General features: G+C 45.0%; 3 protein-coding genes across 4 annotated transcripts in view; 1 reads left to right on the top strand and 2 right to left on the bottom strand.

The window, feature by feature from the left end:
• ak7b (adenylate kinase 7b) overlaps nucleotides 1–2,801 on the bottom strand; it is an 18,056-nt gene extending 15,255 nt beyond the window's left edge. Inside the window, exons 1-4 of one of the 2 annotated variants that reach the window (XM_026152767.1) lie at nucleotides 2,672–2,801; nucleotides 1,341–1,493; nucleotides 1,140–1,248; nucleotides 1–14 (exon numbers count right to left, since the gene is read on the bottom strand). The exon at nucleotides 1–14 is cut by the window's left edge and continues 81 nt beyond it. In XM_026152767.1, the coding sequence (XP_026008552.1) occupies nucleotides 1–14; nucleotides 1,140–1,248; nucleotides 1,341–1,493; nucleotides 2,672–2,743 (348 nt within the window). In that variant the 5' untranslated portion in view covers nucleotides 2,744–2,801. The remainder of the gene's footprint in view (nucleotides 15–1,139; nucleotides 1,249–1,340; nucleotides 1,494–2,671) is intronic. The other variant, XM_026152768.1, reaches the window with a different exon arrangement.
• A 22,059-nt stretch (nucleotides 2,802–24,860) lies between these two features.
• On the bottom strand, nucleotides 24,861–45,165 carry LOC113011982 (uncharacterized). The gene is made up of 8 exons (XM_026151899.1): nucleotides 44,993–45,165; nucleotides 44,554–44,678; nucleotides 41,787–41,925; nucleotides 37,460–37,581; nucleotides 37,080–37,190; nucleotides 36,904–37,010; nucleotides 25,610–25,700; nucleotides 24,861–25,443 (listed from the first exon to the last, which is right to left on the bottom strand). Exons 1-8 carry the CDS (start codon nucleotides 45,087–45,089, stop codon nucleotides 25,330–25,332), a joined length of 906 nt encoding a protein of 301 aa, XP_026007684.1. The 5' UTR covers nucleotides 45,090–45,165; the 3' UTR covers nucleotides 24,861–25,329.
• A 236-nt stretch (nucleotides 45,166–45,401) lies between these two features.
• Nucleotides 45,402–57,075, top strand: slc3a2b (solute carrier family 3 member 2b). Its single transcript, XM_026151898.1, has 9 exons — nucleotides 45,402–45,476; nucleotides 46,945–47,303; nucleotides 51,179–51,369; nucleotides 51,624–51,797; nucleotides 52,005–52,102; nucleotides 52,297–52,439; nucleotides 53,072–53,387; nucleotides 53,562–53,621; nucleotides 56,069–57,075. The coding sequence occupies exons 2-9, from the start codon at nucleotides 46,993–46,995 to the stop codon at nucleotides 56,417–56,419; spliced, it is 1,644 nt and encodes a 547-aa protein (XP_026007683.1). The 5' UTR covers nucleotides 45,402–45,476; nucleotides 46,945–46,992; the 3' UTR covers nucleotides 56,420–57,075.
• The last annotated feature ends 14,152 nt before the right edge of the window (nucleotides 57,076–71,227 follow it).

Raw genomic sequence — 71,227 nt, 5'->3', positions numbered from 1 at the left:
TTCACTGTGAAGCGCTACGAGTGAACAAAAAATCTTTTGTGATGGCTTAAAGAGCCTTTCAATGTCAATCAGGTTCATTGATATAGTTCTGGTTCACAACAACAGTCCCCTCACAGAGCTTTACATAATCAAGTAAAGACCCTGCAATATTAGAGAGAGAGCCCCAGCAGTCTGATGATGCCCTGGGACCGCCAGCTGGTGACAACGGGAAGGAAGAACTCCCTTTCAACAGGAAGAGAACTTGGCAGAAGCTCAGGTAGAGGTGACATATACCTCAACTGGCTGGAGGGTGAAGAAAAGAGCATGAAGAGACCTGGAGAAAACTATCAAAGACACTACATTCAATGACATGATCCAGTGGCATGTAAATGCATCAGGACTGTGAAGATGCTACTGGTGAACTGGGTAAGTGTATCGGTAGGGATGGCATTCCAACAACTTCACACGGACTTAACAATATTTAAATTCTAGTTAAATCTAAAACTGAAGTTGCACATGGAAGCCTGACCTTCTGACCAGATGGTCAGACTGTGACGTGTGAAGGCAGCAAACACAACAGCTGTGATTTACCTGACCATCACCTGGCTATCCTCGCTCCTCAACTCTACTGCCTCACAGCAAAGACCAGGTAACACTCAGTGCCAATGTCTGAACCTGGCTTCAGCTTGATTTGTATGAATGATGGCTGTTGTTACATTCTGGACTGAGTGCACTGAGTGCATTACCAACGTGAACAAGAGCACCACAATGAAAAACAACCATCGTTACCTCCGTAACGTTTGGCCAGCACAACCACTAAATATGGAGTCAGTAAGTCCTACGTGCCATAGTATTCACTAACATGGCCGGTGTCATCAACGCTAGCACAGATGCAGTTCTGCACATCAGCTGAAGGACTGAGGAAGTCACCTGGATGAGGGACGAAACGTCTCTCCCACAGAAAACGTCCAGATCAACAGAATCAACCTTTCTGGCTTTATCATACGGGTTTGCAAAAATATCAATTTGTAAAGCAGCTAAAGCTAAAGTCAGGAAAAACAAAGCACAAATAAATAAATAATAAACATAAACACAAACAACAATGTGTACTTATAAGCAAATATTGAGCACAGAGCCTCAGGGATAGCTAACAGACTTACCCGAGGCAGCCCAGAGAGCCTCTTCCACCTGATCAGCATGCTGGGTGACGTTGTAGATAACAACATCACAGCCCATCAGTTTGGACAGGAGCTCATCTCGGTCCAGACGCTTGAAAAAAAGCAACAAATAATTGGTCTTGAATGTAAAGTTTGAATAAAAGGCTAAGGCTTTCACAGCGTAAACAACTTTAAAGTCCTTACAGTGTACTGTTCGACCACATGAGGCCTTTCCACAGCAGATGGATGTGAAACAGTTCCCACCACCTGGAAGGTCCTCTTATGGTTTGACACCAGCTCTGCCTCCACATCAGAGCTGGTATTAACAGCAGCTCCAGCCACACTTCCACTCAGGACCTAATCCAAAAACAACGTTCAAACCAACTTGAAAAGCCTTTCTTGTTCCACACGCCTGAACTCTCTTAAGTTTTCCTGTAATTTCTTTAAGTCGTCTTCATGTGTGGCTCTCTGGGCTTCTTACTGTGTGTGTGTTTCTGTGTTTGTAGGTCTGCTCTGATGGCCCTGTGGTGGCGTTTCTCCTTGCTTTTGTAGATCACGTGACCCTACTGTGGCGCTGAGGACACCTAGCCAACTCCCTGTTTCAGTTGCTCTCACAGGCTCAGTGCTCACTCATCCAAGAACACACCACAGAACTGATTCACAAACTTTCCTTTTGTAAATAACCCAGATCATGCTTGAGAAACTTGTGTGAGCTCTCCTTTGTTGTAAGCTAGAGTCACTTGTAACACATTTCTTCTTTTGCCCCCACTTGTCCAGTTTCCTCAGGTTTGTAGGACACACTGCACACCTGATGGCTCTTCAGCATCATCTCGTGAGTGTAAAAATACTATTTTATGACTGTGGAACTGTTTACCTGGCTATTTATTACAGATTCAAATAAAGACCAGGGAACAGCTCGTGTGGGGTTTTTTGCTACAGGCTGCTAGGAACAAGGTGCCTAGCACATAATTCAAATTGGTCCCCTGCAAAGTCCTCATGTCACTGGTTAATAAGCTTGAATAGGTCACACACACAGATTCCTCTGAACATCTCTCTGTGTGGGCTTTTATTTTGAAAATAAATAAATGGTTTTCTTTGTAAAGCTACAGTAAGTCCAGCTCACATCAGCTTAAAGTCATCGCCGTTTCATGACTTTCTGAAAATGTAAGCATCACCATCAGTCTGTGAAAACGCCTCAAACGTAATCCACCCATCAGAATGATGTCATCTAAATGCGTGGAAGCTCGCCAACCGACCGTTGTACCTGAAACAGGTGGTTAAGGAGTGGGCGGAGATAGGGCAGCGGGGCCAACAATAATAGAGAAAGTATCCTTGTTTTAGTAACCGATGATGTGAAAGTGATTAATGCTGAAAACACGAATCAGCGAATCGAAGATGACATTGATTTAACATCATTTCCGGTGTTGTTTGCTCGCTCTGCTCCAAACCAAAGCTAATGAGTCACGTTAGGTGTTGCTGTGAGGCGGCATCAGAGCAGCTGCTTTCACTGAGTCCGTGCAGGCTTCAAATGTTACCTGCGCGATGTGTCTGGATGCGTACGAGTCCACGTTGTTAAGAAACACCCGTGTCGTCTCTGGCTGTGCCATGCTAGCTCCCGACCGCTCTGTTAGCGTGTTACTGTTAGCGTCGCGTAGTCAAGGAGACGGCCACTCCCACAGCTGTGACGTTAAAGCGAGGCTGACCAACTGTAAAGCCTATATGACATTTTTTATTTCACTATTCATTAACCACAGAGAGAAGGCATCGTTTAAATATGTCAAAGTTTTCATAACATGTAGAAACATTAAAGCATTAAACCAACCAGGCCCTGTGCATGCACACTGATGCACAGCGACCATAAGATAAGATAAGATAAGATAAGATAAGATAAGATAAGATAAGATAACTCTTTATTGCCATTACACAGTCATACCTAGTACAATAGTACAACAAAATTGTAAACTGACCCCCACACTGCACTACACAACCAGGGGCGGTCCTGGCCTGTTTGGTGCCCTAAGCGAATACTCACTCTATCCAATCATATTGAAGGCAGTCAGCAAAGAGCAGCTTGGCGTAACGCCCTGTTGTTCCAGGTGAGAGATGGTGGTGTGGAGCGTTGTAACAATGGCATCGTCAGCTGATCTGTTAGCTCTGTATGCGAACTGGAGCGGGTCGAGTGTTGGTGTCAGGCAGGACATGATGTGACGTCGAACCAGTTTCTCGAAACGCTTCATTATAACGGGTGCTAGAGCAGCTGGTCATTGAGGCTGCTAATGTTTGTCCGCTTAGGCAGTGGGACAATTGTGGCCGGCTTTAGGCACGGCGGGATGCAGGACTGGGACAGTGAAGCATCTTAGTGAAGACCCCAGCTGGCACATTCTTTTAAGGCCCTCCCAGTCACTGTAACATGGTAGACTAACGTGCCTGTGTTAATTCAGCTCCATATTATTGTGTGAAGTTGCACTGGGTTGGGAGTGGTTTTGTGTGTGTCACATTTTTGGTGAGCCAATGGCTGGAATGGGGTTGGACTAATTAGAGGCAGGTGTACTTTATTGCACTGATACACTGGTCTACTTATAGCCCATACTACAAACACTGCTGTGTCGTTTTGTCTCTCTGTGCAGGTATGTAATGTGATGAAATTAGATATGTTTGGGATGGATGGCTTTTGCGCTATGAATTTTATACTGAAGGTGTCGTTTTGTCTCTCTGTGCAGGCCAGGGCCTATTATATGCCACAGCCTAAAGGCAGCAGAGTTGCAGAGGCTGGAGTGACCACTGGCTATTTGCTTGCAGGGTGGTGGGTCTCCAAGGACAACTTCTAACCCTGTTAAAGGCAACACGTGGAGTGCAACTTGGCCGTGTGGCATAGCTGGCTCTGGCCTTGGGACTGTTTTTATACGATTCATAAATGGGACACTGGACTGTTTTATCTTTTATCTCTTAATATTTTTTTGTCAATAAATTATCTTTTAGAATTTTATTGACTGTCATCTTTTTGCCCACGACTGAGACGGTTGGTCAGACCTAGAGTCTTTCTTTGGGTGTGTTACATCACCCCATCTGGACCAGTGGCCTTCCTGGGGTTCACTGCCCTCAGTGTGCACCTCACCTCATATTCCTGCACCATGAAGCTTGGGCTGCTGCTGCCGTCAAATGTTTGAGCTGCAGCTGCCTCTCGTCACATCACCTCAAAGCGTGCAAAGAAGTGGTTCAGTTCCTCCGTTGCCCTCAGTCAACATGGGCTGTAGTTGGTTACGTGCTGAACTCCCTGCCATACCTGTCGTGAGTTGTTATTGCTGAAGTGGTTTTCAATCTTCCTCTTGTGCACTGGCTTGGCCTCTCTGATACCTCTCTTCAGCGCAGATCTGTCTGCACTGTACTGCATACCATCACCGGATCTGAAAGCGGCGTCGCGTTGCTTCAGCAGGACCTGCAACTCTTTAGTCATCCACGGTTTCATACATGTTTGTACGCTCGTATCTGCACCATGTCAGGGCGACCATGGCTCAGGGGGTTGGAAAGCGGATCTGTAACCGGAAGGTCGCCAGTTCGATCCCTGGGCAAGACATTTTACCCTACTGGTGTTGGCCAGAGGGGCCAATGGCGCGATATGGCAGCCTCGCTTCTGTCAGTCTGCCCCAGGGCAGCTGTGGCTACAACCGTAGCTGCCTCCACCAGTGTGTGAATGTGAGAGTGAATGAATAGTGGTATTGTAAAGCGCTTTGGGTGCCTTGAAAAGCGCTATATAAATCCAATCCATTATTATTATGTGCATTGAGACTGACACACAGCGCTCATACATATGTGCATATGTGTACGCACATCCTGTGCATGTACCCATACGCACAGTGTTTTGGTTACTGGCTTTATCTGGCCATTAAAGAAAAGTGAGTGTGGCGATGTGGATGCTTGCAGCGACTGCTGTATAGAGGCCATCCTGCTACACATGAAACACATCAGAGTCATAATTGTTATTTTAGTCACGTGTTTGTTTATTATCCTTATTGTTTTATCTGGGACTGTTTGCAGACATCTCAGAGAGAGGAGACACCAGCATCTGAACAGAGACTCAAACCAGCAACCTGCAGCTCCCTGCTTGGCTGCTCCAGTTTTCTCCTCACTCATGTTGCCCACCAGTGATTTCTAGCTGCCCACCCACACAGCAGGCTAGAATATGTGCTGAGCCTCAGCACCCAGTACTTGGACATGTTTTCTTTATTAAATAATGAACCAGACCCCAAAAAGTAAACAGCTGTTATTGCTAGGCAACGGGAGCAGCATTTGGTCATGCAGCACCTGACATTCCTGACCATGTGGGCGGAGCATGCATGAAATGGAATGTTCAGTAGAACTGTGCAACACAAGCACTTAGTTCCAGCATGTTTCATTGTATCCAGACACAGCTAGAGACACATCTACAGCAGCATCTCTGTGCAGGACAAACGACAGTTGACGAAGAAACATCGAAAACTTCACTTCACTCCTCTACAAAACGTTGGCTGCTTTGTTTAAAAGGCCAAAATGAATCGAGGGAGAACGAGAAGAGGATCGGCGAGTGCTTCACCTCACAATTCAGTACAGCTGATTAACCTGCAAGAAGAACTTCAAATGATACAGGCTGAAAATGTCAAATTAAACGAAGAGGCAGAAAAATCAAGAGGAGAAGCTAAAAATTCACAGTTTGAAACTGAAGTAGTATTGCAGGAATTACTGCATGTGGGTCTCAGACTTAAAGGAGAGAAAATGGGAAAACAACAGGCAGAAAACCAGAATGAAAACATGAAGAAAGAACTGTTGGAAGCTCAAAAAGCTTTGGAGGAAGAGAAAAGCACAGCACAAGAAGCCAAAAATAAATATCAAACTGCAAAGAAGGAGGCAGGAAATGTGCTGCAGGAATTACAGGAGGTGCAGGAAGCTTTTGAAGAGGAAAGAAGGAAAATGCAGTTGGCAACACAAGAAGCTGCAAATGTAACGGCTGAAGCTGAAACACTAAGGAAGGAATTACTGCATGTGAAGCAACAACTTGAAGAGGAGAAAAGACGTAACCACGAGGCAGAAAATGAGATTGAAAATATGAAGAAAGAATTGTTGGAAGCTCAAAAAGTGTTGGAGGAAGAGAAAATTAAAACACAGGAAGCAAAGAAAGAAATGGAAGATACAAAGAGTCACACTCAAAACATGAAGAAGGAACTGATGAAAGTGCAAGAGGAACTTGCAGAAGAGAAAATTGAGGTGAAGGCATTCAAGAAAGAAATGAGCAGCTCTGCGGTGACCAAGAAAGACTGCAAAGACGCACTTAAAGAACTACGAAAGCACAAAAAGGAAGCTAAAGAGCTCCTCAAACACAAAGGGAAACTGGCCAAACAGCAGCTGAAAGAAACATTTAAAGACGCCGAGGAGCAGCTCAACAAGACCTTAAAAGAGCTGAAGGCAAAAGAAAAAGAAAAGAAAGCCGAGGACAGGAGGGGATTCTGGAGCAGACTGCTGAGGAAGAACTGACCCAGCAGCATCCGGTTTGAGGACATCAAGTTTCTTCCTCCTCTCTCCACCTTTCTTTCTCCCCATCCTTCTTCTTGGGACGTTTGTTTGTTTTTTAAAAACTCTAATCTAAATACATGTACTGAAACACACAAATAAAATTGCCATAACTTGACCTCATGTTGCCTGCTTCTTTTCTTGTGTGTCTGTGGATGTAAAACAGTAACACACCTCCTGCTCTGTGTCTTTAATTGTAAATAAATGCAATATGTTTTCATTTTAAAATGCAGTGCAAAAACTTCTACTCTGAATCTTTTTCTTTACTACATCCCCACCATTTGTCTTACTGTATGAGTGTGAGACATGTTAAAATCCAGTGGCACCAAGGTATCATACAATAAAATAATGTGATTAATAAATAAGTGAAATAAATTCCTATACAATCCCACCCTTTGATTCTTAAATCAAAGAATCACATTAATACCAGAATTTCTTTCCTGACATTCTGTTCATCACATCAACATTATTGTTCACTTAAAGGAGTTTCACACTGTGTATCCTCACTTCACTGTTCTCTCACCACCCTTTGTTCATCTTTAATCTTCCCCACAATCTAAGCTCTCACGTGCAAATGGCAACAACAATGACACAGAGGACAGGCCTTCTCCACAGTGTCAAAGTACTTTGCATGGCAGAGTGAAACAGCATTAATCTATTATGCTAGGAAATGAAAAGTTTATAGAGTCACTTGCAGAGTTTAACATGCCTATGGACCACAAGACAAACGTTTTTATAAGTTATAGTCAGTATGTATATCTATCACTTATGAAACTGAAACTTAGTTGAAGAAATAAATAAATCATCCCTGTTAAATAAATATTGTTAAATCTTATACATCACATCTTATACAACTGAGATGGATGTTAAGTTGCCTTTGAGCCTCTTAACATAACACTGAAGGTGATTTTTTTTTTTTTGCCTGTCCCGTTTGGCTCTTTTGCATCAGAATTATTGTCTAAAGGCAAAGAAAGATGCCCAACGGATTTACTTCACCAAATGGACCATCCCAGCCTTGCCATAATGGTCTATTTGATTCACCTTTTATTGTTTTTTTTTTTATTTTCACTTGCTAGATACGGGACAGACTTGAATGAGGAAAAGAAGGGGAGAAAGAAAGAGGGGGAAAAAAACAGCGGAGAAGAGGGACGAGGATAAAGAGCAAAAAACAAAAACCAACAAAATAAGAAGACAAAAAATACATTACAATCACCTGGATCACCTGTTGAGAAAGAAAAAAGAGAAAACAAGCAGAAGAAAAAAAGAGTAATAGAATAAACAGCATCACAATGATATATGGGAATATGACAGTAAATACTAAATGTTAAACATTATTGTGCAGCACATAAGATCAACAGAACACAGTGTGCTTTGAGGTAGGAGCCAAAAAGGGTGTAGTTTGTGGGTGTGATCACCCGTGTGTACACCTGTGAGCATGGACGCGCTTGTTTTTTGTTTTTTTAAAAGGTTCCTTCATGTAATAATCTGCTAGAGGGTGTGGGGGGGCCACAGCCCCGTCCTCCAGGGCGTGAAGCAGGTATGGAGGAGATCAAAACTCCAGACATCCAGAGGCCCCCAGAACACAAGAGACCAAGGAAGACCAACAGAGGGGCAGCCGCGCCACTGTCCCAGAAAGAGCTGAGGAGAGTCCCAGATGAGGGCTCACTCAGCAGCCGCGGAGCAGAAGCCAGGGGGGGTTGCAGTGACGCGCCCGTGAGCTCCGCCGGCAGCCAGCTGTGCCTGAGTGACCGAGCCCCAGGCCGAGAGGCCGAGGGCACCCCACCCCCGAAGTGGCCCGAGCGAGCCCCAGGCTCCAGGCCCCGATAAGCAGCCACCAAGGAGTGAGCCGGTGTGTACCTGGACGCCCACCCCCACACACAAAGAACCACCAACGCACCGATGTCTGAGGGGGTCCGCCACTGGCAGGGGAAGTGGTGGTGGGTGGAGATAGGCCTCCAAACCTTGGAGGGCCTGAGATGTCCCCAGAGAGGTGGCGTCTGATACCCAACCTGACATATAGACACAGACATACAGGCACACACAGATACAAACATCCATTCCCACCCTGAGTCACTCTTCTGTGTTGTGCCATCCTCTTAGCCAGAGGTTGTTTGGTTTCCCCGATGTATAAATCCTGGCAATCCTCCTGCACTCAACAGCGTACACTATGTTACTCTGTTTGTGTCAGGGGACCCGATCCTTGGGGTGGACCGGTGTTTGGTGCAGCGTGTTTTGGGGTTTAAAAGCCACAGAGACCAGGTGTTTAGAAAAAATGCGTCTCAGCTGCTCCGATACTCCTGACACGTACGGGATCACTGCAGGTTTTCACTTGGGCAGCGGTTGTCTGTCTCTCCTGGATCATCTGCAGCTTTCTTTAGGAGCCTTCCCAGCTTTGACAAAAGTCCAGCTGGGATAACCACATTTACTCAGGGCCTTCTTGATGTTCTTCTGCCTCCCTGGCTACTGTGTCAGTGGGGATGGTGTTCGCTCTGTGTGGTAGCGTCCTGATGACACCCAGTTTGTGCTCCAGTGGATGATGAGAGTCAAACCTTAAATACTGACCTGTATGTGCAGGTTTACTGTATACGTCAGTTTTAGATGCCCGCCATCATTACACATGGAAAACTCACAGTCTAAGAAGGCTAACCTGCCACTTTTCATATCCTCCCTGGATCAAATTCACCAGGGATAGCACTATACTGCTCAGACAATACTGTGGGTTTCCAGCTTAATGATATACAATCTGCTATAACAACATGGCCACTAGGTGGCGCCCTAAGACCATAAATTAATTTCCGGCCTGTATATACATTAGCAAACAGGACCTCCACAGATTACAACTATTCAGATAATAACCATAGTAAATAGTTACATCCACCTACAACTACAATGCTTGACAGTAAGTCATATATGAAATGAAATATGGGCTGAAACCAAGGCTGCCTGTAGTAGGCCAAAAAAACGCATCTTATCAATAGCAACAGGACTAGCTTCTTACTTAGCAAATAACACAGGTAAAGTTAAACAAGTATCACTTGTATCTTACAATACTCACCTGGTGAGCATGCACACAGCATTAACTCACACAGGAATGCAAGTAAATACATTACTCCTCCAACACACCTCTCAGCTGTGCAGAACCACACTGAGCACATTCCCAACCAGAAGTACAATACCGAGGTGCATCATGGGTAACGTAGTCTAAACAAGGTACAGTTAAACAGCCCCTGAAACAGCCTCTTAAACAAGTTTAACAGCAGCCCCTGAATTTGGATGCAAATACACTCATCCTATTTTGAGACAGTATCATTTGAGTCCTCAGGAACTTTCGGAAGTTCCACCACCCTAACCCATGTTGTCAGTGGACTTCCTCCATTTCTGTGAAAGTTACAGTCCTGGGAGGTAGTTCTATGTGAACCGCTTCCAAAAGTGGTCGCTGATGACCTGACTGTGCCTCCATCTGTGCCTGAGGGGCCGTAAGCTGCCTGGGGTACTGCAGAATCATGCCGCCCCATCAAGAAAAGATTTGGTGTGATGGGATCTGGGTCAGCTATGTCAGCCAATGCATAGCCGAGCGGTTTAGACTTCAAAATGCCCTCAACCTCTATGAGGGCTGTGAGTAGGATTTCTTCGGCCACAACTTGGTCTTTAAGGACCACTTCAGAAGCTAACATCACTGCCGACTTCACTGCTCCCAGGCTCCCCCGAAATGAGGAGAGTGTGGGAAGTTGAAGTGGAAGTTGATAGCCTGCTTGGCTAGTTGCTGCTTGAGTTCAGGCTCCATGTTTTCAAATGCAGTTCGGAGTTCTCTGTGACCACCTTTGAAATTAGTCCCTTGATCAGACCACATCTCGTATGGCTTTCCCCAGCGTGCGATAAATCTGCGTAATGACATAAGGAAGGAATCTGTGTCAAGACTAGGGAGGAGATCAAGGTGCACGCATCTGGTTGTAAGACACCTGTAGATAATTCCCCAGCGTTTCTCTCTTCTACGGCCAACTTTATCATGTATGGCCCAAAACAGTCTACGCCCATTGACCAGAACGGGGGCTTATAGAGTCTCAGCTGTGATGAAGGTAAGTCAGCCATTTTGGGTGTAGAAGGTGAGGCGCGCCATCTCCTACAGTCCACTCACTAATGCTGATGCTTCTTAATGTCTTGACATCCTCTGAAAATCCAATTGGTGCGCCGTATTTCCACAAACAGCCTCTCTGCACCTGGGCGAAGGAGCTGGTCATCATAAGTTTTTATGATGAGCTTGGTCAGGGGATGTTCAGCCGCTAGTACGATGGGATGAATACTGTCTGGATCCAAGTCTGCAGCTCGACGGAGGCAACGTCCGACTCTGATGAGACTAGTAAGACTCTCATATTCAGGGGACAGCACGCTAAGACAGCTGTCTGAGCACACTGAGGTTAATTATGGAGTTCCACAGGGTTCAGTGCTAGGACCAATTCTGTTTACATTATACATGCTTCCCTTAGGCAGCATCATTAGAAGACATAGCATACATTTACACTGCTATGCAGATGACACCCAGCTCTATCTGTCCATGAAGCCAGATAACACACACCAATGAGTTAAACTGCAGGAATGTCTTAAAGACATAAAGACCTGGATGGCCGCTAACTTTCTGCTTCTTAATTCAGATCAAACTGAGGTTATTGTACTCGGCCCTGAAAAGCTTAGAAATATGGTATCTAACCAGATTCTTACTCTGGATGGCATTACCTTGGCCTCCAGTAACGCTGTGAGGAACCTTGGAGTCATTTTTGACCAGGACATGTCCTTCAATGCACATATTAAACAAATATGTAAGACTGCGTTCTTCCATTTGCGCAACATCTCTAAAGTTAGAAATATCCTGTCTCAGAGTGACGCTGAAAAACTAGTTCATGCATTTATTACTTCCAGGCTGGACGACTGTAATTCATTATTATCAGGAAGTCCTAAAAACTCACTGAAAAGCCTTCAGCTAATCCAAAATGCTGCAGCAAGAGTCCTGACAGGGACTAGAAAGAGAGAGCATATTTCTCCTGTTTTGTCTTCCTGTTAAATCCAGAATTCAAAATCCTGCTCCTCACATACAAGGTCTTAAATAATCAGGCCCCATCTTATCTTAATGACCTTGTAGTACCATATCAGCCTATTAGAGCACTTCGCTCTCGCTCTGCAGGCCTACTTGTTGTTCCTAGAGTATTTAAAAGTAGAATGGGAGGCAGAGCCTTCAGTTTTCAGGCCCCTCTTCTGTGGAACCAGCTTCCAGTTTGGATTCAGGAGACAGACACTATCTCTACTTTCAAGATTAGGCTTCAAACTTTCCTTTTTGCTAAAGCATATAGTTAGGGCTGGACCAGGTGACCCTGAATCCTCCCTTAGTTATGCTGCAATAGACGTAGGCTGCCGGGGGATTCCCATGATGCACTGAGTTTTTCCTTTCCAGTCACCTTTCTCACTCACTATGTGTTCACAGACCTCTCTGCATTGAATCATATCTGTTATTAACCTCTGTCTCTCTTCCACAGCATGTCTTTATCCTGTCTTCCTTCTCTCACCCCAACCAATCACAGCAGATGGCCCCGCCCCTCCCTGAGCCTGGTTCTGCCGGAAGTTTCTTCCTGTTAAAAGGGAGTTTTTCCTTCCCACTGTCGCCAAAGTGCTGCTCATAGGGGTCATATGATTGTTGGGTTTTTCTCTGTGCGCTATATAAATAAAATTGAATTGAATTGAACTGGGTGACCAATCCAGAAGGCTCTGGCCTCCTCTGTCAGTCTGAGCCGAGCGAAGCAGCATGGTCTTGGTTTCTAGGTGCTCCGCTGCTGTAATAGGAGTGTCGGCCACCCCGTGTAAGGTCTGGTATGTAGCAGCGATCAGCTCATCTAGCGTGGCATACTGTGATGCATCCGGTAAGGTCGGAGAAGCATGCCCACAGAATGCAGTCTTCCTGAGCTCCTCCATGCTGCATGCTGGGGACTCTGTTGGCAAGTTATGCCTATTGTCAGCTGTTTGTGACAGGAAGGGTGGACCATGTGACCAACGATTGGGGACAGTTAGGTCGGCGAGATGTTTCCCTCTGGTGATGTCATCAGCGGGCTTAAGGTCAGAGCCCTCATACTGTCACTCTTCAGGTGATGCTCCTGTATTTCACAGATTCTAGTCCCCACAAATACCTTATAGCGACAGGAACTAGACTGGATCCACTGCAGCACCGTTGTAGAGTCTTTCCACAGGTAGATCGAGCGCAGGAGTATGGTGAGCTCTGTCTGGAGTAGTTTGGCCAAGTAGCCTGGCCTGTACAATCAGCTTTGCCCTTGTAGTGTACGGACAAATATAACCTAGTTGGTTATCCTGGGTAGCTAGTACCTTGTACACATTGTGCAGTGTGACTGTGGAATAGGTTATAGGGCAGTGCTTATATCCCAGAACGTCTGTCGGGCAGTGCCAGCTGAGTCCCAAAGGACGGGACGGACAGGGGTGATGAGATGAGCGTTATCTGAGCAAATCAGCACTAAAGGTTGGACCTGGTTAAATTCCTCAACCTGGACTTTCTGTAGGTGAAGATACTTCTTCTTTAACTGTTCAGCTGCACATGACTGAGTAGCTAGGCTCAACTGTTGGGCTGTGAAGGCATGTGCTACTTTGTACCTCGCTTTGGGCTTAGCCCTCGGTGACACCTGGAATGAGACAAAGCCTCCCTTCATCTGGATTACATCTCGACGGATAGTTCTCAGTGAGAGTGTTGCTTCCTCCTGTTCCAAACTTAGAGAGTTAACTGCCGCAGTCTTCTCTGAGCCGTCATCGAGTACGGCAAATGTGTCCAGAGATTTGCCGCCATGATGTAGTTGGATGAGTACTACCTTAAGCATAACACATCCTGAATGACTTGAATAGTCTAGTTCAGGTGTCGGCAACCTTTCTGATGATGAGTGCATCTAAACTTTCCTCAGAAGTCAGTGTGCCATATGACTGCATTAGCAATAAATTTAATAACGCTCTATATTAAAAGTTACCCACTATATAGAACCACTTTATAGGATTATATTTGTTCACAGATGTTGGCAGCTATCAGCGAATAGTTATCAGCTATTTGGAAACAAAAAATACTTTTTATCCATAACAGCAAATGAACTGAACAAGAGATAATGCAAATGCTATTTATGGTCTCCTCACGACAATCAAAATCAAAATTCAAAATCAAAATTTATTTATATAGCACATATTAAAACAACAGTGTTGACCATAGTGCTTCACAGTCAGTAAAAGCATGAGACAGTTAAAACAAACAATAAAAGAGGACAACAAACAATAGGTAACAACACAACAAGCTAGACCAGCCAACTAGTTAGAATCAAAAGCCAAAGTAAAAAAATAAGTTTTAAGACGTGATTTAAAAGACTGGATGGACTCGGCAGTACGAATATGAACAGGGAGGTTATTCCAGAGTCTGGGTGCCACGGATGCAAAGGCCCGGTCACCTCTCAACTTCATTTGAGTCCTAGGTTGTGCTAGGAGCCTGTGATTGGACGATCTAAGTGCTCTGTTGGGATTGTATGAATGGAGTAGTTCAGAAAGATAGCTGGGCGCTAAATTATTCAGAATATTAAAAGTGAACAACAGAATTTTAAAATCTATACGATATTTAACAGGGAGCCAATGTAGTTTGGCTAAAATTGGAGTTATGCGTTCATGGATTCTCGTACCTGTTAAAAGACGCGCAGCTGCATTTTGAATTAACTGAAGCCGGTAAAGAGAGATGAACAATGAAAAATACTGTCAATAATGTTCTGAAGACAGTTAAACTGTCAGGTAGTGACGTCCAGCAGGTGAACATGCAGCTCCATGAACACGCACAGCTGTGGATTCCAGCTGCTTCGTAGTTATGCAAACTTTGACCCCACAGAGTCGAGCTTTTCAGTTCAATCAGCTGCATTTCGAAGTCCTCTGTGTCCAGCAGGTTAATGTGAGACAAATCCAGCTGCTCATTAAAGATTTCTGGTTTGATCAGAAAATAAAACATTGGTCTAAACACCTGAAAGTTCCGAAAAAGCATTGTGAATTCTGTCTCCAGTCTATGTATGTATCCGTGTATTTCTGCGGTGCTGATGCTGCACTGATGAGACAGCTGCTAAATTTATTTTTTAATGCACCGTCACAGATTAACTCACTGTGTGTCGTGTCCAGGGCTGGACTGGGACAAAAAAATCGGCCCGGGCATTTTGACTAGAGACCGGCCCATGAGGTATTAAAGCCATAAAGCCTTTGAATGAAAACAAACGCTGCTGTGTCAGTGATGTACAGTCTTGTTGGTATATGTATGATTTCTATACATTTCACATCAGATAAAAACTTTGGTTGTAAGATTCAGATAATTATTTGTTAAAAGCATTTTAAATGAGAATAAGAAAGAAAAGTATTTCTTTGTGCCCCCCTCTCCCTGTTAATGCCCTACCTGCCCCCCTGGCAACACTTTGCTAGACCCGCCCCTGCACAGTTACCAGCTGTCAGCTACTTAGAAAAGGATCCTGGTGTTATTTGTCTCTCAGAAACAGTTCATAACTTCAACTCATCCATGTCACCTAAAAGGTAAACCTGTTTCTCCATCACAGCTCTGATGATTCAGTAAGGACATCTCCTGGTTTCATCTTCATGTTTCCCTCTCACCACATATCCAAACCGACATCATGACCAGCAGCTTTACAGCTGTGGCTCCAGCAAACATCAGCTGATACTAGAAATTAATATTAAATAAATTCTAACAACAGCTGATCAAGCTTAAACGTGCTGCTGTTGTTTAACGCGACATCTGCTGGTTTCCTCTTTCTGGCGCAAAGTGGGCGATAAATAAACAAGAGAGAAAAGCCGATCAGCTGATCACTGATCAGTTTCATGATTGAAGCAGCAACAGGAGAGGGAGGGGGGAGAATGAGAGGAGAAGAGGCAGCTGTGCAGCAAAGACACAGAATAATTCCAGCTTTGTGTCTTTTTTTCATTATAGCGAAAGTCCGGGACAAACTGCATCCCTACTCACCTCAATACGAAACGCGTAATATTTTCTCTGAATACCAGACGATTCTGTTTTTACAGGACGGTTGGAAGCTCTACTAACTAACCTTATGAACAAAATAATGTTCAACATCAGTAACATCATAGCACCCACCCAGCTGTATAGAAACTCTGTCATGCTAGCTAGTAGCAGTACGAAAAAGTCAGCATAATGAAAATAAACTCCACCTAAACTTGGTTTATATCTGAACCTGATAGACTGCAGGTCATAACTTCTTACCTGAAGTTCACCTGACACTTGGACCGGTGTTCTGAGAAATCATCCTACTCTGACAAAACGTCCTACCCGTATTATATGTAGCCCTGTCTGCAATTATTCGGGCTTGCAGTATAAAGAAAAAAAAGTCTACTGTTATAAAAACTGGTTAAAATATAAATAGTTGATAAAAGGTTTAAAAATCATATGTTTTGGTACAAATGTATTTCAATTACAGTTAAGAGTCCAATAATTAAAAGGGTTTCATGATTTAGAGTTATTTTCTGTGCACAATAAATATGTTGGGGTGTAACCTAAGTTTATTTACCCATCTAATGTCAGTTATATTAATGTTGTATTGTCATTGGTTGTTGTGCTGACGAGCCAGTCAATGTCACTCTTCTCTGCTATGGGGGCGGGACGAGTGGTAAAGTTTGTGAATCAGAAGCTAAGTCCGAAGAGAGAGATGTCGTAAGGCAAACGTGGTGTGGATTTTGCATCTAAGTGTATCATTGAGGTCGACTACCCGTGGTCCTGATATTACTTATTTGTGATCTGCAAGAGGTAAATGAGACTGTGTGCCTTGACATTTGGACTGTAACTGTAGATCATTGGTTAAATGATCACCAAGCAATATTTGTTTGTGCGGACCTGCCATAACTGTGGGGGACTAGTCCAACCGGAATAGTATGGTGGGGAGAGTTTTGTTCTTCCGGTGCGGTCTGTGTGTTTTGTCATGTGCTGGAGTACGCATTAAAAGTTTGTCAGCGGACTAACATCGAGAGTGATTATTGGCTCGTCACATCACACGAGAGTGCTACATGGTGTCAGAAGACGGTACGGACGTCACGCCAGCGCGTATGTTTATATCCCTGTCCGGGTGCCGCACTACATATTGTGCGCTGTGTTGGATTAGCCGCTAAAGAAAAAAAAAAAAAAAAAAAAAAAAAAAGTCGCCCCATCATGGCGGACGGATTTCGCAGACCCGACCCTCTGGTTTTTGATGAGAACATTGCCGACAATTGGCGTGTTTTTGAAAGGGAGTATGATATTTTCATCGCCGCTGCTCACTCTGACAAGCCCGTGAAGACAAGGGCTTACATTCTCCTGAATATTGCTGGACCAGACGCCATTGAACGAGAACGCTCGTTCGTTTATGCTCCTGCCATTCGTGCAGCTGGTGCAGATGGAGAGATACTCACTGCTGCTGAGTCCAGAGAGGATCCAGAGTGTTTGAAGGCAAAATTTCGAGAAATCTGCAATCCTCAACACAACAGGACGATGGAAAGATATAGATTCCACACCAGAAATCAGAAGCCAGGTGAGACACTTGAGTCATTCATCAGTGATTTAAAGATCAAGGCTAAATGTTGTCACTTTGGGGACCTCACTGACGAGATGCTCAGTGATCGTATCGTCTGTGGTGTCATTAGCGACACGTTGAGAAAGGCTCTGCTAAGGGACAGCGAGCTAACACTGGCTAAAGCTATCTCGGTGTGTCGAATACACAAGATGACTGAAAAAAACAGCAAGACACTAGCAACACAAGCTACCAGTGTCGATGCAGTAAAGCCCATTTTGAACAGCAAGCACAAGCCTAAGCCCCTTTCATTCCCACAGACTGTCACCAATTGCTCCAATTGTGGAGGAAGCCACGCGGCTAAGCGAGACAAGTGTCCAGCATTTGGACAACAGTGTCACAACTGTAAAAAACTGAATCACTACAAAAGTTGCTGCAAGTCTAAACCACGCAGCCATCACAGAGCCCCTAACAGACAGACTGCAAGGCGGCTTGTGAACGAATTAACAGTGAGTGAGCCACCACTTCAAGATGAAACATTTTACGTGGATGGTGTAGAGCTTGACAGACAGATTGACTGCATCCACGCTAAAGCTAACAAAAAAGATGAGGGATTTGTCACAATACACATAAATGGCGTGCCCACAGAGATGAAAGTAGATACGGGAGCGAAATGCAATGTCATGCCACTCAAGACTTTCGAAACAGTGAATGGCGGAAGACAGACTGTTAAACAAGAGAATCCTGTGAGCCTTGTTGCCTATGGAGGCACGAGAATTCAGACCACTGGAACTGTTACACTCCCTTGTTGCTTAAAGAAGCAGTGTCACACGTTGCCTTTCTTTTTGGTGGATAGAGAAGTGCAACCGCTGCTAGGATTTCGAGCATGCATGGAAATGGGCATTGTGAAAATGAGCCCTGAGGTCCACCAGATCAGCACAGAAAGCTGCACAGATTTCAGCTCCCACATATTCACACAATACCATGACCTGTTCAGTGATGAACTGGGGGAACTTCCAGTCACATACTCAATGATACTAGACCCTGATGTACAGCCTGTGGTCCGTCCAGCCCACCGCATCCCCGTCGCGATGCAAGAAAGAGTCAAAGCTGAACTTGAACGCATGCAACGCATCGGCGTTGTAACACCAGTCACCGAGCCTACTGACTGGGTGTCCTCAATGGTGGCAGCACACAAGAAAGACAAGCATGAGATCAGACTGTGCATAAATCCAAAAGACCTCAACACAGCACTGAAAAGACCCCATCACCCAATGCGCAGCGTTGAGGAAGTGGCAGCACAGATGTCAGGAGCGACAGTGTTCTCAGTGCTAGATGCAAAAAACTCCTTCTGGCAAATACGGCTCGACGAGAAATCCTCAATGCTGACCACATTCAGCACCCCATTTGGGCGATACAGGTTTCTGCGGATGCCCTTTGGTATCAACTCAGCCAGTGAGGTGTTCCAGCGTTCCATGGAACAGCTGTTTGCCGGTTACCCGTGCTCGGTCATTGTGGATGACATCATCATCGGAGGACACGGAGTGTCCGAGCATGATGCCAACCTGAAAAAAGTGCTGACACGTGCTCGAGAGATCAAACTCAGGCTAAACCCTGACAAGTGCAAATTTCGCCTAGATCAAGTGTCATATGTGGGCCACATCTTCACAAGGGACGGTCTAAAAGCAGACCCCTCCAAAACCACAGCAATAGGAGCAATGCCGGTGCCCACGGATGTCACGTCTCTACAGCGCTTCCTCGGTATGGTTAATTACCTTGGGAAATACATACCGAACCTTAGTGAGATTGCCGCACCCCTAAGGAAACTAACCCACAAGGAGACTGCGTGATGCTGGTTCCCACAGCACCAAGAGGCTTTCGACCACCTCAAATCATGCCTCTCCAGCCCGCCAGTATTGGCGTATTACAATGTCAAGGAGCCAGTCACACTGACGTGTGATGCATCATGCTATGGGCTGGGTGCCGCGTGTTTGCAAAATGGCAGACCGGTGGCCTTCGCCTCGCGTGCTCTCACTGACACAGAGACGCGATATGCTCAAATAGAGAAGGAGCTCCTCGCCGTGGTGTTTGCCTGCACGAAGTTCAAAGATTATGTCTATAGCAAAGCAACAATCATTGAAACCGACCACCAGCCCCTGGTGACCATAATGAAAAAGCCAATCCATGCCGCCCCTGCCCGGCTCCAGAGGATGTTACTGCGACTACAGAGTTACAACATCAGTCTGGTCTACAAAAAGGGGAAATACATGTATCTAGCCGACACCCTTTCAAGAGCCCCGCTCGCCCCGCTGTCACGCTGCCCGGTCGAACACACTGACTATGAAGTGATGACAGTGAGCTACATCTCCACTGCTCGCCTGGAGGAGCTAAGACAGCACACAGCACAAGATGATGTGCTACAAGCGCTCAGCACAGTCATTTGGTGAGGGTGGCCCAGCAGAGAAAGCCAAGTACAGCCCGCTCTGGCTCCGTTTTTTCCATTTAGAGATGAGCTCAGCATGGAGGATGGGATCATCATGAAAAGCCACAAAACTGTCATTCCCCAGTCCCTGCACAAAGAGTACATCAACATTGTACACAAAGGCCATCCAGGTACCGAAGCAACCAAGCGCAGAGCTAGGAGTGTCATTTTTTGGCCAGCAATGTCAAAAGACATCACGGAAGAGCTGCTCTCTTGCACTGTGTGTAACAGCACTAAGACACATCAGCAGAGAGAACCACTACAACTGCACCCTGTTCCAGACCTCCCATGGTCAATGGTGGCTGCTGACATTTTTACCTGGCATGGAAAACAATACCAGGTCCTTGTAGATTCCTATTCAGGATGGATTGAGATTGACCTTCTCCGTGACTTGACCACAGCAGCGGTCATCTCCAAGCTAAAGAGACACTTTTCAGTTCATGGCACACCGCACACGCTCCTCACTGACAATGGCAGACAATACACTAGTCAACAGTTTATTGATTTCGCAAAACAGTGGGACTTCACCCATTCAACCAGCAGCCCAGAGTTTCCACAGTCAAACGGTCTTGCTGAGAGAGCGGTGCGCAGTGCAAAACAGCTCATGGAAAAATCTCACCGAGATGGAACCGATGTGTTTCTTGACCTCCTAAACCTTAGAAACATTCCCCGCGACACACAACTAGGCTCCCCTGCTGAACGCCTCATGTCTCGTCAGACACGCGCGGGCATTCCTGTGTGCAGCAAGCTGTTGGCACCCATTGCAAAAGACACAGGACAGGTCTGTGACCGACTTCGCGACAGAAGACTCAGACTGAAGCGTCACTATGATAAGTCCAGTCGCACGCTACAGCCGTTGCAAGAAGGACAAGTGGTCCGCGTGCAGACAGAGAAAGGCTACGACAAGCTGGGAATTGTGGAAAGGCATAGCAAGGAGCCACGATCCTACATCATTCAGGTCGATGGAAGATCCTACAGGAGGAATCGCCGCCACATCCTCCCAGTGGCAGAACCGCCTCCGCCACCACTCCATGACTATGACCCTGAGTGCCAGGACACTAACCATTCTACAATGGACAGTTCCACACTCACACCGCAATCACACACACACACTCAAATGAGGATTCACAAAACACATCCTCTCCCCAGCCCCAACCTGCTGTGCAGGTGCCCGGCCAGAACATTGTGAACCAGACACCATACACTACACGTGCAGGTCGCATCTGCAGACCCAACCCAAGATACTTGTAAATGGAAAACACTAGGATGCCTCAGGTGTAATCAGTTTGTTGTCAGTATGTTGAAATATGATGCTTGCTATTTGCATTTTTCATAATTGCTGTTATGTTAAGGTGTGGGGTTACTCCGAGCAAAAAAACATTGTTACCGGTAAGTTAAAGTTGTGTTAAGAAGCACTGTTTAGAAACTTGTGAGTGAATTAGTTTTGTTAGGTGCTACCAGCTAAATGGGGAGGATGTAGATCATTGGTTAAATGATCACCAAGCAATATTTGTTTGTGCGGACCTGCCATAACTGTGGGGGACTAGTCCAACCGGAATAGTATGGTGGGGAGAGTTTTGTTCTTCCGGTGCGGTCTGTGTGTTTTGTCATGTGCTGGAGTACGCATTAAAAGTTTGGCAGCGGACTAACATCGAGAGTGATTATTAGCTCGTCGCATCACACGAGAGTGCTACAGTAACTATTCGTTATAGTGATAAAATAGCGTGATATGTGATGCTAACTAGCGGCTTGCTAATTAGCGCAGCTTACCGCGTTATGTGCTGTGATGCCATGCTGTATGTTTAGCTCTGTGATTTTCAGTCAAAGCATGCTAATGCTAAATCGTTATGTGATAGCATTTGGTATTGTAGCTCAAGTGTTTTAATGTGTTTAGAAGCCGAGGGACGCTCTGAAAGGAGAGAGAGGTTTCTGCCCGGATGGACCCTGCTGTTTCCTCGCCCCTGACTGTTTTCTCGCCCCTGACTGTCTTCACTACTGGTGAACTAACTGCTAACTGCCCGTTTCTGATTGCCCCACTAACAAACTCATTGGACTCGTGAGTACTAACTGGAACTAAAGTGCACGTATTTTGTTTATGGCTCAGTTTGAGTGAAGCGGCCATCAGTTTTAGGCCTCACCGCACCCGAACTTCGAATCAGGCCTGCAACAAGCACCGTGCTACAGGTGTAGTGTGGACAGGTTAAAGTGTGTGTGTGTGTGTGTGTGTGTGTGGGCCCACTGTTAAAAATTTAGTTTAATTTGAGTAAGTGTGTAGTTTTAATCAAAGTTATAATCAAAGGTTTAAATTCATCCATTTTAAAGGTGTGAGCTGTCGTAACTGAAATAACAGTTGGCACCTAAGAAAGAGGTATTTTGTGTGGATAATCTTTTATTTATAATTCATGTAGTCACATTTACAGCATTTTTGTTTATTTCAATCCAATTCATTTTATAAAAGTAACTGTTTATTCATTTCTTTTTTGTCTAAATAAATACCCAGTGAGGGATAAATTTGTATAAAATACAGTTGTGGTGGTCCTTATTAGTTAAATTAGAGGGTATCAGGTATCATTATTAGTAGCACTACGAACCCAGGCCCAGTCTCATTGTACTATATACTCTAGCTTTACCATAGCTACGTGGGACATGGGTTACATATAATTTGAGGGTGAGTTGCGACTAAACCTAACCCTTCCCCTAACCATAACCTTAAGAAGTATTCCGGATGGGTGAGAGAAAAAGAAGTTAATTCAGCGTTGGTTTTGTGTGCATGCGCCGCGTCTGCGCAGAAACATTTTGTAGGATGTTTTTCCAGGTAGGATGGATTCCCAGAACAACGGCGGCCGCCTCGGGTCTCTCCTCCTTCTGCCTCCCCTTCCCTCATCCACCCGCTGGCCTCTGTGGAAGCTCCGGCATAGCCTCCACCAAACAACTGAGTTATTTTTACACATCTGCCAGCATCTGGCCAATCCACCACCTTTGACTGTTTATACCGTTACAAAAAAGAAGAAAACGTTGGGTGAGTGTTGAGTAAGTGCATATGAGAGCATGAGGGTGGGAATGGATGTCTGTGTCTATATGTCAGGTTGGGTGTCAGACGCCACCTCTCTGGGGACATCTCAGGCCCTCCAAGGTTTGGAGGCCTATCTCCCCCTACCACCACTTCCCCTGCCAGTGGCGGACTCCCTCAGACATCGGTGCGTTGGTGGTTCTTTGTGTGTGGGGATGGGCGTCCAGGTACACACCGGCTCACTCCTTGGCGGCCGCTTATCGGGGCCTGGAGCCTGGGGCTCGCTCGGGCCACTTCGGAGGTGGGGTGCCCTCGGCCTCTCGGCCTGGGGCTCGGTCACTCAGGCACAGCTGGCTGCCGGCGGAGCTCACGGGCGCGTCAGTGCAACTCCCCCTGGCTTCTGCTCCGCGGCTGCTGAGTTATCCCTTGTTAAATGCTTGTTTTCTTTTTTCTTTCTCAACAGGTGATCCAGGTGATTGATAGATGTATTTTTGTCTGCTTATTTTGTTGTTTTTTGCTCTTTATCCCCGTCCCTCTTCTCCGCTGTTTTTCTTTCCCTCTTTCCTTCTCCCCTTTCTTTTCCTCATTCAAGTCTGTCCCGTATCTAGCAAGTGAAAATAAAATAAAATAAACAATAAAAGGTGCATCAAATAGACCATTACGGAAAGGCTGGGATGGTCCATTTGGTAAAGTAAATCCGTTGGGCATCTTTCTTCACCTTTAGACAATAATTCTGATGCAAAACAGCCAAACGGGACAGAAAAAAAAAAAAGAGAAAGAAAAAAAAATTCTCGGCCCATAAAAACGAAAAATCACCATCGACCCACCGGGATGGCCAGTCCAGCTATGGCCGTGCCATCAGTAGTGATGTGCGGATCGATCCTGAAATATCGATTCCTCTGATACCAGCCATTTATGTTCTAGAATCGATTCTCACATTAAAATATCGATATGTTAGTAATTTAGGGTAAATTTGTAGTTTATCATTAACAGGAACACAGTGGAAAGAAACTATAACATTCGGATTGTCTACTTCCTCCACCTTTCATAGTCATGTGTGAAACACGGCTGTATAACTGTGTGGCAGCCTCTGGCGTGCGCACTCACAACAATGGCTGAGTGTAAACAGTCATGTGTGGATGCATTTTACATCCACAAACAGCCAACACGTGGTTTGCGATACATGTGGCAAGACAGTGAGGTGTTGTGGCAACACCACTAACCTGGTCAAACACCTCAGAGTAAATCATATCACAGAATATGACGAGCTTATGTTGAGACGAACTGAAGAGGAGGAGAGGGACAGGTGCTGCCAGGGCGAGACAGACGTCTCTCACAGAGTCCTTTAGTGCAGACAGGCAACGTGTTCAAATAGTGCACAACTTATTTTATTTCTATATGATGAACCCTGCATTATTAAGTGATAAGATCAAGTACAGTAATCTGATGTCCTGTAATCATTATGACGCTTTAATTTGAGATACAATAAATAAAATAAGTTTCTGTAAAAAGTATCGGATCAGTATCGTCGACCCTGAATTTTACCTGGTATCGGATCGGAAAGGAAGTCAGTGGTATCGCACATCACTAGCCATCACCCCCAATCTAGAGACTTAAAATAGGGGCATGCGCCACACCTGCTTTATTTAATATCTGAAGGTTTTTTAAATTCGATATCATTTGTATATAAAGAAATGCCAGAGGAACGTGTGTTGCAGCAGGGACACATGAAGAAGTGTCAGGACACTGGAGTTTGACTCCTTGCAGTGCATTTCTACATTCTGACTTCAACCCACCACTTGCACCATCAGTTTTCTGATGGTCGCACTTTCCATACATTGTTGTTTCTGAAAGACTCCAACCTCTGCAGGGATGTTTGGCCTCCTCCTTTGAATGCCACATTTAGAAATGACAAACCTTCTCATTTAAAGATTGGTGTGAACAGGCACATCCAAGAAAACATTACACATGACCAGAGTGGCAGCACGGTGCACCTTTGTGATCATGTTACTCGTGGTATGTTCACACTGATTATTCTGTATCTCTGACCTGAGCAGGATACACTAACATTACACGATGCCCCACCTTACGACCAGTCAGACAGTTTTTCTGAAGCATCGTGTCGGCCTTGGTGTGTGGAAAGTTGTATTTATTGAGTTTTCTGCTGGGATAGTCAGGTAGTCTCATTGTGACTCAATATGAGGATTTACTAGAGAAAGCCTCATTTTGACACTTTCATCATGTTGCCACGCTCATCTGTCCATGTTTGTGATTGGTTACTTGTTGCCTTTATAGTAAAGGACACGTTTAGTCAACGCTGAATTAACTGACATATAATATTAACATTAATATTAACAGTATTTTGCAAGTGCAACTCAATTAACGAGACAAAGCCTGAGTTTCTTTGATATGCAGACCAGGGAAGGAAGAGTCCAGCTCTAACCAACCCAGATAATTTCAACCCCTCCTAACCAGTTTAAACCAGATCATGGGTTTCATTAATTGGGTTTGGATTTAACGAGCTCATTTCTGACCAGTTCAGAGTATCAATTAGCCAAGACGATTTCAACTGAGATCAGGGACAAACGGGTCCAGTCCAGATCAGATGACCCTGTACAGGTGGATCTGTCTGAGAGCGTCGGGGTCTGTGTCTCTGCCCAGGTAGACGTCGTAGTTGATAGGAAGCTCCTCCACCCAGTCAGGCTGCAACACCTCCTGTTTGACACAGACACAAACACATTGAAGAACAGACCAAGAACGGCTTGGCTCATGATATTAGCAGTCACTTTATCCATGAGAGGAACAAACTTCATCTGTCACAACATGAGAAACACTTTTTACTGTCCACATGTAAGAACTGCTAACATCCGCCGAGCGTCACCTGCAGGGGATTCAGACTCTCGTGCAGGCTGGGAACAGTGACCAGCAGAGATCCCTTCTTCCGGAAATTCTGCACGATGAACTTCCATGCCCTGAAAACAGAAAGTCATCATAGCTGTGTGCATCTGACAGAGCGTACAGAAGGGAAGCCAAAACCAAGGTTTTCTACATCAGGACATAATGAAACACATACGGTCTTTGGCAGGTCTCCATGTAGTTGAAGTGTCTTAAGGTCCCACCTGAGTTTTCAGTCACCTTTGACTGGCACATGGATTCTTTTCATGAATTCTCAGTAGATTGAGAACAAGCTGGACTGTCAGACCAGGGAGCTCACATCCGACTCTAGAACAGAGGTCCCAGGTCTGCTCTGGCTGCACGACGAACCCAAATCATCACGTGTTCGTGCCAGTGTGCTGTGTTTAACTAATTGTACTGCTGTGGATTACAGACACACATCTCCACTTTGGTCTCACCTGTCCAGAGCACATTGTTCAAATGAAGTTTGCAAACCTAAGCCATGTCACCATGTTTTCTTAAAGGAAACACGCTTGCCTACCCTGCACATTCAGTCTTTTTCCGCCTGCACATGAACTTTTCAGCATGCTTAATGGAGTCCTCTGGTGTCTGAGATAATCCTCAGATACTCCCTGTTAGTCTGGGAAGGGTTAACTATTGTTTCTCTACTGCTGACAGCTTTCATCCTTGGCAGCGAGTTAACACACACCTGAAAGTCACAGTCATGCAAACTGCCCGACCCGCTTGTATAGAGGCGCTCACACCTGCTCATCACCTGATACGGTGCGTTCACTAGCAGCACCGAGCTGCTTTCGCACTCTTGGTTCCTCTGGAAGCAGAAAGTTGGGTTGTATTCTGTTCATTATAAGACCTGCTAATGAGCTGAGGCTTCTTATTATGTGCTGATGAAACTGTACTTTCCTATTACCATCACTGTATCACTGTTTCTGTTGCTGCTTTATCTTGTATATACTTTGAGTGTATTTCTGTGTGCATTGTAGTGTAGTTATGTACATTTCTGTGTGTTTATGTACGCATCCTTGCACATTTTGTACATGTATTTCTATCAGGGTTCATACGCCTTTTTCAGGGTCAAATTCAAGCACTTTTTAAACACTTTCAAGGTCCCTTAAAACAAATCATCCTAGGTGAACTTCAACACCTTTGTTCCCCTTTTATTAAGACCACACAAAAATACTGCAAAAGGAAACGGTCGCATTCTATGCATAAACTCAAAATGCACATTTCACTCAAAAATTAAGATGTGAAAATGTGAACAAATCAACTTCTCCTGTTGAAAAACAAAGTCTTCTCATCAGATACTGATGCTTCTTTCCTGTACGACACAAAAATAGGAGACAGGTCAAGGTCAAATTTATTTATTTATATAGCACATTTCCAACAGCCGATGCTGCACAAAGTGCTTAACAATAACAATAAAATTAAAAAATACAGTGTAATACAATAATAACAATAGAAACAATAGAATCGAAGAATTAAAACAATACTAACTAATTCAGATAAATCCAAAATGCTTGGGTCATAATGTGTTAAAAGCCAGAGCGTAAAAGTGTGTCTTTAGTAAAGATTTAAATTGCTCAAGAGTTTGAGCAGATCTAATATTAAAGGGGAGACTATTCCAAAGTCTGGGACCTGCCACAGAAAAGGATCTATCACCACGAGATTTGAGGTTAGTCCGTGGAATGGACAACAATAGTTTTGAACTAGATCTCGTGGGTTTTCCTGGAGCATAGGCAGAGAGGAGCTCTGACAAGTAGGGGGGGGCTCGGGCGTTGAGTGACTTAAAAACAAAAAGTAAGAGTTTAAATTGGATCCTGTAGGGGACAGGGAGCCAGTGTAAAGAGGCTAAAATTGGGGTTATATGCTCTCTCCGTTTGGTACCGGTTAGCAGGCGAGCAGCAGCATTTTGAACCATCTGAAGGCGATGGATGGTGGCATGATCTAGGCCATAATACAATGAATTGCAGTAGTCCAATCTGCAAGTAAGAAAAAGGTGGATGATACGCTCGAAGACGTCAGCCGGAAGGTATGGCTTTATCCTGGCTAGCTGTCTTAGCTGAAAAAAACAGGACTGAACTACTGCACTCACCTGCTTGTTCAATTTAAAAGAACCATCAATGTAAACTCCGAGGTTTTTTACATGTGTTTTACAATACGAGGAGAGGGTACCCAACGTGCTGTCGATATGATTGAAATTGCCAAAAATGACAACCTCAGTTTTGTTTTCGTTTAGCTGTAAAAAATTTAATGATAACCACTGTTTAACGTCGTCAAGGCAGCGTAATAAGAGCTGCGGTTGATCTGATCCTGATTTTAAAGGTAGATAAATCTGTAGATCATCCGCAAAGCAATGAAATGAAATGCTGTACCGCGAGAAGATGGAGCCCAATGGCAGCAAATAGAGTGCGAAGAGGGCGGGACCCAAAATAGAGCCTTGAGGAACGCCGTATTTAAGAGGAGCTAATTTGGAGTTGTGGGGGCCCATATTGACATAAAAGAACCTTTCTGTCAAGTAGGAGCGAAACCACTGAAGGGCAGATCCTTTTAGGCCAGCATGCGATTCTAGCCGTGATAACAGGATGTCGTGGTCAACCGTGTCAAAAGCTGCTGACAAGTCCAACAGTAAAAGGGCAGCAGGGCTGCCAGAATCCATAGTTAAGAGAATATCGTTAAAAATCCTTAAAAGTGCTGTCTCAGTGCTATGTAATGATTTAAAACCAGATTGAAATTTTTCTGAAATCATATTAGAATCGAGGTGTGCCTGCAACTGTAGATAGACCACTTTCTCCAAAACTTTAGATAGAAAAGGAAGCTTTGAGATGGGCCTGTAATTAGACAGAACAGTTGGGTCCAGGTTTTGTTTTTTAAGAAGAGGCTGAACTACAGCTTGTTTGAAGCATAGTGGGACGCAGCCTGTAGTAAGGGACGTATTAATCAATTTCAGAATAAAAGGGCCAACAATATTAAAAGTGTTTGTTTGTGTTTAAGTTAATTCCCAATAAAACTAACTGTGAGATGTTTAACGACACTACATTATTGCTGAAGTCCTACATGATCACCTTTAAAGTGCTAATAACATCATGTCAGACAGGCCTGGAGAACAGCACTGACTGGGAGGCTTTGAACACATCACATATGTAGTTCAATTCAACATAGAAAACTTGAAGAATGCACAAGCATCTATTTAAAATCTATTTATTTATCATCTGTGATATTATTATGTACAAGTCCAATGTATTTTGTTCATCTGTCTTAAATAAATAGGCAGCCTTCCTGGGTTTTAATTGCACCTTAGAACACACATGCATCAACACTACAATGAGCGGGTGGAGGGAGGTTTGGAGTCTTCTCTCACCCCCGTTCTCTGCGGCCTGCTGGAGCGGGGGGCTAGGAGGAGGAGTTGGCCGTCCGACTGCGGTCTGGAGTGTGGAGCCTTCCTGCTACTGCGGAGTCGGGGCGGTCTGCCTCTCCCCACCGCAGGGAAAAGGGTAACACCACCTGGGTCTGGGTGCAGTTCCCCCCTCCAGGGGCGGGGGCACCTAGACCCGGTTTGTAGAGTACGCTTGGGGAGTGTGATCGTGTGTACAGCGTCTCTTTATGTCTGTCTCCACGTTGGTTGAGTGTGGAGTGAGTGCATATGAGAGCATGAGGGTGGGAATGGATGTTTGTGTCTGTGTGTGCCTGTATGTCTGTGTCTATATGTCAGGTTGGGTGTCAGGCGCCACCTCTCTGGGGACACCTCAGGCCCTCCAAGGTTTGGAGGCCTATCTCCACCTACCACCACTTCCCCTGCCAGTGGCGGACTCCCTCAGACATCGGTGCGTTGGTGGTTCTTTGTGTCTGGGGGTGGGCGTCCAGGTACACACCGGCTCACTCCTTGGCGGCCGCTTATCGGGGCCTGGAGCCTGGGGCTCGCTCGGGCCACTTCGGAGGTGGGGTGCCCCCGGCCTCTCGGCCTGGGGCTCGGTCACTCAGGCACGGCTGGCTGCCGGCGGAGCTCACGGGCGCGTCACTACAACCCCCCCTGGCTTCTGCTCCGCGGCTGCTGAGTGAGCCCTCATCTGGGACTCTCCTCAGCTCTTTCTGGGACAGTGGCGCGGCTGCCCCTCTGTTGGTCTTCCTTGGTCTCTTGTGTTCTGGGGGCCTCTGGATGTCTGGAGTTTTGATCTCCTCCATACCTGCTTCATGCCCTGGAGGACGGGGCTGTGGCCCCCCCACACTCCCTAGCAGATCGTTACATGGAGAAACCTTTGGAATGCAAGCATGCTGATCCACACAGGTATGCACACAGGTGTACACACAGGTGTTCACAGACGCGGACTACAGCTTTCTTGGCTGCTGCCTCAAAGCACATTGTGCGCTGTCTATCTTGCGTGCTGCACAATAGCGTTTATTATTTAGTATCTACTGATATCTACTGCTAGCTAGTTTATTGTGATGGTGCTGTTTTTTTATTATGTTGCTCTTTGTTGTTTGCTTTCTCTTCTGTTTTTTTCTCCATACAGGTGACCCAGGTGTTTTGTTTGTTGTTCTTTCTTTCTTCCCCCCCTTCTCACCGTCTCTTCTCCCCTTTGGTTTTCTTTCTCTCCCTCTCTTTCTTTCATTCTTTCTCCCTGTCCTATCCCCCAGTCATGTCTGTCCCGTTTGTAGCAAAACAAAATAAATACATAATTATAATCAAGGTCAATCAAATGGACCAATATGGCAAGGCCATGATGATCCACTTGGTAAAATAAATCCGCTTGGCATCTTTCTTGGCCTTAAGACAACAATTCTGATGCTAAAGATCCAAACGGGACACAAATAAATAAATAAATAAATAAATAAATAAATAAATAAATAAATAAATAGGCAGCCTTAAAGTATGAAATATTCATGTACAAACACACATAAATGTGTGTACTGTCTGAGCGGCTGATTGTGCCCCACAGGCCTCAGTGTGAGCTTGAAGACATTTATAATGTGTAAGTAGTTTGATGTGTCGGTGCTGACCAGAAACACAGTTTGAATGAAACTTTGGTAGCACAGAAACAAGTGACTATTCTCTGTGACCATATGGATCAGTCATATTATCATATTACCATTATTTCACCCAAAGGCACCAAGTCAATACTCAAAGAAGCTGCAGCTGTACACACAAATATAAACAGTACTTGGTGACACCTTTGCTTTTAGCCTCTAACCCTCTGGGGTCCAGGGTGTAACTGGCTGTTTCTGACTACTGGATTTGTTCTCTATATTTCACCTTTGAAACTGTTTAACTTGCCAATCTGTTATTTTCTCATTTTGACAAACTGTATCAGCACCATTGATCTAAATTCAGACAAAATATAAAATACGAGTAGAAAGTGATCATTTTGACTGTAAAAACCATGTTTAACGAATCATTGTCATAACTTGAAATGCAAATAGAAATTGTACATTGTTAAAAAATATGCACAAGTTTTGCAAACAACAAAGTTATTTGGTTCTATTTACCTAAAAATGCAGCCAAGGCTCAGACGTTTTTTATATAACCATTTAAATCTATTTACAGAACAATCAGCTGTTCTGCATCAAAGAAGAAGACACACAAATTATTTATGCAACTGCAAAAAATAATTTGTGTCACTCTGACACAGATGAGAACAGCACAGGGATAAACCTGCAGGTCTGACAGCAGCTGTGTCAGCGTTTACACTGCAGTCTGCCTTTGGTGGCTTTTTTGCAGCTGTGACGTTCACTGACACACAAAACAAAACAACGACTACACACTGACTGCACAAGACAACACACTAACTTGAGACTCCAAACACAGTAAACGTCACAAATCTCTCACCTATCAAAACTCGCTCTCTCTCGCTGGCGTCACTCCTAAAACTTCCCCCTCTTCCTAAACAACCAGATGCCACATGTTGCCGTATCGTTTTTTGATTCTCACAGTTTTTACGGTTTCTTAAACACCACTGTTTTATTCAGAAAAAATAAACAGCGTATAGAGATGTGGGCACGAGTGGCACCAAAATCTAAACATCAAGCGCCAGCATTTCCAGCACCTGTAATCATTAACTCTGCGGTTTTAATCCCTACTTGCATTTTATTTGCCCCAAAAACAGTCATGTACAAAACGACGGAGAACTCGGCAGGTCTGCACGAAGACAGACGTGACGAAGAGGCAAAAAAAGCACGAGACAGACCCACACGAGCATACAGAGTGGAGTAAGGACGTTAGCGTGCTGCCCAACTGTCATCACGCACATATTTATTATTTTATGGTCCTAAGTGAGAGTGCACACACTCACAACACGTTTAGTAACTTCAGATCCTGCAACAAGCCCAGCTCCAGTTTACTTTGGTGATTTGGACGACTCCATCTCACAGCTGTTGTTACAGGCCGACGCATCTATGTGTCGTTTCAGGTTGTAGTGTTACACAACATTTTCAGATCTAATAGAAATAAAAAGAGTGTTTCGTAATTCATTCAATTCATTGTCTTTATTTATTAATCCAGGCCATCCGTGGCTCTTTCTTACTTCGGAAACACGGCTCGAACAATTTCTCTTCAACGACGTAATCCGATAACAACGATCTCTTTACCCGTCGGCTTCCCGTGGCTGTCATGCGACCGGCTATTGCAGTTAATACAACAGCTTCTTGCCATTTTTTGGGTTTCTTTTTATTGCTGTGTGACTGTTTTCTTGTGAAAGCCTGCGTGCGCTAGTACCACTTGCCACGAGTTCCCAGAATCCTTTGCGGTTTTACCCCAGAAATGATGTCATATTTTCAATCTCTATATAATTTGAAGTCCGCACTTTCGACCCAGGTTGAAACTGAGACTTCTCTGGGTCAGAGGGTTCATCAGAAAGCCTTAAGTTAGCTAGTTATGTAACGGGCTAATGTTTAACGCTTTCACTTGACTAAAGTAACTCATATGACTGCTACTGCTAAGTAATGTTAGCTAAGTTCATATTCCATGCCATAACTACTGCGATATAGCGCTGCCGTACTGCATCACACTCTGTGCATTTCAATCATTTCTCCAGCGAGTTTGACAGCAAAATAATAATCAGGCAGCCCAGGAGGAGAAATCTTGCTTTTAAATTTTGCGACTCATTTTATTTCTCTCTGATAAGAAAACTATTCAATCAGATAGTTATTTGTGGTGAAGGAAACACACTTTCAAGCACTTCCTCTGAAATTCAAGCACTTTTCAAACCGTGAAAAGACAATATTAAAATTCAAGCATTTTCAAGGATTTCAAGCACCCTTACGAACCCTGTCTATAAAAGATAGTTATAGCTCCCGGTCGGCAACCCTGGGCATGTGCGCCACAGCTGGCACGCGAAAGGTTAACTGACTGCATGACCATGGCTGGACTGGCCATCGACCCACTGGGCATCGGTCCTAAGTGTGAGTTTTTCATTTTTATAGGCCGATGATATTTTTTTTTGTGTGTGTAACGGTATAAACAGTGAGAGGTGGTGGATTGGCCAGATGCTGGCCAATGTGTAAAAATAACTCAGTTGTTTGGTGGTGGCTACAGCGGAGCTCCCGGAGGAGGAGAGCCCCGAGGTGGCCGCCGGTCCGAGTGTCAGGTGAACTGAACTTCAGGTAAGAAGTTATGACCTGCAGTCCATCTGTGTCAGATATAAAGTTTAGGTGGAGTTTATTTTCATTATGCTGACTTTTTCGTACTGCTACTAGCTAGCATGATGGAGTTTCTATACAGCTGGGTGGGTGCTATGTTACTGATGTTGAACTTTATTTTGTTCATAAGGTTAGTTAGTAGAGCTTCCAACCGTCCTGTAAAAACAGAATCATCTCGTATTCAGAGAAAATATTACGCGTTTCTTATTGAGGTGAAAAGGAACAGTTTGTCCCGGACTTTCGCTATAATGAAAAAAAGACACAAAGCTGGAATTATTCTGTGTCTTTGCTGCACAGCTGCCTCTTCTTCTCTCATTCTCTCCCCCTCCCTCTCCTGTTTCTACTTCAATCATGAAACTGATCAATGATCAGCTGATCGGCTTTTCTCTCTTGTTTTTTTATCTCCCACTTTGCGCCAGAAAGAGGAAACCAGCGGATGTCGCGCTAAACAACAGCAGCACGTTTAAGCTTGATCAGCTGTTGGTAGAATTTATTTAATATTAATTTCTAGTATCAGCTGATGTTTGCTGGAGCCACAGCTGTAAAGCTGCTGGTCATGATGGTTTGGATATGTGGTGAGAGGGAAACATGAAGATGAAACCAGGAGATGTCCTTACTGAACCATCAGAGCTGAACAGGTGATGGAGAAACAGGTTTACCTTTTAGGTGACATGAATGAGTTGAAGTTATGAACTGTTTCTGAGAGACAAATAACACCAGGATCCTTTTCTAAGTAGCTGACAGCTGGTAACTGTGCAGGGGCGGGTCTAGCAAAGTGTTGCCAGGGGGGCAGGTAGGGCATTAACAGGGAAAGGGGGGCACAAAGACATACTTTCTTATTCTCATTTAAAATGATTTTAATAAATAATTATCTGAGTCTTGCAACCAAAGTTTTTATCTGATGTAACATGTATAGAAATCATACATATACCAACAAGCTTTTTAAATTTATTTATTTACAGAATTTCCCAGAGGAATCCACCCAAGGGATTAATAAAGTTTCATCTAATCTAATCTAAGACAGTGTACATCACTGTCACAACAGGGTTGTTTTCATTCAAAGGCTTTATGGCTTTAATACCTGGGGGGCCGGTCTCCAGTCAAAAGGCCGTTCTTTTTGTCCCAGTCCAGCCCTGGGCACGACACGCAGTGAGTTAATCTGAGAAGGTGCATTCAAAAATAAATGACCAGCGGTGCACATCGCAAATCAGCTCGCATAGAAACATTGGTTGTGCTGCTTCTTAATGACGGTATCTTAGCTAACAACCCAACTACCAGATTCAGCTTGTAACTGGCTAAAAGTAACTTAGCCTACCAGTGAAAGGGACGTTGTTAGCTTTCCACATTCTGACACTTCAAAAGCTTCAGCAGCTGTCGGCTCAGCGGAAATACACAGATACATACATAGACTGGAGACAGAATTCACAATGCTGTTTCAGGACTTTCAGGTGTTTGGACCAGTGTTTTCTTTTCTGATCAAACCAGAAATCTTTAATGAGCAGCTGGATTTGTCTCACATTAACCTGCTGGACACAGAGGACATCGAAATGCAGCTGATTGAACTGAAAAGCTCGACTCTGTGGGGTCAAAGTTTGCAGAACTACGAAGCAGCTGGAATCCTATGTATTAATAGACCTCTCTGCATTGAATCATATCTGTTATTAACCTCTGTCTCTCTTCCACAGCATGTCTTTATCCTGTCTTCCTTCTCTCACCCCAACCGGTCGCAGCAGATGGCCCCGCCCCTCCCTGAGCCTGGTTCTGCCGGAGGTTTCTTCCTGTTAAAAGGGAGTTTTTCCTTCCCACTGTCGCCAAAGTGCTTGCTCATAGGGGGTCATATGATTGTTGGGTTTTTCTCTGTATCTATGAAGCGCCTTGAGGCGACCTTTGTTGTGATTTGGCGCTATATAAATAAAATTGAATTGAATTGAATTGAATTGAATTGAATTGAATTGAATTGAATTGAATCCACAGCTGTGTGAGTTCATGGAGCTGCATGTTCACCTGCTGGACGTCACTACCTGACAGTTTAACTGTCTTCAGAACATTGCAGAGGCCTTATTGACAGTATTTTTCATTGTTGTGAGGAGACCATAAATAGCATTTGCATTATCTCTTGTACAGTTCATTTGCTGATAAAAAGTCTTTTGTTTCCAAATAGCTGAAAACTATTCGCTGACAGCTGCCAACATCTGCGAACAAATATAATCCTATAAAGTGGTTCTATATAGTGGGTAACTTTTAATATAGAGCGTTATTACATTTATTGCTAATGCAGTCATATGGCACACTGACCTCTGAGGAAATGTTAGATGCACTCGTCATCAGAAAGGTTGCCAACCCTGCTCTACACAAACATAAATAACTGAGTACTGATTGCTCCGATCAGACGTTACTATAGAAACAGATGATACAGATGTATAAAGAATAGAAACAGGATGACAGAGCAATGCAGCAAAAATCACTCAACTGAGAGGTGAAAGAAAAACTCCAGCTAATGCACTGATCCTGTTCATTTCTAATGTGCGGGCTGCAGAGGCTCTTTAACCTCCTAGGACCTGTGTCCACATATGTGGACGTCACATTTTGGGTTATTTAGACCAAAATACTCAATTTTGCTCTACAAGGGCCTGATGTCCACTTACGAGGGCATTATAGTGCGCCTGTTCTATCAACATTTTAAATAAATATCCTCATATGTGGCTCTGATTTTTCTTAAAAACAAAAATAAGGTAAAAACAAATCTGGTCATTCTTTGTTTTTACATTCATCAGGTCCCAATCAGCCCAAATATCAAAGAGAAATTCAAAATGCTGCTGTGGAAGAGCTCAGGAGGTTAAAGTGCATCCATTCAAACACTAAAGGTTACTTTAGGACTTGTAGTGTTTCACCTGATCACAATTACATTCATTGCTCTGAGTCAATCAGTATGCTTGGTGACAAACAGCCTGCAAGCACACCTGATGTTTGTTGTAACTTGTGCAATTCACTGTATTACTTTTGTAATACAGTGAATTGCAGTGACAGGTTTGTGCTGCTGTAACTGTAAGAGCTGGGCTGTGGTGTAAAGCTCCTTCATGACACTGAACACTGAGTTGAACAAACCTCTTTAACTAAATTATGGCACTTCTTCGTACAACGTGAAGCCAGGAATGTCTTAAACCTGCATTCTTTCTAATGGCCAGCAGGGGGAGACGACTGGCTGCAGAGACGCTGTGAGAAAAGGATCACTACTTTCATGTTTGAACACAAAATGCTGATCATTCGTTTCATTACAGGAGCAAACCAGTGGGACGAGTCTGAAATAGTCCATATGGAGGCTGTCCAGCCTGCGCCTTCACGTGAACAGTCACAGTAGGAGATATATGCCAGCGCTGTCCTGCTGTGCACATACGTCACAGGACTAAACCCTTATTTTAGGGCAAAGTCAGCACATTTTTTGCTGGATTCGACCGATGATTCTGTGCATACAGCTTTCTGTGCCTTCAGAGACGCCTGCCCTGATTCAACGAGTTCAGTCAGACCTGAGTGCATGTCAGCATGTCCTCTCAACCAAAACCCAGATCAAACTTTCACACAGACAACCAAACACAACAAAACTGCCCTGCAGGGCTTATATCTGTGTAACCTTACCTGACCTGTTGCTCGGGCTCCATGAAGTACTCAAAGACGTTATTCATGATAACAACATCTGCGTTTTGCAGCAGAACATCCTGCGTGCAGACGTCAGCCTGGAGGACCTGTAGAGAGAAGAAACCATCTGTGGCTGAGCATCTTCTAGGCGACCATCACAACCCGAACACACAAACCTGAACTCTGTCAGTCAGCTTGTATTTGTGCAGCATGGAGTCCTGCAGCCTGACGAAACCCTCGCTGATCTCCAGGCCGAGCAGCCGGGACGCTGAGCTGTACACGTACCCCTGAATACACACACACACAGGTGAAAAAGAAAGACTTCCAAGCAACAACATTTGTTAAATTAAACTGAATGATTTACTTTTTTAAAAGTTTGTCACAAAAGTGCATTCAGACCAAACGCCTGAGCGTCTGCTCGTGTTCCTGGAAAATCCTCCTGCAAGTCTGTACAGCTCCACTTATTAGGAAGAAGGACAGTCGTTCTAATGTCCTCTACAGTGACAAAAACACGACAGCAAGTGTGTGTGTGTGTGTGTGTGTGTTGACCTCTGACCCCATACAGCACGGCCCCCAGTCTGGATCCTACATCCACCAATGTCCGGCCACTCAGATCTGGAAGAACGTGCTGGAACAGGAACCGAAGCTCGGTCACGGAGAACGAGTGAGAGATGAAGTCTGCCAAAGGAGACGATGACAGCAAACGGTTTCATTCAGCTGCCTGCACCATCACCTCGTGCATCCACTGACGTGCTGACAGTGGAGCAGCTTACTGGCTTAAGCCCGGGTCATCTTTGCAGAAGCCCAGGGTCTTTTGGAGTGTCATTTGTTTCATAGTTAGATGCCTGACTGACAACTGTATAAAACAAAAACTACACACAATATTTGAAGCACATAGCGCGCAGTCCGTGGTCACTCTTCCATCCGAAAGCTGAAGACACACCATCTGCTTCCTGTGAACCACAGACTTCCCCAAATTAAAGAAAAACGTGGTTGGAGCGTCCATGTCCTGGAGCCTGGTGAAACGTGCTCGAACCAAAGCTCCTTTAGCCCTCATGTAAAATATGGTTAAGCTCTTGCCTTTTAGAATGAAGACAGGCATTATCCTGCTGACCAAACTGTGAACCAGAGACAGTCTCCACATGTGTTATATCCTTTTCAAAGTCCTGCACAGTTCTCATGATATTGGCTGTCAAAAGAAAACTATATTGCCGACAGAACACACGAATTTGGGCCTTTCATACACAGAATATCCGATCATGTAATAATTTTATATTAAACCACCAAAAAGATTTGGATTTGCTGGTGGGAGATAGAAACAGCTCCAGTAAAACTAAATGATGATCCGTAAAAACAACGGGAAAACACTGACAGTTAACAATTCGAGCAGTAAATGAAACAGACACATTAAACCTGTCTACTCTCGCTGCACTAACCCTGCCATCAGTCACTTTCACCCAGGTATACTGCCTGGATGAGGGATGCTTCATCCGCCACGCATCAACCAAGTTAATTGTCCGTAGGACATCTGTTAAAGCAGAAGATGACTGAAGATGCGGCTCCGCCCCAGTCCTGTCCAAAGTAAAGTCAAGACAACAATTCCAGTCCCCACCCAACACAACACAGTCCCCTTGAGCAGCACCACTTAATTTTTCTCCTAATGTTTCAAACAAAATCGAATGCTCCGCCCATGAGGTTGGTGCATAGACATTAACAAAAGTAAAAACAAAACCTTCAATTTCAGCCGTCACCAAAAGGACTCTGCCCGCCACCATCTCTATGCTGAAAATAACATTCGCATTTAGAGAAGGAGAAAACAAAATAGCAACTCCTGCGCTAAAACTTGTCCCATGGCTAAGAAACTTCTGCCCTCCCCACCACAGATCCCAGTCTATCTCATTCAAACTGTCAGTATGTGTTTCTTGGAGAAAGACTATATCTAATCTCTTCTGTTTGATCACCTCAGCTAATAAGGCTCTTTTATCGGCATCCCTGCACCCATTCACATTCAAGGAGGCCACCCTCAACCCGTGCACATAAGAGGAAGCCATCAAGAAAGCAAACAGAAAAACCCAGCAGAGATGAAATGATCATAACGTTACAGCGTAAAAAACTCCAGTGTCTCTACCGATTCAGACGCTTCAACTGTTTCCTCAGACCAGTAACATGTTTCTTCAGACGATAACGCTTTTTACCATCCAGCAAGTCCAATCCTCGCCTGGCCCAGCCTCCGTGTCTTCAGCCTCGCCTGGCCCAGCCTCCGTGTCTTCAGCCTCACCTGGCCCAGCCTCAGAGCCTTCAGCCTCGCCTGGCCCAGCCTCCGCCTGTGCTTCGCCTGGTCCAGCTTCAGCCTGTGCTTCGCCTGGTCCGGATCGCCATCGCCTGAGTCGCCGCTGTTGCCGTCCGCACGGTCGGCCCTCGGAACTGCTCCGTCGTCTCCCTCGTCGCCGCCGCTGCCTTCGGCACGGCCGGCCCCCGGATCACCGTCGCCTGAGTGGCCGCCGTTGCCTTCCGCACGGCCGGCCTCCCGAACTCTTCTGTTTTGGACTCTGTTTTTTCCTGTGTTCTGGTGTGCTTCGTTTCTTTTGGTTTTGGATTCGTTTTTTGTTTTTGTCTTTTGGCCTTCTGGTGAAATCTAGGCGATCGTGGCTCAAGAGTTGGGAGTTCGCCTTGTAATCGGAAGGTTGCCGGTTCGAGCCCCGGCTCGGACAGTCTCGGTCGTTGTGTCCTTGGGCAAGACACTTCACCCGTTGCCTACTGGTGGTGGTCAGAGGGCCCGGTGGCGCCAGTGTTCGGCAGCCTCGCCTCTGTCAGTGTGCCCCAGGGTGGCTGTGGCTACAATGTAGCTGCCATCACCAATGTGTGCGTGAATGGGTGGATGACTGGTTGTGTAAAGCGCTTTGGGGTCCTTAGGGACTAGAAAAGCGCTATATAAATACAGACCATTTACCTACAACCTTCTGAAGAGTCATAGCTGACGAAACGAATTTCTCAACATCAGGGAAATATTCCCTAACATTCACCTTTCTACCAAAGGTGCCATCCAGAAAAGCAACGATTTCCTCCAAAGAATACAAATCCGCATTTTGAGAGACACTGTCTGCCACAGAAACATTATCAGAGTCAGAATCACACTCCATGTCATTCGTGTCGTAACCATAACCACCAGCAGGCGTCCGGCGCTGCTGCTCCTCCACCTCTCCGTCCCCCGAGGCAATAACACACTCTACACCCAACTCAGAGCTCCCCATTTCATCCCCAGTCTGCGCCGTACTGACCGCAGGTCCAGCCTCCACCCTCTCTGTCGGCTTGGTTGTAGTCAGGCAATCACTCACCTCACCTCGCACCGAGGGCGCAGCGTCCTCCTGAGAAAGGGCAATTCCACCACGCGCTGGAGGCACAGCCTAAGCCAGGGCAACGACTGCTTCGCCCCGCACTATAGACACTGCCTCAGCCAGGGCAACGGCGGCCTCGCCCCGCACCATAGACACTGCCTCAGCCAGGGCAACGGCGGCCTCGCCCCGCACCATAGACACAGCCTCAGCCAGGGCAACGGCGGCCTCGCCCCGCACCATAGACACAGCCTCAGCCAGGGCAACGGTGGCCTCGCCCCGCACCATAGACACAGCCTCAGCCAGGGCAACGGCGGCCTCGCCCCGCACCATAGACACAGCCTCAGCCAGGGCAACGACTGTTTCGCCCCGCACCATAGACACAGCCTCAGCCAGGGCAACGACAGCCTCGCCCCGCACCGGAGGGGCAGCCACGTTTAGCGCCTGCTGCCCGCTAACCCCCTCCCCACTATCATCCACAGCAGGTCCCACCGCAAGCTGTCTGTGAGGACACATTAATTTCTTATGACCCACATCTCCACACTCAAAACATTTCATGTTCCCAGAACTAGCATACACCATGTAGAGCCCTTCTTCACGGGGTGGCTGTAGCTCAGGTGGCAGAGCGGATCAGCCACTAACCAGAAGGTCGGTAGTTTGATCCCAGGCTGCTCCAGTCTGCATGCCAAATATCCTTGGGCAAGATACTAACCCATGTTGCTCTCCGATGCATCCATCGGAGTGTGAATGTTAGATACTTAGCACTTAAGCTTAGAAGTGCTTGTGTGAATGGGTGTGATTGGGAATGAATTAGCTATATAAAGCATTTTGAGTGCTCGGACAGAGTAGAAAAGCTCTATATAAGAACCAGTCCATTTACCATTCATGTTTGACACGGAAGGTGTAGTGGAGATATCAAAGATAGGCACGGCTGTGGCACTGATTCAGTCTTTGAGCACTACGGTCACCCCGGTGTGTCGGCCAGAACACCACTTAAGGCCAAATTGCCCAGAGCACGAAAGAAGGAGAGAGCTTGAGGTTCCGTTTGAGGCACTTTATTGTCACCGCTTAATTTCTGGGGCTGTAACACAGCGGGTGTACATAAGTGTGTGTCTGGGTGTGTGTGTGTGTGTGGTTTCTTGTCATTTACGCACACCTAACATGCCCCAGGAATCAGTGCACCCCCTCCGGACCAACACTGCTCAGCCGCCATTAAACTGCCCACCTTACTAACCGGATGATGTCACTAGAAGGTGGGCTGGCCCAAACTGACAGAAGATGGAACATTACATGAACTTATATAAACTTATAAACACCAGTAAAACTATTATATGAACTTTGGGGCCTTTTATACAGCCGCCCCCAAATGTATGTAAGACATTTGCTCATCAATAAGGCAACAAAGTTCTAGGGTTGTGGTGAGTTCGACGCAGAGCTGTACTCTTTTTCCTTAATGTAACACTTCTTCACACACATGCGAGTCTGCCAGCTAGCTACAGCTGCTAAACATGTAGACCTGAACAAAGGTGAGCAGTGGTGATGTGCTCCCACCCAGAGGTGCAGTCCTGTGTGATCCACAGCTGAGGCAGTAGTTGCGGCTCATCAGCCCCCGTTCACACAGGGAGTCCACCTGCTCGTCGTCGTACAGGAAGCCATCCACGTGAACCGTCGGCCGTGACCGCCGCTGCATCTGGAACACGTACCAAAGCTTCCTCGTCATCCTCATCATCACCACACCTCTCTCCATTAACATCATGAAGCTCAGACCTGTCTCCACTAACACTGCCTCGTTCTACCAACACAGTGTCCTCCTTATGTGAGTGTCCGAGTGCCGTTATGATCAGACGTACGCAGCAGGCGCACAAACACGAAATCAAAAACTGAAATATAATGGCTCAATATTTTTAAATGGTTTGAAAATGTTTGTAAGCCCCAAAAAATATGCCGTTATTTCTGTGCCACTATTCTGAGCGCACGTAAAAAAGTCTGCAGGTGCAAGTGTTGTATGAAGAGAAATTTAATTTGAGCAAAGAAAAGCTGAATTTGAGTGAACAAACTTCATTCCTGCGTGCAAAAAATGTATTTCAGTGTTTGCTGTTATCCACACACACACACACACACACACACACACACACACACACCCCAGCAGCCCCTCTCGCTCAGTTTTTGCGCTCGCTCTCAATGTGTTGCTCGCACTCTCAACATTTCTGCCCGTGCGCGCTCAACTCTTTCTCTACACCGTTATATTTGTGCCACAAAACCAGCCAATCACAGACTTGGATGCAAAAAAATATGATTGGCTGTTCTGGTCTCCAATCAGCTTAAAGTGACGAAATGCAATATCCCAGAAACCATTTCGTCCAAAACGAGGCAGTGGTGGAGGAACACAGAGGGGCGGAGTTTGAAATATTACTCTGAGTCACAAAATAAACTTTAAAGATATTTTCATGTGAGAATGTTTCTGTGTAAACTTCAAACACCTGCTCGATTCATCAGGACATCACATATTTGCATAAGTGCTCTGACGTTTTCGGAGCTGCCTGTTACCCACCAGCTGACCATTGGGCATACCGGACATTTGCTCAGTGGGCTGATGGTGATTTTTCATTTTTATGTTTGTTTGTTTGTTTTTGTAACGGTATAAACAATGAAAGGTGGTGGATTAGCCAATCATGATCAACTCTGGGCTGGACCAATTACAAGACATCCGTATTGAAGGGAAAAGGAACAGTTTGTCCCGGACTTCAGCTACAATGAAAAAGACACAAAGCTGGATTTATTCTGTCGTTACGCTGCACAGCTGCCTCTTCTTCTCTCATTCTCTCCCCTCCCTCTCCTGTTGCTACTTCAATCATGAAACTGATCAATGATCAGCTGATCGGCTCTCTTGTTTATCTCCCACTTTGTGCCAGAAAGAGGAAACCAGCGGATGTCGCGTTAAACAACAGCAGCACGTTTGATCAGCTGTTGTTAGAATTTATTTAATATTAATTTCTAGTATCAGCTGATGTTTGCTGGAGCCACAGCTGCAAAGCTGCTGGTCATGATGAAACATGAAGGTGATACAAATCATACATATATACCAACAACAGTGTGCATCACTGTCACAACAGCGTTTTAGTTCAAAGGCTTTATGGTTTTTCCTGTAACACCTGGTGGTGGTTTTGTCAGTTCAGCCTTTTATATTATGTTTAACCCGAGTGACCCGGTCAGCTGGTAACAGGCATCTCCGAAAACGTCAGAGCACTTATGCAAATATGTGATGTCCTGATGAATCGAGCAGGTATTTGAAGTTTACACAGAAACATTCTCGCATGAAAATATCTTTAAAGTTGATTTTGTGACTCAGACAGAGTAATATTTCAAACTCCGCCCCTCTGTGTTCCTCCGCCACTGCCTCGTTTGAGTTTTGGACGAAATGGTTTCTGGGATATTGCATTTAGTCACTTCGAGCTGATTGGAGACCAGAACAGCCAATCAGGTTTTTTTGCATCCAAGTCTGTTGAGAGCGCGAGAAACACATTGCGAGCGATTGAAAATGCAAAAACTGAGCGAGAGGGGCTGCTGGTGTGTGTGTGTGTGTGTGTGTGTGTGTGTGTGTATAATAGCAAACACTGAAATACTTTTTTTGCACGCAGCAATGAGTTTTGTTCACTCAAATTCAGCTTTTCTTTGCTCAAAATAAATTTCTCCTCGAAATACAACACTTGCACCTGCAAACTTTTTTTACGTGCGCTCAGAATAGTGGCACAAAAATAACGGCATAAAAAAACTGTATAAAAATATAATATGACTAAATATCTAATAGTGTTTTTATTTTAAGTCAAATAAATATTGAGGAAAAGCTTGAAGTAAAATGAAAGCTGCATATTAAACACAATGTGGGCGTGGCTCTGTAGTACAGTCATGTAAACATTGATGGAAGTTGTGTCACATTAAAAACACTTATTTGCCTCCAAAACTGAATTTTAAAAGGCCAAACAGAGCTGTGATTATTAGAAACAACAACAACAACAATAATAATAATAATAATAATAATAATAATAATAATGGAGTGCATTTATATAGCGCTTTACAATGCCACTGTTCATTCACTCTCACACACTGGTGGAGGCAGCTACAGGTGTAGCCACAGTCTGTCCCAGGGCAGCTGTGGCTACACCTGTAGCTGCCTCCAATCACTGTAAAGTAAATAAAGTAGTAACACCACTTTAATTATTAACTTATGAAGGTCATAATGAGCTTCTGATCACAAAGTGATGCAGGCGCACTGATCAGCAGTGTGCTCTGTAGTACCTGCTCAGTTCAGACACAGTACCTTACTGTAGGCAGCGGTCTCACAGGGCAGCATAGCATCGGGGGCCACATTTGCCCGCAGGTCCTCTGCAATACTCTGCAGCAGCACCCGCCCGTTATCTCCCAGCAGCTCGTCCTCCAGCTCATCTGCAAGAAGACACACACACACACACACACACACACACACACACACACACACACACACACACACACACACACACACTCCTGAGTAAAGGGGAAATGACGGCTCGGCGGTGACAGCATGCTGTCAGTCTGTGGGCTGCTCTGTCAGCATCAACGGAAGATGTAACAAACTCGTAAAACCCCGAAGCGTCCCACTCTGTATTACTCCTGAAGTGTGCGTGACCGTGGAAACAGCGCGACATGGTGACGACACAGTGAGGAGTCCCCCGCTGAAGCCGTGACCCACGAAGCCCACGCCACACGTGCAGCGTGTTTACCTGAGTTCTTCATCCAGCCCAGCAGCTGCGTGAGTTCAGCCGGTCTCAGCCTGCTCAGCAGCCGCTTCAGCTCTGATTTCGCTTCAGCCACGTTCATGTTCACGCTGGAAAACACGCAGGAAGCTGTCACAGGTGCTGCACGCCTCCGAGAAACGCCAAGCTTCTTCTTCTCTGGGTTTAATGGCGGTCTGCACGCGTTCACGCTGCACTACCGCCGCCTATCACGCTATGCAGTCATTGTCTGAAAGGCGTAAAACTGGCTTAAATAAAACTTAAATAAAGCCGTAAAACCCGTCAGTGCGTATGAACGAGCTTCTAGTCCCGCTGGGCACTGCTGGAGGTCCGTGCTGGAGGTCCGTGCTGGAGGTCTGTGCTGGAGGTCCGTGTTTCCCTGACCGGACAGGTCCCGAGCAGCAGCCTGAGGACATGTCAGCCCAGCAGTGCCTGCCAGCACTCCTGCTGCAGCATTTGGCATAAACACAAGGTGATGATGATGAATGACAGTAGTCCAGGAGAAATGAACTGGTTTTTCAGCGACAGCATGTTTCTAATTCTAGAGATATTCTGCAAACACAAGAAATCATCCCAACATATTTGTTTAGTGGACACTTTGGGGGACATATCCAGGCAAACACACTGACATCCTGTACTTGAGTAGACGTATAGACACCATTGTTTAAAAATACTCTGCTGAAAGCTAAAGTACTGATTCAACTTCTTTACTTAAAGGTGGAGACGGATGTGTTCCTGATGCTTTTTCTCAGCAGCTGATCAGAGTCTCCTCCTCTGGTGTTCGTCCCCCTCCTTTCTTTCTTTCCTGTCCCCTGGTCCTGTCGGGTTCTGATTGCAATACCTCAAAATGAAAAAATGAATAAATTCGTACATTTACAATAATAATAATAAAATATGACAGTCAAGTGGAAGCTGTATTAGTCTGCTTGGGAAAATAAATCTGTTCTGGTCTTTATTCGGCCTTCGGACAATAATTCTGATTGTTACAGTGACAGGGGGAATAAAAGAGTAGCAGTAGTAATCCAAAAAATAAAGACATTTAATAAAACAAAAGAGGAGAGCGAAGTGATGCAGTCAGTCCTTCCAGCTGTCACCATCAGGCCACAGTCTCCCGCTGACAGACAGACGGAGAGATGCTTTCAAGCAACACAGCACTGCAAGCTGCAACTTCACGCAGCTCTCCTATTTATTCATTTATTTATTTATTCAACAATTTCTACAACTGACGTATGTAAAACTGGCCCAATCCTATTTGATGTCACATTCAGGTGCGCTCGGAAATCTCTGTTCAAGCATTGGTAGGAGAAACCAGACTACAGAAATCATTTTCTGGAAACGAAAACAAGAAAATGATCCTAAAAACCAAACCTGATGTTTATATTTTTGTTTGCTTTGTATTTTGAACATATTTTGTTCGTGCTGTAGTTTCAGAGTGGCTGTCATCAGAGCAGGTCGTCTGCTGATTGGCAGGTGGTTTCACCTCCAGTCTGAATGCTAAAGCTTTTGGGCATCACATTATCATTAGACAGAAAGCACCTACGCAGAGAATAAAAGGGCTTCATGGACGAGTCGTGTTACAGCGCTTTGAGTGGCTACAATAGAAATGCGCTACATTATAGCCGCTCCATTCACCATATTCACCTTTCTGTGAGCTGGCCCAGTTGGCTTACAGAGGGTCACTTTAAATAGACCATTTAAAGTGTGTGCTGGCACAGCTGAACGCCAATGAAACACGTATTGGTTCAAATACTCTACTGACTCCTTTAAAAAGCAGCTGAAGACATTTTTATACAAACGGGCTTTTAACTAATTTAATTAATTTTAACTTGTATGTCTGATCTTACTGTAAAGCACTTTGTGATTTTTATCTGTGAAATGTGCTATATAAATAAATTTTACTTACATGTTCGTCTGTCCCACTGTCTGTGAACGTCGCACAGACTGAAGCGTGTCTGCAGCTCTTCCATCAGTAACCGGACTAGGCCGACATGAACACGGAGGAGACCAACGTAGAGATGAAGGATGCTGAGCACAAGGACGAGGCGGGTCCCGCTCAGGTGGATGCTGATGCCACGGAGGCCGATGTGAGCGAGGCAGATCTGGACCAGGAGGAGCAGGAGAAGCAGCCGATGACGGGAGGAGACCAGGCCGCCGACACACCCTCTGCCAGCGGGCAGGAGGCACCGACGACGGCGGAGAAGAATGGCTTGGTAAAGCTGAAGATCCCCGACGAGGAGGAGGAGGTGAAATTCACTGGGCTGAACAAGGAGGAGCTGATGAGGGTGGCGGGCACCCCGGGGTGAGGAGGACACACTGTGCACACCCCTGCAGGGCGAGGCTCTGTCGTTCCTTTTATTTATTTATTTCTGCATGACACCAGCATGCATCTCATGTAAACCTGTGACGCGTACAGTACTGCTGAGCCTGTCTCTGTGTTTGGATACGCAGGTAAACGTTGGTGGTTTGATGGAAGTGAAGAAGGCTGAGATCGCCTACAGTTCAACACTGTTTGGCAATGATAACAGCTTTTATTATAATGTCGGTTTTTCACACCGTGATTTTTAATCCAGATTCCAAAACACGTTTGAAGTCCACCTCACATTCAAATAAAAACACAATACTTACAAATAGCTGCACATCTCAAAAATGGACCATTCCCATCTCCAGAAACATCTGGGAACTAAGGAGGCCGACTGCTGGACTGCTTCTTTTTCATATTTTTAATCAGCTGGTGTATGAGATGTTTGACTTAGTCTGGTCTGCAGGCTTTTCTGCTGTAATAGATGCAGTTGAGCAGTGTCTCTTGGAAATAAGCCTGAATAACATGCCATCTTCAGTAGAGCGTATGTTACTCTCCAAACCTAGTTAGATTATTTTTGCTTTGCACACAGAAACTAAAACGATTAGCTCCCCTGATGCTAACAGTCAGCTGAATATCTTGCTGTCATTTGCACATGTCGCCTGAGCAGTCACAGACCGTTGCCCACCCTTCCTTGGTTAATCTCTCAACTCCTCCATATTTGATGATCTTCTAGCATCGACTTTAGCCAAGGCAAGTTTATTTGTATAGCACAATTCAACAACAAGGTGATTCAAAGTGCTTTACAGAGACATTAGAAACTAGAACAAATAAAAAGCATGATTTAAAATTGATTAAAACAAGCAAACTAACTAACTAACTAATTAACAAACAAACAGATAAAATCAGTAGTTAAATGTAAGTTTTGAAATTTAAGCTTAAAGTGTGGATTTGGTGCTTTATTCAAGTGCAGCTGAGAACAGGTGAGTCTTCAACCTGGATTTAAATAAACTGAGTGTTTCAGCTGATCTGAGGCTTAAACACTTTGGTCAGAGCGGTTTCAGTGCTGTGATTCTGTCTAAAACCTGACTGGAAGGCATCGTAGCAGTTATTCTGTTTTAAGAAGTAACTGAGCTGTTGAGAAACTGCTTTTTCAATGATCTTACTTAAAAACGGGAGATTTGAGATCGGCCTGTAGTTGTTCATTTGTGTCTTGTCAAGATTGTCCTTTTTCAGTATAGGTTTGATTACAGCAGTTTTTAGTGATTCTGGAAACACACCTGATAATAAAGAAAAGTTGACGATCTGTAACAGGTCTGACTCTAAACTCTTTGAGACCTTTTTGAAAAAACTTGTTGGCAGGACATCTAAACAGCAGGAGGGGGAGTTCAGTTGACCTAAGATGTCCTCCAGGTCTTTGCTGTTAATAGGTTGAAACTGTTTCATGGTGTTTAAACAGTTTTTTGGTGGACACAGTACATATCCTGGATCTGCTGTTGATGTACCAATTGCTTGTCTAATTTTTTGGATTTTTTCAGTGAAGAATTTGGCAAAGTCATTGCAGGCCATGGTCAAAGTTCAGCTGCCACTGACACAGGAGGGTTTGTTAGCCTGTCAACTGTAGAAAATAAGACCCGAGCATTATGGCTGTTTTTAGTGATGATGTCAGAGAAGTAGGACCTCCTTGCACTCCTCAGTTGTAAATTATAATTGTGAAGTTTCTCTTTATAGATGTCATAATGAACCTGGAGGTTTGTTTTTCTCCATCTGCGCTCAGCTTTCCTACACTCTCTTTTTTCATTTTTCACCAGTGTGGAGTTTCTCCATGGAGACTTTTTCCTTCCAGAGATAACCTTCACCTTAATGGGAGCAATAGTGTCCATTACATTTAACATGTTAGCATTGAAGCTATTGACGAGCTCATTGACTGAACCTTTGGACAGGTCAGGTGTTAATGGGAAGACCTGGTTAAAGATCTCACTACTGTGTTCAGTTATACACCGTTTTGTGATCACTGCTGTTGATATATTTATGTGGGCTGAGATTTTACTTTCAAAGAAAAGACTTTAGTCATTTTCAGTGGGGTTCAAGTCAGAGCTTTGTACATGCTAGGGTTGGCATGATACTAAACCAGAAACAGAGTAAAAACTGTACCTCCGTGCAGCAGCCCCCTATGAACAAGCACTTTGGCGACAGTGGGAAGGAAAAACTCCCTTTGAACAGGAAGAAACTTCCAGCAGAACCAGGCTCAGGGAGGGGCGGGGCCATCTGCTGTGATTGGTTGGGGTGAGAGAAGGATAAAGACATGCTGTGGAAGAGAGACAGATTAATAACAGGTATGATTCAGAGCAGAGAGGTAGCTGCCAGCATCTGTAGGCCATCACTGCCATTGACCCTGCGACCGCAGCAATATGGTAGCGACCAAAGCAAACACAGCCAGATGGAGACTACACATTTTTCCTGAGGGTTAAAATCAGTCCCTGTCTTGTCTTACAGTTTTAATAAGAGGAGGGAGGGACGCAGGTTCAAATCTACCAAGGACAGCAACAAAAGCAAAGATGTTTAATTGTTGCATTCTGTTAAACCACAAAAAAGACTCGGAGATGGACTGAAGGGAGTTAATTGTACTAAAAAGGACGCGAGATTTGTGGAAATATCAGAGAAATGCTTCGTTTTTTCACCTTTCACAGTTCTTTAGTTCTTCTGTGTTAATTAGTATGCTCCGATGCTGTTGTACATGATGATACCTCTATACATTTTTATGCAATATAAAAATGTTGTATCACAATGTCATTGCCATAGCAACACCATTATTATAATCCTGGTTTAATATCTCAGTTCAGTGCACAACATTTTAGTTTTTCTGTAACAACAATGTGCAGGCTCTCAAACCGTGACAAGCAAAGTAAACTGCAGAGATTTTTCTGTCTGACTCGTGCTGTGTCACTCTATGCTCCTCTGTTTTCTGATTCATATAGTGTCAGGGATGACAGCAGTGAGACCAGCTGTCAGATGATATTTGGAGACAGTGACGTTGACCAAAAGACAGGATGCAGTACCGGAGTGTAAAGAACGTAAAGATTTCTGTCTTCAGCTGACAGCAGAGGGAAAGCTCAGGTTTGGAGAAAAGTTAAGAGAAATCAAGAAGAGGTGTAAGAATGTGAAAATATGAAACATGTAACACAGTAGTTAATACAGTACTTTATTTTAAATGTAGTATTCTTGACATTTGATCAAAGTAGGAAGAAGTTAAAAGGGTTAAATGTTAAAAGTTCAGAAAAATGAGTTCGAGGCATTTGTTGGGCTAAACTGGTTCTTATATAGCGCTTTCCTACTGTCTGAGCACTCAAAGCGCTCTACACAACTAATTCATTCACACCCGTTTACACAAGCACTTCTTCTAAGTATCTAACATTCACACACATTCACACTCCGATGGATGCATCGGAGAGCAACATGGGGTTAGTATCTTGCCCAAGGATATTTGGCATGCAGACACGAGCACCGGGATCGAACCACCGCCCTTCTGGTTGGTGGCTGATCTGCTCTGCCACCTGAGCTACAGCCACCCCCATCCCTGAGATGAAACAGTGCCCACAGCTGTCTGATAATTTTGCATGGCAACAATATCAACTGACGTGGGCTTTAGCAGATTTGTTTCACATATTTGAACACTTTGACCTTTACATGTTCTGGGTCTTTTGGCCAAGACGTGAAAATCGTCGAAGGCGTCACAAAGGAAACACAAACATTTCAGCATTCATAGCCGTGGTGCGTTTCCAGATTCACTTCAGTCGTCCAGAGAGTCACGTTTGGGTACCTGCAGGACGCAGAGCCTCGGCTCATTGATAATCCAGCCTTTTCCTGTTTCTCAGCTGGGTGAGGACCCGCTGGGCGCTGCTGGTGGTGTTCTGGCTCGGCTGGTTGGGGATGCTGGTGGGGGCCGTCCTCATCATCCTGCAGGCCCCTCGCTGCAAAGATCTGCCCAACACCAACTGGTGGAACGATGGGCCTCTGTACCAGATTGGAAACATCCAGGCTTTCACCGACACCCACAACCTGAAAGGTGAGTCCAAACGTAGATAGAGATCACACATAAATATCATCTTTGCATCATTCTCCACTAAATGTGTAACATGCAACATGCTCTGTCTGCAACTCCCTGCTCAGTTATCTGACCGTTTGCTGTGTTTTCTACAGTCAGATGTAAAATCAGGCAAACACAACGTCAGCAGCTGCTGAAGTATAAAAGAGTCACCACAAAGAACCATCACAACAGTAAACTACTGCTCCTCCTCACTGTGTGTGTTTCCACCTCAGGCCTGGAACAAAAGGTCAACAGTTTGGCTCAGCTGAAAGTCAAAGGGCTGGTGGTCGGGCCGATCCACGTGGCGCCTCCGGATGAAGCTGTGAACCTGAGCTTTGAGGAGATTTCCCCCGAGGCTGGAAACCTGGACCAGTTTAAGGGTTTCGTCCAGGCTGCTCATAAAAAGGGTCAGGGAGACAGCCTTCTACAGAAGCAGCAGTCTCATGATGTTTCACGTTTTATGTCCCATATCAGTGGGAGTCTTGCTGACTACAGACCAGAATGAATGTTTCACTAAAATGCTCTGAAAAAGTCAAAGAGATCGACTCAAGTATATGAAGAACGACACCAAAGTACACATGTACTTACTGTAGTACATTTGCTCACCTGTGCAGGTGTTTTTGTGGTTCTGGATTTGACTCCAAACTACCTGGGCTCGTCCGGGCCCTGGTTCTCCAACAGCAGTGTGACGATTGTAGCAGAGAGACTGAAGGTGAGTGCTGATGTCACACACATGCTGCTGACTGCTGTTCAGCTAAATGTGCCAGAAATCTCAGTGCGCGGCAGTAAAGTCATTGTTGCTTCCAATATTAACATTAAAATCATTTGAATCCAGTTAAGTTATTATTCATTAAAAGCAGTCATCAGGTGGGTAACAGAAGTGACGAGTGTGTCCGTGTGCCTCAGTCTGCTCTGGTGTTCTGGCTGGACGAAGGCGTGGATGGCATCCAGCTGTCAGGGGTGGAGCGCGTGGCCACAGTGGTGCCGTCTCTTTGGAACGACATCCGAGCCATCGTGCAGAACAGGACGGACAAGCATCCCAACAGCAGGTGAGGAAAACAGTGCGCCTGGATGTCACCGAGTACTAGCAGAGATTTCATGAAGCAGGAGATGGCAGCAGCAGCAGGAAACCTCCAGCTTTACCCACGTCTGTGTGTCTGTGTCTTGTCACTTAGATTACATTTGAAGTTTGTAAAAGTGTTTACTATGCAAGTGTCCCTTTACTTTACGAAGCCGCTGGGTTGTTATTCCAACATAGCAGATGCAACAGCCCAACACTTCATGTGGCAAACACCTGCACATGAAAGTTCCCCACGGTCCAGAAAAGTTCTCTTTTGTTTTGGTTAATACGCTCGAGGACTTTCTCACTCAAATATTGCAGAACATTTACATACAGTAGAGTTTTTCTGTGGCTGACAGGCTGTGTATTCTGCCCTGCTGTTACTGCCTGGGACTGTCACCTTGTCCCACCAGGGTGGACCTTGCTTTCTCCTTCACAGGGGTTTTCTGAATCACTCTTCCTCTGGGAGACCCTACTGAGGCCATGTGTCCAGAACTACATAGCTCTGCTTTAGGACCAGATCATTTTTAGTCTGTGTTTATTAGATCTACCTGAGAAAGTCCCGCATTAACATCAGTTAATCTCTGGATTACGTAAACCTTCTGCGCATGTGATTTTCAGAGTCTTGATTGGCGTCACAGACCGCTCCTCTGCTGAAGATGTGTCCACCCTCCTCTCTTCCACGGGTGTTGACCTCCTGATCTCCCGGGTCCTTCATTCACGTGACACGGATGTCACGGAGCTCGCTCGCTCTATCCAGCACTTGTATTCGTCCCAGAGTCAGATGAATCTCGCCTGGAATCTGGGGGGGCGGCTCGAGGGTCACATGGCTTCACTGGTGGGCCCAGCTCTAGTTAAACTGCATCAGTTGCTGCTGCTGACATTGCCCGGGACGCCCATCTTCAGCTACGGAGATGAGATAGGTCTGATGGACGAGGTGAGGACATCTGTACAGTAAACTCTCAGGACTTCAGTATTTTAATAAGCTCGTGTTCTTTGCTTTAGCCTCATTGTAGTTACAGAGAAACACAAAGCATGAATACATATGAATACATATTGTACTATTACTTGTATTTGTTGTGATATTAAGATTTTATTATTTCCACGAAAGGGCACCAAGTTTCCCAAGATGCTTTGGGACTCCAATGAGGAGCTGAATGGGACTCTGCAGGTAAGATTAGATTAGATGAAACCTCATTAATCCCTCAGGTGGGAAAGTCAGTTTCCAGTAGCACAGCATCGACAGAAGTTGTTACAGAGTTGAAATACTAAATAAAGGGGAATGAGAGTAAGGACATGAGCATAAATATACCATGCATACACATATATAAATACAGGTTATATACTGTAATAGGGATAAAACAAACAAACTCTCAGTACCAGACTGCAGAGGTGTGTTATTTGAGTTGATTGTGTGGGTGGAGCGTGCTTTGAATAATAGTATAGTATTACATGCTGGTAATACAGTCGACCTGGTGTGGTAGTGACAGTATCAGTATAACCTACTAAAGCTTGGTCCCTGTTTGAATGTGCATTCAGCCTGCATAAACAAACAGTTTATTAACATTTATCACTGGGGGTAAGTTTGATTTAGTTACTGTATAAGTAGTCATTCAAAGAGGAGGCTTCGCTTCAGACAGAAGTAAAACTGGACAAACGATGCTCAGCTCTCTCGCCTGTGATCTCAGAAACCACTTCGCTGGTGTCTTTAGACTTTAGTGTCACGTCTTATTGAATCCAGGGAATCCATCCATCCTAGAAGGGAAATTCTGGTTTCATGCTATCTTGTCATTGAGTCTTGGCATTGAGATGGCGCCAGTGTGTTCGGCAGGCCGTCTCCACTGCTCTCTGCTGCTTCTTACCTTTCTGCTAATATGCCATTCAGGTGGCTCTGCATTGCTAACTTATGACCGGCTTACTCTTCTAAGTCTCTGGCCACCAAAAATTTCAGTCGGGGTTTAAACTGCATTACTGAGAGTCTTTAATGATCTTCTCTCAATCGCTGACTCAGGGCGCCCTGTGGTGTTCATTTTGCTTGATTTGTCCTCTGCTTTTGATTTGGTGGACCATAATGTCCTTTTAATGAGGCTTGAGCATCTGGTGGGCATCACGGGCAGTGCCCTTAGCTGGTTTAAATCTCTCAGAAAGGCCCTTTTCTGTCACCATGGATACCTATGCCTCCTCCATTGCCCCTGTTACCTCTGGTGTCCCCCAGGGGTCTGTGCTGGGTCCCATGCTGTTCTCTTTATACTTGTTACCCTTGGGCCAAATCTTTGATAAATACAATATTTCTTTCCACTTCTATGTGGATGACATTCAAATCTATTTTGAACTAGCTGAGGATCGTCGTTGCAACACTTCTTTGATTGTATGAATGAAGTTAAAATCTGGCTACTGAGCAATTCTCTCATTTTAAATGATAAGAAGACTGAAATTGTAGTCTTTGATACTCCCTCCTCTCGGGGTGAACTAACTGGTATTTTTGGGCCCTTTGCTGACTCCCTTTCTGACACTGTGAGTTCCTTCAAGTTGGACAAACATGTGTCCTCCGTAGTTAAATCGAGTTCAATCAACTACGTCTAATCTCTAAGGCCAAGCCCTACATACCACGTAAGGACCTGGAGAAACGTATCCATGCCTTTGTTACATTAAGGTTAGATTACTGTAATTCCCTTTACACTGGTCTCCATTCTGCCCTCGTTCACAAACTGCAGCTCGTTCAATATGCGGCTGCGCGTTTCTTAACTGGAACTGGCAGGTTTGAGTCTATTACTCCAGCTCTTTCCGACCTGCACTGGCTCCCTGTTAAATTTCGTATTGATTTTAAAATCTTATTGCTCACTTTTAAAATCATAAATAGCACCGCGCCCAGCTATCTTACGGATCTCCTCAGCTGTTATACCCCTGGGAGAGCGCTTAGATCAGGCCAAATACTCCTGTAGCGACCTAGATCTCGGCTCAAGACCAGAGGTGACCGCGCATTCGCCGCTGTCGCATCCTACCTCTGGAATAACCTCCCTCAAGGTGTCTGATTCAATTCAATCTTTTAAATCTCGATTAAAAACTTATTTGTTTAGCCTTGCTTCCCCCGCATTTCTGGTGTACTGTAAGTTATCTTTCTAGCTTTATTTAATATTTATAATGTTTTAACCTTCAGCCTTTCGGGTTGTGCCTACTATGACCTGGTGTATTATTGGTTAGTTATGTCACCCGCCTGTTAGTATATTTTATTTGTATTTTGTGTTTGTATTTATTATTGCTCTAACTCGTTCTGTGAAGCACTTTGGCATACCTGTGGTTTTTTAAATGTGCTATATGTATTGTATCTGTGTGCATGTGTGCATCAGATGATAACTTAGCACTACATCATGTAGGCTAAATATCATAACCTGTGACTCAAACAACCCAACAACATGGCATCCAAATGACTGTGGCTTCACAAGTCATAGCCAAAACCAATGGCAGATGGTAGTCATGGTGACCACAGATGTGATTATGAACACCTTCTCTGCAGGTTTGCTGTTATTGGCTGTAGTTGTTCGAGCAGGAGTATTGTAACCTAGCATCCTACCGATAACAGTTAATATCACATAGTGATTGTGTGCTCTCTCTGTGCAGGAGGAGCGGGCTGAGCGCCTGACCTGTCGCAGGTTTTTCAGCACTGTGAGTGAGCTGCGGGGTAAAGAGCGTTCCCTGCTGTTTGGAGACTTCATCCTCCTTTTTAACTCCTCCTCCTCCCTGGCTTACCTGCGGGTGTGGGATCAGAACGAGCGTTACCTCGCCGCCTTCAACTGGGCTGCAGAGGAGTCAGCGGTGCTGCAGCTGAGCCACACAGTGCTGCCCCCGACGGCTGTGGTTGTTCTCAGCACCAACAGCAGCACAATGCCTGCCGACAGCAGCGTGGATCTTACAAACCTGCGGCTTGGCCCCGGGGAAGCTGCGCTACTCAAGTTTCCCTACACGGGATAGAAAAGATACTAGCAGAGATTAGATGTTGATGAAAGTCTGATTCAGAGAGACTGACATCATGGTGAGGTGAGGGGAAATATTGTTGTCTAATTACATACGACACATCATTTCAGATTCAGTGACTTAGTGATAACGACTAATGATATAATTTCATGTGAAAATAATATAAATGCTCTCAGAAGCTGAACAAAAAGGCTTTGTAAAATGTCCTGGTAGTTGCCTGTTTTTAACATGTCTTGCTAACAAATACGCTAATATTGAAGCATGCTTATATATTTGACACTTCCCAGAATCTGGTGTCTTACATTCATCCAGAATAAACATGCAGAAATATACTTCAGTGATCTGTGCTCATCACCTGTGATACTGCAAACGGATTCAGAACTGTGTTACTTAACCAGCAACAGTTAGAATAAATGTGGCCAATTATGGGCAAAGATGTGGTATTGTGTTCAGTTTAGTGACCTCCCTAAATCATGTCTCAACAAGGTCAAGCTTACTGGTTAGTAGCAAATGCTTCAGAGTGCTCTGCTGTATGATGTCATTTCTTCTTCTTGGATGTATTGGGTTATGTCTTATATGACACGTCACTTTTCCTTTCTGTATTGTGAATTCTAAGAAAACATGAAAAATAAAAATGAAAGAAAAGCACAGCATCCATGAGAGTCTGTCAGTTTTTGTAGTTTTAAGTTCCTCGTCTCCAGTTAAACCATTAAAGTCACATGCAGGCTTATATAGAGTGATGCTTGGTCTATTTAAAGGTCTTAAGCTTGGCGCGATGTCCAGGGGATCCATGGTGTAAGTGACCGAGAGCAACAGAAGGTTTAAGCATGCACGCTTACAAACATACATGATAGTATTCATTCTAGGCCAAAGGCCTGGGACACATTTAGCTTCTAATTGCATTTGAGTTTGCCTAGTAACAGGTGACAGAAGAAGAGTGAAGAAAAGTGTCAATCCTCAGGGACCCTCTGGAGGGTGAAACAGATTGGCATATATGGAAGAATGTGATAGAAGGAGGAACTTCTGTCTGCTTTCTAAATGAATATTTACTGTAACTGACATATATCATAATTATTGTAAACGCATGAAGGGGCGTGGTTGGTTTCATTGCTCAACATTTTCGAATTCGGGACAAAGTCTAAACTGCTCATTCTGAAAACTGGATCTGTATTACACAGACCTTACTTTTCATTAATGGTTTTCATGGAAACAATATAGAGACTCCACATACCAGAAACAAGTAAAATAATAAGAAAAAAATAAATGTCAAGACTCAGTATGGGTTAAATGCCAAGGTGTTTAAAGTGTTGACTCCAATTTTAAAAATGTTTACAGAGTCCTTTCAAAAAGGCACCATACCGCAGTCCCTGAGAGGAGCATTAGTCGCTCTGCTCCCGAACCACACAATAAATATGAAAACTGGAGACCCATCAGTCTGCTTAATGCGGATTTGAAAATACTTTGTAAAATCTTAGCCAAGAGAAACAAAGAAATACTACCTAAGATAATTGGGAGAGTTCAGAATGGATTCATTCAGGACAGACAAGGATTCCACAACGTCCGAAGGATTCTGAAGCTTCTTTATGACCAAAAGGGGCTCGGGACACTGCTTTACTGTCACGAGATGCTGAAAAAGCATTCGACAGAGTGGAATGGCCTTATTTCTTTGAGACTCTGGGGTGCTTTGGTCTGGGAGAGAATTTTTGTAATTGGATAAGATTACTTTATAAGGAATCATATGCACAAAACTTGACTAACAATAATATCTCAAAAAGCATAAAAATAAATTGATGATTTAGAAAAGGGGACGTTTTGTCCACACTGTTGTTCATTATGGCAATCGAGCCTTTGGCTATCACAGTGAGATCCCATGATAGTACTCCTGGTGTAACAATAGGACAGAACATCGCTTAGCCTTTCATGCAGATGATTTAATTATTTTTCTTAAAAATATTAACAAATCCATCCCGGCTCTGCTAGAATTGATTAAGGAGTTTGGTAAAATTTCTGGTTACAAGATCAATATGTCTAAAACATCAATTATGTTAATAAACCAATTAGATATGGAAAACCCAACCTCTGTTGTTACTCAATTTAAGGTTGTTAATAGCTTCACCTATTTCGGCATCCAAATTGTTCCTTTGCGTAATGATATCATAGAAATCAACTATAATTCAGTTATTCAAGATGTCTCAAACTCTCTGGATAGATGGACTGCTCTACCAATGTCATTAATGGGGAAAATAAATACTCTTAAAATAAATATACTCCCTAAACTGTTGTATTTATTTCAAAACTTGCCTCTGCCACCACCAAGCGATTTGTTTTCTCAACTGAGGACACTCTTCATCAAATTTTTATGGAAGAACAGATGCCCCATGCTGCGCCTATCTCTCTTCTATCTGCCTTACGACAGAGGAGGGCTTAAATACCCAAGCCCACTATGGTACTACTGGGCGGCGCAACTGAGAACACTAACATTTTACTATGTAGAAGAGAATGTGCCACTGTGCAGAGAGATGGAAGGGTATCCTGTGAAGTCCAACTTTAAAGATGTAGACTGTTGGTGAGGGCCTAGTTTGAAGATGCAGGCTGCTGGTGAGGGCCTAGTTTGAAGGAGGAGACTGTTGATGAGGTCCTAGTTTGAAGATGCAGGCTGTTGATGAGGTCCTAGTTTGAAGATGCAGGCTGCTGGTGAGGTCCTAGTTTGAAGATGCAGGCTGTTGGTGAGGTCCTAGTTTGAAGGAGGAGACGGTTGGTGAGGTCCTAGTTTGAAGGAGGAGACTGTTGGTGAGGGCCTAGTTTGAAGGAGGAGACTGTTGGTGAGGTCCTAGCTCAAAGGAGGAGACTGTTGGTGAGGGCCTAGTTTGAAGATGCAGGCTGTTGGTGAGGTCCTAGTTTGAAGATGCAGGCTGTTAGTGAGGGCCTAGTTTGAAGATGCAGGCTGTTAGTGAGGGCCTAGTTTGAAGATGCAGGCTACTGGTGAGGTCCTAGTTTGAAGATGCAGGCTGCTGGTGAGGGCCTAGTTTGAAGATGCAGGCTGCTGGTGAGGGCCTAGTTTGAAGATGCAGGCTTTTGGTGAAGTCCCAGTTTGAAGATGCAGGCTTTTGGTGAGGTCCTATTTTGAAGGAGGAGACTGTTGGTGAGGTCGTAGCTCAAAGGAGGAGACTGTTGGTGAGGGCCTAGTTTGAAGATGCAGGCTGTTGGTGAGGGCCTAGTTTGAAGATGCAGGCTGTTGGTGAGGGCCTAGTTTGAAGATGCAGGCTTTTGGTGAAGTCCCAGTTTGAAGATGCAGGCTGTTGGTGAGGTCCTATTTTGAAGGAGGAGACTGTTGGTGAGGTCCTAGTTTGAAGATGCAGGCTGTTGGTGAGGTCCTATTTTGAAGGAGGAGACTGTTGGTGAGGTCGTAGCTCAAAGGAGGAGACTGTTGGTGAGGGCCCAGTTTGAAGATGCAGGCTGTTGGTGAGGTCCGTGTTTGAAGATGCAGACTCTTGGTGGGGTCCTAGTTTGAAGATGCAGGCTGTTGGTGAGGTCCTAGTTTGAAGATGCAGACTCTTGGTGAGGTCCTAGTTTGAAGGAGGAGACTGTTGGTGGGGTCCTAGTTTGAAGGAGGAGACTGTTGGTGAGGGCCTAGTTTGAAGGAGGAGACTGTTGGTGAGGGCCTAGTTTGAAGGAGGAGACTGTTGGTGAGGTCCTAGTTTGAAGATGCAGGCTGTTGGTGAGGTCCTAGTTTGAAGGAGGAGACTGTTGGTGAGGGCCTAGTTTGAAGGAGGAGACTGTTGGTGAGGGCCTAGTTTGAAGGAGGAGACTGTGTCATGACTCGCTGTGTGGCAGGCAGGAGGAGGACCCAAACGCAAAACTCACAGACACGGGGATGAACTCAAAATCACAGCTTTAATGCTGGAATGGCAGAACATAGGAAATACAAAACTAAACTGGGAAAAGTAAACTAACATACGCAGAGAGACACAGGGAGATCCACACAACATGAGGGAAGATCAGGGGAAGTGGATGCACACGGGGAACACAGGTGACACTGATAATCATAACAAGACACGGCAGGAGTGGACGTAACACTGATGGGAGATGGGCAAAGTAAAGCAGGAAGTACACAGAGGTTCAAACAGGAGGAGAGAGAGCACGGGGAGAACGCAGACATAACGGGCTGGGGAAAACATAGAATAAAGCACAAAGAGAGACGAGGGCTCATAAATACACAGAGGGGCACACAGGGGGTAAGAGTCACGAAGGGAAAACACATAAGGAACAACGTAACAGATCAACCCAGGAAGCATGGCCTAAATAAAGAACAAAATACAAAAATACATGAAAACTAAGAATACTGGGCCCACATGGCCCAGGACCATGACAGACTGTTGGTGGGGTCCTAGTTTGAAGATGCAGGCTGTTGGTGAGGTCCTAGTTTGAAGGAGGAGACTGTTGGTGAGGGCCTAGTTTGAAGGAGGAGACTGTTGGTGAGGGCCTAGTTTGAAGGAGGAGACTGTTGGTGAGGTCCTAGTTTGAAGATGCAGGCTGTTGGTGAGGTCCTAGTTTGAAGGAGGAGACTGTTGGTGAGGGCCTAGTTTGAAGGAGGAGACTGTTGGTGAGGGCCTAGTTTGAAGGAGGAGACTGTTGGTGGGGTCCTAGTTTGAAGATGCAGACTCTTGGTGGGGTCCTAGTTTGAAGATGCAGGCTGTTGGTGAGGTCCTAAGTTGAAGGAGGAGACTGTTGGTGAGGTCCTAGCTCAAAGGAGGAGACTGTTGGTGAGGGCCTAGTTTGAAGATGCAGGCTGTTGGTGAGGTCCTAAGTTGAAGGAGGAGACTGTTGGTGAGGGCCTAGTTTGAAGGAGGAGACTGTTGATGAGGTCCTAGTTTGAAGATGCAGACTCTTGGTGGGGTCCTAGTTTGAAGATGCAGGCTGCTGGTGAGGTCCTAGTTTGAAGATGCAGGCTGCTGGTGAGGTCCTAGTTTGAAGATGCAGGCTGTTGGTGAGGTCCTAGTTTGAAGATGCAGGCTGCTGGTGAGGTCCTAGTTTGAAGATGCAGGCTGCTGGTGAGGTCCTAGTTTGAAGATGCAGGCTGCTGGTGAGGTCCTAGTTTGAAGATGCAGGCTGCTTTTGAGGTCCTAGTTTGAAGATGCAGGCTGCTGGTGAGGTCCTAGTTTGAAGATGCAGGCTGCTGGTGAGGGCCTAGTTTGAAGATGCAGGCTGCTGGTGAGGTCCTAGTTTGAAGATGCAGGCTGCTGGTGAGGTCCTAGTTTGAAGATGCAGGCTGCTGGTGAGGGCCTAGTTTGAAGATGCAGACTCTTGGTGGGGTCCTAGTTTGAAGATGCAGGCTGTTGGTGAGGTCCTAGTTTGAAGGAGGAGACTGTTGGTGAGGTCGTAGCTCAAAGGAGGAGATTGTTGGTGAGGGCCTAGTTTGAAGATGCAGACTGTTGGTGAGGTCCTAGTTTGAAGATGCAGACTGTTGGTGGGGTCCTAGTTTGAAGATGCAGACTGTTGGTGAGGTCCTATTTTGAAGGAGGAGACTGTTGGTGAGGGCCTAGTTTGAAGGAGGAGACTGTTGGTGGGGTCCTAGTTTGAAGATGCAGACTCTTGGTGAGGTCCTAGTTTGAAGATGCAGGCTGTTGGTGAGGTCCTAGTTTGAAGGAGGAGACTGTTGGTGAGGGCCTAGTTTGAAGGAGGAGACTGTTGGTGAGGTCCTAGTTTGAAGGAGGAGACGGTTGGTGAGGGCCTAGTTTGAAGGAGGAGACGGTTGGTGAGGGCCTAGTTTGAAGGAGGAGACTGTTGGTGAGGTCCTAGCTCAAAGGAGGAGACTGTTGGTGAGGGCCTAGTTTGAAGATGCAGGCTGCTGGTGAGGTCCTAGTTTGAAGATGCAGGCTGCTGGTGAGGTCCTAGTTTGAAAATGCAGGCTGTTAGTGAGGGCCTAGTTTGAAGATGCAGCCTGTTGGTGAGGTCCTAGTTTGAAGATGCAGGCTGCTGGTGAGGTCCTAGTTTGAAGATGCAGGCTGCTGGTGAGGTCCTAGTTTGAAGATGCAGGCTGCTGGTGAGGTCCTAGTTTGAAGATGCAGGCTGCTGGTGAGGGCCTAGTTTGAAGATGCAGGCTTTTGGTGAGGTCCCAGTTTGAAGATGCAGGCTGTTGGTGAGGTCCTAGTTTGAAGATGCAGGCTGCTGGTGAGGGCCTAGTTTGAAGGAGGAGACTGTTGGTGGGGTCCTAGTTTGAAGATGCAGACTCTTGGTGAGGTCCTAGTTTGAAGATGCAGGCTGTTGGTGAGGTCCTAGTTTGAAGGAGGAGACTGTTGGTGAGGGCCTAGTTTGAAGGAGGAGACTGTTGGTGAGGTCCTAGTTTGAAGGAGGAGACGGTTGGTGAGGGCCTAGTTTGAAGGAGGAGACTGTTGGTGAGGGCCTAGTTTGAAGGAGGAGACTGTTGGTGAGGTCCTAGCTCAAAGGAGGAGACTGTTGGTGAGGGCCTAGTTTGAAGATGCAGGCTGCTGGTGAGGTCCTAGTTTGAAGATGCAGGCTGCTGGTGAGATCCTAGTTTGAAAATGCAGGCTGTTAGTGAGGGCCTAGTTTGAAGATGCAGCCTGTTGGTGAGGTCCTAGTTTGAAGATGCAGGCTGCTGGTGAGGTCCTAGTTTGAAGATGCAGGCTGCTGGTGAGGTCCTAGTTTGAAGATGCAGGCTGCTGGTGAGGGCCTAGTTTGAAGATGCAGGCTTTTGGTGAGGTCCCAGTTTGAAGATGCAGGCTGTTGGTGAGGTCCTAGTTTGAAGATGCAGGCTGCTGGTGAGGGCCTAGTTTGAAGATGCAGGCTTTTGGTGAGGTCCCAGTTTGAAGATGCAGGCTGTTGGTGGGGTCCTAGTTTGAAGATGCAGGCTGTTGGTGAGGTCCTAGTTTGAAGGAGGAGACTGTTGGTGAGGTCGTAGCTCAAAGGAGGAGATTGTTGGTGAGGGCCTAGTTTGAAGATGCAGACTGTTGGTGAGGTCCTAGTTTGAAGATGCAGACTCTTGGTGAGGTCCTAGTTTGAAGATGCAGGCTGTTGGTGAGGGCCTAGTTTGAAGATGCAGACTCTTGGTGAGGTCCTAGTTTGAAGATGCAGACTCTTGGTGAGGTCCTAGTTTGAAGATGCAGGCTGTTGGTGAGGTCCGTGTTTGAAGATGCAGACTCTTGGTGAGGTCCTAGTTTGAAGATGCAGACTGTTGGTGAGGTCCTAGTTTGAAGATGCAGGCTGTTGGTGAGGTCCTAGTTTGAAGGAGGAGACTGTTGGTGAGGTCGTAGCTCAAAGGAGGAGATTGTTGGTGAGGGCCAAGTTTGAAGATGCAGACTGTTGGTGAGGTCCTAGTTTGAAGATGCAGGCTTTTGGTGAGGTCCTATTTTGAAGGAGGAGACTGTTGGTGAGGTCGTAGCTCAAAGGAGGAGATTGTTGGTGAGGTCCTAGTTTGAAGATGCAGGCTGTTGGTGAGGTCCCAGTTTGAAGATGCAGGCTGTTGGTGAGGTCCTAGTTTGAAGATGCAGACTGTTGGTGAGGTCCCAGTTTGAAGATGCAGGCTGTTGGTGGGGTCCTAGTTTGAAGATGCAGGCTGTTGGTGAGGTCCTATTTTGAAGGAGGAGACTGTTGGTGAGGTCGTAGCTCAAAGGAGGAGATTGTTGGTGAGGTCCTAGTTTGAAGATGCAGGCTGTTGGTGAGGTCCCAGTTTGAAGATGCAGGCTGTTGGTGGGGTCCTAGTTTGAAGATGCAGACTGTTGGTGAGGTCCTAGTTTGAAGATGCAGGCTGTTGGTGGGGGCCTAATTTGAAGATGCAGACTCTTGGTGGGGGCCTAGTTTGAAGATGCAGGCTGTTGGGGCTGTCCTACACTGAAGGAGGAGACTGTTCCAAAGTTTAGGTGCAGCTGTACAAGAATGCCTGATCTCCTCTCTGCTTTATTCGGCTTCTTGGTGCAGACCGAAGCATCTGGTCATTTGACGTCAGTGTGCCGCAAACCCTATCAGTGATGTAAAAACCATCAAATCAATTCTAACAGACACTGGGAAGCCAAAATGTGAGACTGCTTGCGTGTGCCTCTCCAGAGTCAAGCTAAATACTTAGTACTTGCTCATCTATGTGCATGCTGCTAATTAAACGGTGCTTCTCACAACATTTGAAAGGTGATTTCTTTTCTACTATTTCCTTTCAACTGTCCTGTTTTCCTTGTTCACATACCCCAATTTCTCTGTTTGCTAGTAGAAGTGCCTCTGACCAAAAGAAACAAATGAAGGCCTGTCTATCTCGGGAATGTAAAGCACAACTATTCAAAATAAATATTACTACTGAGGTTTTTTTTGGTAGCTTTTCCAAAATCACCATAAACCACAAAATGCTTAGAATTACATTTTTAAATGCATGTAAAGAAAACAACCTACTACTAGGAAAGGTGTAGGCTTTAACCAGGGTTAACTATCTTATCTATGAATAAATGAGCTTATCTTTCATTAAAACATTACTCCTATCATAAGCAGGTATGCAGATCTCATCACATAAAGTCTAATTTCTTGGCCCACTGTCCCAGGGATGTTGGAGGGCTCCTTTGGTATTCTTTTTTTGCCTCTTACAACATTGCCATCATTCTCCCCAGTTCACTTCCAGGTAAAGCTTTTTCCTTACATGCCGTCAAATTTAAGATAAAAAGATGTTATGTTTAGGTCAGTTTTGCCACTGTAAACGTTTCTGCTGTCTCTCCAAACAGCAAAACCTTTTCAAAGGGGCACTCAAAACTAACCTAATAATGGCCTTTCTATTTTAAAGTGTGACAGTCATCATGTAAAATCTACAAAAGGATTATGATTAGCAGAGATGTGTCCTCACTAACCTTTTTAAAAGGAACAATTTGAATCTTAGGGTGAGCTGAGAGTTATGCATGAGGAGTTACAGCATTCTCATCTCTGCCTGGTGTGGTGCTGCAAACATATAAATGTGAATTTATTGTAGCACACACTTTCTCCTGCAGAGGGCAGAAGATGCTCATAAAAGAAAAGCACTTTAGCAGCAGACCCATGAACCTTTCTCAAAGTATTGAACAGACAGTGTTGGGAAGGTTACTTTTAAAATGTATTCTACTACAGATTACAGATTACATGCCCCAAAATGTATTTTGTAACGTATTCTGTTACATTACTCAATGAGAGTCACGTATTCTGGATACTTTGGATTACTTAATATATTATCATGCTTTTTACAACTACATGAATGTACTATTGCTGTGATTTATTACTGAAGATTACTCTCCATACCAACACCAACTAGATGTTTAAATCTTAATATAAATGAGCAACAGTAGGTGGACATTGTGTGATTCTTACTCTGATCTGAATAAGTACGCGGGACCACTGTGTGCGGTAAGACCATCTCTTTACTCACTGTATTACCATCTCCCGGCATGCATTGCCAGTGCGTAACACGTAATTACACAATCAAACAATGAACACATACAGCCCATACAACAAATGTACCAGAGACAAATATGAATACACCACATCTCCCCTTTTAAACAAAAACAGAATATTACTTTTCTCAGGACAGAACTTTCTACCAGCCTACCTTTTGATTCTTTTTTTTCTCTTTTTCAAAGCCATACAAGAACATCTGGCAAACAATCTGCATTACATTTTTAACCTTTTGTTTTTGTTTTCTTGTTCTTTTCTTTTCTTAACAACTCTTTTTAGATTTATTTTACAGTGCTCTACAAAACCATTATAACACAGTTATATAACAACAACCTTTTTTTTTCTCTCTCTTTTTTTTTTTTTTTCTTTTTTTTTTTTGGCCTGTCCCGTTTGGCTCTTTTGCATCAGAATTGTTGTCTAAAGGCAAAGAAAGATGCCCAACGGATTTACTTTACCAAACTGACCATCCCAGCCTTGCCGTAATGGTCCATTTGATTCACCTTTTATTGTTTATTTTATTTTCACTTAATGAATACGGGACAGACTTGACTGGGGGAAAGAAGGGGAGAAAGAAAGAGGGAAAGAGAAACAGCTGAGAAGAGGGACAGGGGAGAAGGGCAAAAGACAAAAACCAACAGAACGGGCAGAGAAAAAAAATGCATATATCAATCACCTGGATCACCTGCTGAGAAAGAAAAAAGAAAGCAAGCAGAAGAGAACAAGAGTAATAGAATAAACAACATCACAATGATATATGGGAATATGACAGTAAATACTAAATATTAAACATTATTGTGCAGCACATAAGATCAACAGAACACAGTGTGCTTTGAGGTAGGAGCCAAAAAGGGTGTAGTTTGTGGGTGTGATCACCCGTGTGTACACCTGTGAGCATGGACGCGCTTGTTTTTTGTTTTTTTAAAAGGTTCCTTCATGTAATAATCTGCTAGAGGGTGTGGGGGGGCCACAGCCCCGTCCTCCAGGGCGTGAAGCAGGTATGGAGGAGATCAAAACTCCAGACATCCAGAGGCCCCCAGAACACAAGAGACCAAGGAAGACCAACAGAGGGGCAGCCGCGCCACTGTCCCAGTAAGAGCTGAGGAGAGTCCCAGATGAGGGTTCACTCAGCAGCCGCGGAGCAGAAGCCAGGGGGCTCTCTCTTACAGATCTAACTTTTTAGGTTTAACTATTGGCCTCCCTGACTTGGTTCTGACATCAGTGTTAACAGGTGTAGCAGCGATCACACTGGGTGTTTGAGGCTTCTGCAACACAGGCACATTAGCAGGTTCATGCACTGGTGAACTTAAAGGAATCAAATGCACGCGATTACGCCTCACAGTCCCTTGTGGTAACTCCACTGTGCATGATCAGGGTGTAGAGTGATTTTGGATAACAGTGCCTGTAGTTTTGACATCAGTCACCCAAACTCGCTCTCCTGGGGACAGGCTGCATAAAGGTTTTGCGCGGTGGCGCCTGTTGAAGTTTGCCACGTCCATCATCCTCTTCTCCCTTTCCTTTTGAGCGAGCAGTGCGTCGTCCGGCAGTGTAGGCTCCAGCTGCGATGGAAGTATCGGCAGTGTGGTTCGCAGACGTCTGCCCATTAAAAGCTCTGCAGGGCTGTATCCGGACTGCAGTGGTGTAGCTCTATAGGCAAGAAGAGCTAGATAAGGATCAGCTGCTTTTTTCAGAAGATTTTTTACAGTCTGCACAGCACGTTCTGCTTCTCCATTACTTTGTGGAAACTTGGGGCTGCTTGTGATGTGTTTAAAGCCGTATGCTGCTGCAAAGTCTGTAAAGATTTGACCTGAATACTGCGGCCCATTATCAGACATGAGGACCTCTGGGATGCCATGGCGGGCAAAGAAAGATTTCAGGTGATTAATGACATCGTTTGATTTTGTCCTGTTTAACAAAGCAATCTCAACAAATCTAGAGTGATAGTCAACAGCGAGAAGGTAAGTTTTCCCTCCCAGCTCGAAAAGATCTGTGCCCACTCTCAGCCATGGGCGGGCAGGGTATTCTGTTGGCATGAGTGGCTCACTGTTATTGTGTCTTTCTTGAATACACGTTTTGCACTTGAGCAGCATCTCAGAGATTTGTTGACTCAGCCCGGGCCCCACACTGTTTGGCGTGCATGAGCTTTACATTTTACAACACCTCGGTGTCCTTCGTGTAGTTTTTCCAGCACCTCGTTTCTCATCGCTGAAGGTATGACAAGCCGTGTGTCTTTTAACAAAAGGCCGTCTTCAACAGTGAGCGTGGCTCGGTCAGGCCAGTAATTTCGCAGTAAAGGCTCTTGTTTTGCATGTTCCGGCCAGCCTTCGGTGCACATGTCCATGACGCGAGCACACACACTGTCGCTTTTCAGTTGTTCCTTCAGTGTTTGCATATATGATGAACTGACAGGCATGTTTGCTACAATACTGTCCACATATATGTCTGTGCTTTCCATCAGCTCTTTGTCTGACAGGTTCATTGGTTTTTTCAGAGGTGAGCGGGACAAAGTATCTGCTGTCCAGAGCGATTTCCCTGGGGCGTACTGCACAGTTTACGAGTAACGCATGAGTCTCATTCTGAATAGCTGGATCCTGGGTGGCAAGAGATCCAGAGCTTGTCCTCCCAGTAAGGAAACGAGAGGTTTGTGGTCCGTTTCAAGACAAAAATGTTTACCAATCAGGAAATCATGAAAACGCTCACACGCCCATGTAGACGCCAGTGCCTCTTTTTCCACTTGTGCGTATCATTGTTCTGTAGGAGAAAGGAACCTCGACGAATACGCCACTGGTCGCCATCCTTCTTCCCACAGCTGCAAAAGAACACCTCCGAGACCATAGGATGAAGCATCTGCTGATACTTTAATGTCTCTGTTGGGGTCATACATTGCAAGCACTTGGGGTGAGGTCAGGGCATCTCGTAATGTTTTGAAAGCTCTCACTTGGTCAGTTCCCCAATACCATGCGTTCTTTTTGGAAAGAAGATCTCGCAGGGCTTTGTCTTTTTCAGCTAAATGGGGGATGAACTTGCCCACTTGATTCACCATGCCCAGAAAACTGCGCAACTCTGACACATTAGTTGGCTCTGTCATTTCTGTAATCGCCTCCGCTTTCTTTGGGTCGGGACTGATTCCTGTATCCGCTATGATGTGACCCAAGAAAGCAACCTTGCTCTGGGAGAGCTCGCATTTTGAATCGTGCTCCTGATGGTTACGTCCCCACACCAACACATCATCAATGTGACACACCACTCCTTCGAGATCCTCGATGACCTCCGCCATCATGCGCTGAAAGTGTTGATGAGTGCTGAGTTGATCCCAAACGGTTAAAGTGGAACCGCCCAAAGGGTGTGATGAAGGTGGTGAGTTTGGCAGACTCATTGGACAGGGGAATCTGCCAGGAGCCCATGTTGGCATCCAGTTTGCTAAACACTTTGGCTCCTGCGAGCATTCCAAGACTTTGTTCAACCGATGGCAGCACATATTTTTCCCTGCACACATACTCATTTAGTCCGGTAAAGTCTACGCAAAGTCTCAGCCTAGGGCTGTTTTTCTTTGGAACAACAACCATGCCAATCTGTAGGTTCCTCAACTCGGGTAATGACACCAAGCTCTTCCATTTGTTGGAGTTCCTCCTTTACCCTTCCCATTAGAGGCAGAGGAAGCCTTCGCAGAGTTTTGAGCGAGTACGGCACAGCGTTCGGTTTGAGTTTATGTGATAGGCCCGCTGCACTTTCCCTAGACCATTGCAAAGTTTAGGGTAAGTAGTCTTCAGAGTGTCCATTGAAACCGCGTCAACTCGCACCAGCAGGCCAAGAGCTGTAATGGCGGGCAGGCCTAGCAGTGGAGTGCTCAGGTTTTTTACAACATAGACCTTCTCTGTTGTCTGTTTTGCTCCGTAGTTGAGCTGTAGCTTTGTAAAACCTGCAACGTCCAGTGGTGTTTCTCCAGGGCCAAACAAAGGTTTTTCTGGCTGCTGGAGAACTGGTCTGTGTTCGTTGGCAAAAATCTTTGATAAGTCCGAGTCAGCTATTACAGTCACATCTGCTCCAGTATCCAGTTTGAAATAATTTCCCCCAGGGATCAATAAAGTATTCTGATTCTGATTCTGATTCTGATTCTGATTTTTGCATCTTTCACTTGTATGATGGCTGTCCACGCCTGGCCGTCACTGGAAAATGAGCCTAGGAAGAAACCGTGCTCCTCTTCCTCCTCAATACTTTGTACTGTCTTGCTTTGTCTGCAGACGCGCTGGTAGCAGAGATGGGCAGTAACGCATTACTGTAATCCGATTACCTTTTTCAAGTAACGAGTAAAGTAAGGGATTACTATTGCAAAAACGGTAATTAGATTACCGTTACTTTCCCGTAGGAACGCTGCGTTACTGTGTTACTAAAACCGTGATTTTTTGCGAGAGTGTCTCACGACAGTGACGTAAGCGAGTGCGACGTTCGTGCCAACAGCTGTGTGCAGATCAACAATGGATCATATATCGAGTGCAGAGAGAGTATGAGCGTGCAGCGTTTAAAGCGTGGAAGTACTGACCTTACTTTGAGTTTGATTCCATAAAAAGTGACAAAAACATTAGTGTCCGCTGTGCGTGGGAAGAAAACTTCTTTTTACAGTGAAAAAAACCCCTAAACTTCCAAACAAGCACAGAGTAGCTACGACGTAATGGGAAACTCACAGAGAAACTCGCGGATTCTTCCACTGACCGCGGCACACCTGCACCAGGGTAAACCTCCGCCTGCCCCACTCCTGCTTTACAGGTGAAAATAGAGCAACAGGACCGCTGAGTCTTTGACTTTATTTATTTTCTGCTGTGTTTTACTTGCATCTATTTGAAAGACTGAGTGTAAACACACACAAAAAAATTATTTTATGTGCTGGAATGTGCAGAAAATAGCTTTAAATGTTAAACTAATTTCTTCAAGTCAGAGAATGGTGCATATAATAAAATGTTTGCTTGATGCATAAAGTTAAAAGATTAAAACTAATAAAACAAGTTTTAAAAAGAGACTTTTCCATTTGATTACATTTTGTATGATGGATTATGCAGAAAAAGTAGAATTGGGCTGAAAGATCTATCGCTTTATCACCTACTCAGGTTGTAAATCGGGTTTTTAAAAAGTAACTAAGTAACTAAGTAATTAATTACTTTTGAAAATAAGTAATCAGTAAAGTAACAGGATTACTTTTTGGGGGAAGTAATGAGTAATTAGTTACTGATTACTTTTTTCAAGTAACTTGACCAACACTGGCTGGTAGTGACCTTTTTTTCCACATAAATGACATTTAGCATCATTTGCTGGGCACTCGGGTTTCGGATGTGGAGAGCCTCCGCACTTGTAGCATTTATTACTTTGTCTCTCGCTATATTGCTGTTGTGTTTTGACAGT

This window comes from Astatotilapia calliptera, chromosome 19 (assembly GCF_900246225.1).
Source record: "Astatotilapia calliptera chromosome 19, fAstCal1.2, whole genome shotgun sequence".
NCBI classification, from domain to species: Eukaryota; Metazoa; Chordata; class Actinopteri; order Cichliformes; family Cichlidae; genus Astatotilapia; species Astatotilapia calliptera.
Note: the sequence above shows the minus strand (reverse complement) of the source record. Positions and strands in the feature narration are given on the sequence as shown.

Excerpts from the sequence above, each read along its gene's own strand:
- slc3a2b (XM_026151898.1), top strand. The coding sequence starts at position 46,993 with ATGAACACGGAGGAGACCAACGTAGAGATGAAGGATGCTGAGCACAAG. Across the intron at positions 51,370-51,623 it reads CGACACCCACAACCTGAAAG|GCCTGGAACAAAAGGTCAAC; the intron begins GTGAGTCCAAAC and ends TTTCCACCTCAG. Across the intron at positions 53,388-53,561 it reads AGATAGGTCTGATGGACGAG|GGCACCAAGTTTCCCAAGAT; the intron begins GTGAGGACATCT and ends TTTCCACGAAAG.
- LOC113011982 (XM_026151899.1), bottom strand. The coding sequence starts at position 45,089 with ATGAACGTGGCTGAAGCGAAATCAGAGCTGAAGCGGCTGCTGAGCAGG. Across the intron at positions 44,679-44,992 it reads GGGCTGGATGAAGAACTCAG|ATGAGCTGGAGGACGAGCTG; the intron begins GTAAACACGCTG and ends GTCTTCTTGCAG. Across the intron at positions 25,444-25,609 it reads AGAGTCTGAATCCCCTGCAG|GAGGTGTTGCAGCCTGACTG; the intron begins GTGACGCTCGGC and ends TGTGTCAAACAG.